Here is a 68,842-nt window from a genome sequence, read left to right on the forward strand (position 1 = left end):
TCCACTGGTGCCTCAAGGAAATTCCTCTCGGCTGCCTGCAGGCTGCCAGCTCTGTCCTGGTGGCAAAGCCGGGCACTCTGGCAGTGGAACACGGGAGGACGCTGCCTTATACTGCCCCAGAGCATTGTGATGCTGCGTTGGCGGGTGGGGCCCTATGACACGGGGGGGGGGGGGGGGGGGGAGGGTGACGGGGCCCCCCCCCCCAGCCCTGCCCACTGCAGCTCTGCTGCTGCCCCTTCAGCCAGCATGGCTTGGAGAAAGGCCTTTGGGCTGCTGTCCCTGAGGCCGGGCCTAGGCCCAGGGGGCTCTCCCTGCCCATGGCGGCCACAGACTGGGCACCGCTGCGGGCTGTCCCTGTAAATTAATCGCTGTCTTCAGACTGTATCATTGAAGGATTTTATACCGTGTACGGTCATTTGCCTGTGGTGATCCCAGAGGTGAAAGAAAGGGCTTTTGGTTCCCTCTGCGTGAACTCTGCAGAAGCACAGAGAACATACAGGAGGTCCTCACCATTCCTTATGTGAAATATACAGGGATGATTCCTGTCAGGAATTTAGGCGTCCTTGTCGCCTTTGCACTTTGTGTGAAACCAGCCCTCCTTTGTGACCGTGATTATCATAAGTGCTCCTGTCAATAAGGAGAAACAAAGGGGATAATCTCCCCTAATCAATTGCTCTGTGTTTCAAAGGGGGCTTCCGTTTAACGGTTTGACTGGCCTAAGGGGGTTAAATAATCAAGAGATACATTTCGTTACAGGATACTGCAAACTTGGGCACTAGGCAAATAACCATATAAGATATAGAACAAAATGTTAAGCTTGTAAGCATTTTTCTGTCAATACATTACTAAGTAAATTCAGCAACGTCTTCACCGGAAAAAGACCCCAGCAAACAAGAAAAGAACAAAGGAAAGGGGCCACGTCGACATTCGGGTAAAGAAGACAACAAAATTGGCTAAAACCCAAATCTGAGAAGTATAAGAGACTGTACTCCAAAGATCCCGGTTGTGCGTTGCTGGTGGAGCGGAGACTCCCCTGCGCACCCAGCGCTGTTTTACTTATTGTCTCTTTTAAATTTCTAATCAATTGTAAATAAAATCGATTGGGACAAAACCCGGTTTGCAGTAAATCTTTGTAACACTTATCAACACAGCAAGTGGCATTTGCTACTGTGCTGCTTATGGTGAGGTATTTTCTTGGAAAGAAGGATTTAAGAAATCTCTTCTGCGTTTCTTACACAGGGTGTTCAGATACTTGCTTGTGTTTAGTTATCATTCATGTGTCTAGTTTGGGGGGTTACCTCTTGCATTACAACTTGAATGCAACCCTTCACTGACTGCTGTCTACTTCCATGTTCTTGGTAGCTCAATGAAGCGCTTTGATCCCAATTCGGTTTAAAGCGCACGGACTGAGCAGCTTTTCCCCGCAACACTCAGGAAAAACAAGTAACTGACTCAGTTGTGTGGAAGAGTTTTAAAACCCTCAGCTAAGTATCACATAAAGGTACTGTATGAAGGGCCGAGATTTTGAGAGTGGCAACAAATCCCCCCAGCACATCTGGGCAAATCCTTGAAATGCAGAATGACCGCTGGTCGCTCTCCCATAGGCTTGTTTCCTGAGTGGTCTCCTGGGGGGGACTGGCCTCCCTTGGGACTGCAGACAGCCCCTCAGACCTATGTCAGAGCTTGTCATGCAGAACTATATGCATAACATAGCGGAGCTCTTCTGTTCCATTCCATTCCATTCCATTCCATTCCATTCCATTCCATTCCATTCCATTCCATTCCCTGCACTCCCAAGGAGTTGTATAATGATGAGACCGTTATTTACCTGAAATGGCAGGGGGGTTTCAGCACCAAAAACGCTTTCAAAGACACAAGTCAGAAAGGATACAGGTGGAAAGGGTATTTTAACTATTTAGGTATAAAATTAAGGAAAATAATATAAATAAAATAAAGAGTAAAATCAATGCATTTCTAAATACAACTAAAATAACATAAAAACCCCAATAAAATAATGAATAAATAAAAGGAAACGAAAGTTATTTATTTAAACAAAGTTCTTTATTTCAGGTTAGGCTAGCTTAGCTTAGTTAATTTTAATCTAGCTTAGTTTAGGTTCTATTTTCTTTTGATAAATCTGTCAGAGCAGTGCTGTGGTGGTGTGAGAGCAGTGCAAGAAGCCAGCCAGAATGGGCCGGAGAAGACCTGACAGGGGGTGGTGCTCAGTGCTACAGAGGACAGCAGCAAGTCCCGGGGCCACAGTGGGGCCACCCTGGGAGTGCAGAAGGCTGCCTCCCCCCGGATGCGGGGCACGAGGGCCAGCTGCGTGGAGCACGAGCCGCTGCCTTTGGGCTACAGGAGCCCAAAGGAGCCCCATGAAGGGGCTGTGCTCGGCTGCGGAGGAAGGCAAAAAACCCCGGGGACACTTGCTAGTCCACCCTGGGGAGAAAAAAGCCCTTCCCCCCCCAGCTGCAGGACACGAGGGCCACCTTCGTGGAGCATGAGCACCAGGCCATAACCCAGAGCACCAGGACCAGAGGAGCCCTGCCAAGGGGTCATGCTCAGTGCTCAGAGGAAGGCAAAAAACCCCCGGGGACCAGTGCCAATCTGCCCCGGGGGAAAATTCCTTCCTGACCCCAGCGCTGGCGATCGGCTACTCCCTGAGCATGTGAGCAAGACCGGCTCCTGGTCCACGGGCTGCTTATGCCTCTAAGGGGACAAGGGGACACTGGCACTGCCTTTTCTGCCTCCACCTGGAGCCATCTCAGGGGCTTCCAAGAAGAGCAAAATGCTGCTGGCCTGATCAACCCTAAGGACAAGAACCCTTCCCGTGCCTGGCAGCGGGAGCTGCAAAGCACCGGGCGAGGCCACTGGCCCATCTGTGCATCCTGTTTCCTATGGCTACTGCCGCTATCTCCCCAGAATCTGATGAGGACGGCAAGCTCCCCGAGGACTGAAGCAGGACTTCCATCCATCCATCCATCCATCCATCCATCCATCCATCCATCCATCCCATAAGCTGTGAGTGTGGCCCCTCCAGGAGCTGCAATTGCAGCAGAAGAGCCCCAGCAGTTTCAGGCAGTCTTCCCTTCTCTGCCCCTCCAAGTAATTCCACTGGTGCCTCAAGGAAATTCCTCTCGGCTGCCTGCAGGCTGCCAGCTCTGTCCTGGTGGCAAAGCCGGGCACTCTGGCAGTGGAACACGGGAGGACGCTGCCTTATACTGCCCCAGAGCATTGTGATGCTGCGTTGGCGGGTGGGGCCCTATGACACGGGGGGGGGGGAGGGTGACGGGGCCCCGCCCCCCAGCCCTGCCCACTGCAGCTCTGCTGCTGCCCCTTCAGCCAGCATGGCTTGGAGAAAGGCCTTTGGGCTGCTGTCCCTGAGGCCGGGCCTAGGCCCAGGGGGCTCTCCCTGCCCATGGCGGCCACAGACTGGGCACCGCTGCGGGCTGTCCCTGTAAATTAATCGCTGTCTTCAGACTGTATCATTGAAGGATTTTATACCGTGTACGGTCATTTGCCTGTGGTGATCCCAGAGGTGAAAGAAAGGGCTTTTGGTTCCCTCTGCGTGAACTCTGCAGAAGCACAGAGAACATACAGGAGGTCCTCACCATTCCTTATGTGAAATATACAGGGATGATTCCTGTCAGGAATTTAGGCGTCCTTGTCGCCTTTGCACTTTGTGTGAAACCAGCCCTCCTTTGTGACCGTGATTATCATAAGTGCTCCTGTCAATAAGGAGAAACAAAGGGGATAATCTCCCCTAATCAATTGCTCTGTGTTTCAAAGGGGGCTTCCGTTTAACGGTTTGACTGGCCTAAGGGGGTTAAATAATCAAGAGATACATTTCGTTACAGGATACTGCAAACTTGGGCACTAGGCAAATAACCATATAAGATATAGAACAAAATGTTAAGCTTGTAAGCATTTTTCTGTCAATACATTACTAAGTAAATTCAGCAACGTCTTCACCGGAAAAAGACCCCAGCAAACAAGAAAAGAACAAAGGAAAGGGGCCACGTCGACATTCGGGTAAAGAAGACAACAAAATTGGCTAAAACCCAAATCTGAGAAGTATAAGAGACTGTACTCCAAAGATCCCGGTTGTGCGTTGCTGGTGGAGCGGAGACTCCCCTGCGCACCCAGCGCTGTTTTACTTATTGTCTCTTTTAAATTTCTAATCAATTGTAAATAAAATCGATTGGGACAAAACCCGGTTTGCAGTAAATCTTTGTAACACTTATCAACACAGCAAGTGGCATTTGCTACTGTGCTGCTTATGGTGAGGTATTTTCTTGGAAAGAAGGATTTAAGAAATCTCTTCTGCGTTTCTTACACAGGGTGTTCAGATACTTGCTTGTGTTTAGTTATCATTCATGTGTCTAGTTTGGGGGGTTACCTCTTGCATTACAACTTGAATGCAACCCTTCACTGACTGCTGTCTACTTCCATGTTCTTGGTAGCTCAATGAAGCGCTTTGATCCCAATTCGGTTTAAAGCGCACGGACTGAGCAGCTTTTCCCCGCAACACTCAGGAAAAACAAGTAACTGACTCAGTTGTGTGGAAGAGTTTTAAAACCCTCAGCTAAGTATCACATAAAGGTACTGTATGAAGGGCCGAGATTTTGAGAGTGGCAACAAATCCCCCCAGCACATCTGGGCAAATCCTTGAAATGCAGAATGACCGCTGGTCGCTCTCCCATAGGCTTGTTTCCTGAGTGGTCTCCTGGGGGGGACTGGCCTCCCTTGGGACTGCAGACAGCCCCTCAGACCTACGTCAGAGCTTGTCATGCAGAACTATATGCATAACATAGCGGAGCTCTTCTGTTCCATTCCATTCCATTCCATTCCATTCCTTTCCATTCCATTCCATTCCATTCCATTCCCTGCACTCCCAAGGAGTTGTATAATGATGAGACCGTTATTTACCTGAAATGGCAGGGGGGTTTCAGCACCAAAAACGCTTTCAAAGACACAAGTCAGAAAGGATACAGGTGGAAAGAGTATTTTAACTATTTAGGTATAAAATTAAGGAAAATAATATAAATAAAATAAAGAGTAAAATCAATGCATTTCTAAATACAACTAAAATAACATAAAACCCCCAATAAAATAATGAATAAATAAAAGAAAACGAAAGTTATTTATTTAAACAAAGTTCTTTATTTCAGGTTAGGCTAGCTTAGCTTAGTTAATTTTAATCTAGCTTAGTTTAGGTTCTATTTTCTTTTGATAAATCTGTCAGAGCAGTGCTGTGGTGGTGTGAGAGCAGTGCAAGAAGCCAGCCAGAATGGGCCGGAGAAGACCTGACAGGGGGTGGTGCTCAGTGCTACAGAGGACAGCAGCAAGTCCCGGGGCCACAGTGGGGCCACCCTGGGAGTGCAGAAGGCTGCCTCCCCCCGGATGCGGGGCACGAGGGCCAGCTGCGTGGAGCACGAGCCGCTGCCTTTGGGCTACAGGAGCCCAAAGGAGCCCCATGAAGGGGCTGTGCTCGGCTGCGGAGGAAGGCAAAAAACCCCGGGGACACTTGCTAGTCCACCCTGGGGAGAAAAAAGCCCTTCCCCCCCCAGCTGCAGGACACGAGGGCCACCTTCGTGGAGCATGAGCACCAGGCCATAACCCAGAGCACCAGGACCAGAGGAGCCCTGCCAAGGGGTCATGCTCAGTGCTCAGAGGAAGGCAAAAAACCCCCGGGGACCAGTGCCAATCTGCCCCGGGGGAAAATTCCTTCCTGACCCCAGCGCTGGCGATCGGCTACTCCCTGAGCATGTGAGCAAGACCGGCTCCTGGTCCACGGGCTGCTTATGCCTCTAAGGGGACAAGGGGACACTGGCACTGCCTTTTCTGCCTCCACCTGGAGCCATCTCAGGGGCTTCCAAGAAGAGCAAAATGCTGCTGGCCTGATCAACCCTAAGGACAAGAACCCTTCCCGTGCCTGGCAGCGGGAGCTGCAAAGCACCGGGTGAGGCCACTGGCCCATCTGTGCATCCTGTTTCCTATGGCTACTGCCGCTATCTCCCCAGAATCTGATGAGGACGGCAAGCTCCCCGAGGACTGAAGCAGGACTTCCATCCATCCATCCATCCATCCATCCATCCCATAAGCTGTGAGTGTGGCCCCTCCAGGAGCTGCAATTGCAGCAGAAGAGCCCCAGCAGCTTCAGGCAGTCTTCCCTTCTCTGCCTCTCCAAGTAATTCCACTGGTGCCTCAAGGAAATTCCTCTCGGCTGCCTGCAGGCTGCCAGCTCTGTCCTGGTGGCAAAGCCGGGCACTCTGGCAGTGGGAGACGGGAGGACGCTGCCTTATACTGCCCCAGAGCATTGTGATGCTGCGTTGGCGGGTGGGGCCCTATGACACGGGAGGGGGGGGGTGACGGGGCCCCGCCCCCCAGCCCTGCCCACTGCAGCTCTGCTGCTGCCCCTTCAGCCAGCATGCCTTGGAGAAAGGCCTTTGGGCTGCTGGCCCTGAGGCCGGGCCTAGGCCCAGGGGGCTCTCCCTGCCCATGGCGGCCACAGACTGGGCACCGCTGCGGGCTGTCCCTGTAAATTAATCGCTGTCTTCAGACTGTATCATTGAAGGATTTTATACCGTGTACGGTCATTTGCCTGTGGTGATCCCAGAGGTGAAAGAAAGGGCTTTTGGTTCCCTCTGCGTGAACTCTGCAGAAGCACAGAGAACATACAGGAGTTCCTCACCATTCCTTATCAATACACCAAGTGGCATTTGCTACTGTGCTGCTTATGGTGAGGTATTTTCTTGGAAAGAAGGATTTAAGAAATCTCTTCTGCGTTTCTTACACAGGGTGTTCAGATACTTGTTTGTGTTTAGTTATCATTCATGTGTCTAGTTTGGGGGGTTACCTCTTGCATTACAACTTGAATGCAACCCTTCACTGACTGCTGTCTACTTCCATGTTCTTGGTAGCTCAATGAAGCGCTTTGATCCCAATTCGGTTTAAAGCGCACGGACTGAGCAGCTTTTCCCCGCAACACTCAGGAAAAACAAGTAACTGACTCAGTTGTGTGGAAGAGTTTTAAAACCCTCAGCTAAGTATCACATAAAGGTACTGTAGGAAGGGCCGAGATTTTGAGAGTGGCAACAAATCCCCCCAGCACATCTGGGCAAATCCTTGAAATGCAGAATGACCGCTGGTCGCTCTCCCATAGGCTTGTTTCCTGAGTGGTCTCCTGGGGGGGACTGGCCTCCCTTGGGACTGCAGACAGCCCCTCAGACCTACGTCAGAGCTTGTCATGCAGAACTATATGCATAACATAGCGGAGCTCTTCTGTTCCATTCCATTCCATTCCATTCCATTCCATTCCATTCCATTCCATTCCATTCCATTCCATTCCTTTCCATTCCATTCCATTCCATTCCCTGCACTCCCAACGAGTTGTATAATGATGAGACCGTTATTTACCTGAAATGGCAGGGGGGTTTCAGCACCAAAAACGCTTTCAAAGACACAAGTCAGAAAGGATACAGGTGGAAAGAGTATTTTAACTATTTAGGTATAAAATTAAGGAAAATAATATAAATAAAATAAAGAGTAAAATCAATGCATTTCTAAATACAACTAAAATAACATAAAAACCCCAATAAAATAATGAATAAATAAAAGAAAACGAAAGTTATTTATTTAAACAAAGTTCTTTATTTCAGGTTAGGCTAGCTTAGCTTAGTTAATTTTAATCTAGCTTAGTTTAGGTTCTATTTTCTTTTGATAAATCTGTCAGAGCAGTGCTGTGGTGGTGTGAGAGCAGTGCAAGAAGCCAGCCAGAATGGGCCGGAGAAGACCTGACAGGGGGTGGTGCTCAGTGCTACAGAGGACAGCAGCAAGTCCCGGGGCCACAGTGGGGCCACCCTGGGAGTGCAGAAGGCTGCCTCCCCCCGGATGCGGGGCACGAGGGCCAGCTGCGTGGAGCACGAGCCGCTGCCTTTGGGCTACAGGAGCCCAAAGGAGCCCCATGAAGGGGCTGTGCTCGGCTGCGGAGGAAGGCAAAAAACCCCGGGGACACTTGCTAGTCCACCCTGGGGAGAAAAAAGCCCTTCCCCCCCCAGCTGCAGGACACGAGGGCCACCTTCGTGGAGCATGAGCACCAGGCCATAACCCAGAGCACCAGGACCAGAGGAGCCCTGCCAAGGGGTCATGCCCAGTGCTCAGAGGAAGGCAAAAAACCCCCGGGGACCAGTGCCAATCTGCCCCGGGGGAAAATTCCTTCCTGACCCCAGCGCTGGCGATCGGCTACTCCCTGAGCATGTGAGCAAGACCGGCTCCTGGTCCACGGGCTGGCTATGCCTCTAAGGGGACAAGGGGACACTGGCACTGCCTTTTCTGCCTCCACCTGGAGCCATCTCAGGGGCTTCCAAGAAGAGCAAAATGCTGCTGGCCTGATCAACCCTAGGGACAAGAACCCTTCCCGTGCCTGGCAGCGGGAGCTGCAAAGCACCGGGCGAGGCCACTGGCCCATCTGTGCATCCTGTTTCCTATGGCTACTGCCGCTATCTCCAACAGTCCACAGTTCTTGTCACTTGGTGAGTTCCAGCCTCTTCTTTTCTTGCTTGCTTAAGCTTCCTTAGGCCTCTGATATCCTTGCTGTATCTTTCAGTGTTATTCAGAGTTAATTTACCAAATATTAATTCCCCTGTGAGCACACTGTCTCCACATCTCCCCCTTTTTAGTTTTTCTTAAAGTTTTTTACAACTTAGTTTGTCTGCTCTGTCACTGCTTGACTTGTGTAACATAACAACCCACTAGTCTAGGCATCATTATTTCAGTAAGACTAGTCTGATTTGAAGTCACTTGAACCTTTATAACATGTGGCATACCAGTGAATCCTACACACCATGTAACAGGATGGAATAATGGGGATTTAACAAATGTGCCCAGTATACTTGTTTGTTACCCATGGTCACACATAATAGAATAGGTAGTACAAAGATTTCTGTCACTGCTGTTTCTTTATATTGTTGAGTTATGGGGCTTTATATGTTTCTCTGGCAGCCAGTATGGTCCTGTCGATAGCTGTACACAGCCATATCCTTGACCCCATGTCAGCAATGGCACTGGTCCTTTCCACTCGTTATTATTGTAGGTCTTTATATAGAACCAGTGGTTTGGGCAAGGAATTGTCTGTCAGATGGCACAGTCGCTGTATTGCGGAAAGATTCCCTTTTTTTTTTTTTTGATCTACTAACAATACCTGCTTTAGATGACCCTACTTGAGCAGGGGATTTGGACTAGATCATATCTCCTACGTATGCCAACCACAGGCTGCTGGGCCTGCCCTTTTTCTCCTGGATGGCTCTCTGATAACAGGGGAGGCCATCCCTCACATCAAGGTCTGGCATGGCATGTGTCCCCACCACTCCAAACCTGCTGGGTTGCAGCCAACAGCAGAGATAAAAGTTCTTCTTGGTGGCAAACACAGAGGCCAACCCAGTCTTGCCCTTGACTGTGGTAGCAGACATTTGATGAACTTCAGTCCTTTCACCTTGTTGTCAATGCAGAGTTTCCCCTGCTTCATCCAGTAACAAGTCACTACTATGGCAAAGCACACACAGATTTTTTTAGCAGAGTAACTATCACAGAGTGCAGCAGCATGTTGAAGATGCTGATGGCAGTGAGGGACTAACCAAAGAAATTTCTTACAGTGGAGTTCTCCCACCCTCTTAATTTGTTCCATTACCTGCTTTATAACACTACCATCATCTTAGAATCTTTCTAGCTTTTGCCTTAGCATTTTCTAGCAGCTGCTGCAAATTTACATGCTCTAACATCACTTTTACAAGTGACAAATCCATACAGTGCAAGGTATAGTTTCTTATTAGCAACTGGCTAGTAAATACAGGTGGTTTTATACACAAAATCTCAGCCTCTAATAATTTACAAGCACACATATTCAAGTTGTTACTTTTCAGTTGCCCCCAAATGATGTTTTGCAATCATTCGTTTTTCTCTTCCTCTATCTCATTTTGCTTGGGGTTTTCATGGTCAGCTCCTGTAGCTGAGGCATTGGGTTCCTCCAAGTCTTGGATTTACCCCCAGGTTACAAACTGCTCCAATACACTTTTTTTTTTTTTTCCACTCCTCGGCTCTGGTGTCCATCCTGGCTGGTCTCCATGATCTCATTTTTTGACTTTAACATCTCTAAAACAGTTCTCCAAATGACTAACAAACTTTTCACAGTGTCATTGCCTTCTGTGGCTGCATCCCACAGTTTAACTCCTGCCCCATTCCACAAAGAGATCTCAAATACAGTAGACCCATCAATCTCTGGGTAACGTGTCTTCGACCATTTCAACATTAACTTTAAGTCTGTTTCTTTAAAGGTTGATCCCTTCACCTTAAGAAGGACTGAAAACACCCATAAAAAGGAGGCTTCTTCCTTAGTAATTTTTTCCCAAGTCTCGAGATTTAAGGCTTTGCCGACCCCCACAATTAACTCCTTCTCCTTATTCCAGAGCAACAATCTTTTTAGCATAGCTTCATCATAGTCTGTCCCTCTCACAGAGAGGATACGTTGGAAGAGCTTAAGTATTACTTCTTCTTCTTTACTTAACTGGTTTCCCATCCTTAAGCTCCCTTCCAACCGTCCGGCTGCTCACCTTATTTGCACTGTGCAGTGTCTTCCGGGCTCACAAGGCTCCGATCCGAGGATTTCACCTCCGAGGCTTCTGCCTCCCGATCTTGGTCCAGCCAGATAGATTCCAGCTGATTTCTTCTTTATCTTTCCTGCCTGCGGCACCGCGACTCACCCTCTTCCGTTTCAATGTAAATATATAGAGGGTCCCTGTTAGGGCGCCATTTACCGCGGAATGGACTCAATCAGAGATCAATATGATCAGACCAAAAGCCATTTATTGCAAAGCATTAACTCCTTATATACTATTGCTTACACACACCTACAGCAATTGGGCATACCATGATCGGATACTTGTCTTGAAGACCCTTAGTGACTAACATATAATAGGTTAAGCACAGGTGTGAGAAGTTGACCTCGAAAGCTTGCCAACGGTCCACAGTTCTCGTCACTTGATGAATTCCAGCCTCTTCTTTTCTTGCTTGCTTAAGCTTCCTCAGGCCTCTCATAGCCTTGCTGTATCTTTCAGAGTTATTCAGAGTTTATGTACCAAATATTCATTCTCCTGTGAGAACACTGTCTTCACAGTTGCGGGCTGTCTCTGTAAATTAATCTGTCTTCAGAGTGTATCATTAAAGGATTTTATACCATGTACGGTCAGTTGACTGTGGTGTTCCCAGAGGTGAAAGAAAGGGCTTTTGGTTCCCTCTGCATGAACTCTGCAGAGAACATACAGGAGTTCCTCACCATTCCTTATCAATGCACCAAGTGGCTGCAGTCATTGCTCCATGCTGGAGGACCTATCACAGCAGGGGCTGAGCTGTGGGACGCTGTCTATAGGCTGAAGGATATCAGGGAAGCTTAGAGGGCACTGGGCTGCTTGCTCTTCTTCTAGACTGTTTAGGGCCCTCTAGTATCCACCTTAGCACATACAGAAAAGGATTACATCAATACAGGAAGCTGGGAGCTAGTGGCAAACAACCACAACAAAAAAAATAGGAAGCTGGCATTAAAACTTAGGGATTTCCACTAAAATATAGTGTTCCCCACTCAGAACCGCTTCACAGTTTTTCAGGGGCCTAACAGGGAAACACACACTGTACCAAATCAACATCGCCCTGATGCATCTTTAAAGAGCATCACTACTGGTGCCACCAGGAGGATCTTGTGGGTCATTATAGTAGGGGACTCTACCTTGAAATGCACAGAGGCACTCATCTGTCGGCCTGACCCAGTCTTGAGGAGGTGTGGTGCCTGCCAGGGGCACAGATCAGGGATGTTGCTGAGAGGTGCTCTGGTCTAGTAAGTCCCGCTGACTATTACCCACTTCTTGTGGTCCATGTGGGTGTTAGGGCCATAGACAGCAGTAGCCTGGACAGCATAAATGGCAGAGGTTTAGATTGGATATAAGGAAGAAATTCTTTACTGTTAGGGTGGTGAGGTGCTGGAATGGGTTGCCCAGGGAGGTTGTGAATGCTCCACCCCTGGCAGTGTTCAAGGCCAGGTTGGATGAAGCCTTGGGTGATATGGTTTAGTGTGAGGTGTCCCTGCCCATGGCAGGGGGGTTGGAACTAGAGGATCTTAAGATCCTTTCCAACCCTAACTATTCTATAAGTCTATGATTCTATGACCCTGAAGAGGCCAGGTGGATTTGGAAGGTTAATAAATGGTGAGAACAGTGCTGCCATAGTCGGGGGTTTGGCTGTTTAGAACATCGGACTCAGTTCGGGAGGCTAGGTCTACTGGAGGCTGGTGGAGCTGGTCTGACAAAGGAGGGGAAGAGCTGCTTTGGTAGGAGGCTTGCCAGACTGGGCAAGGATGCTTTAAACTAGATGTGTTGGGGGAGGGGGCATCATTCCATCCCAGCACTCCCAGTCAGTTACCAGCACCTATAATAAATGCTAGGAGCAATGTGGGGATATTTCAGCTGTTCCAGCCAATGAGCCAGCTTCATTTGGAGCTCTGGTCAGATGCCTCTATACAAATGCCCATAGTATGGGGAATAAACAAGAGGAATTAGAGATCTGTGCATGGCTACAAGGATATTATATCATTGACATTACAGAAACCTGGTGGGGTGGCTCCTGTGACTGGAGTGATGGAATGGAAGGTTACAGGCAGGAAAGACAGGCCAGGCAGACAGGGAGGGGGAGTTGCTATTTATGTCAGTGATTGGCTGGAGAGTATGGAACTCTCTCTGGGGACAGGTGATCAGTTAACAGAGAGCTTGTGGGCCAGGGTCAAGTGGAGAATAGTGATGTGGGACATTACTGTGGGGATCTCTTACAGACCACCTGATCAGGAGGACTCTGTGGATGAAGTGCTCTATAGAAAATGGCCCAGTGTCCAGCTGGAGACCAGTAACAAGTGGTGTCCCTCAGGGATTGGTGTTGGGACCAGTGTTGTTCAACATCTTTGTCGGTGACATGGACAATGGAATTGAGTGTGCCCTCAGCAAGTTTGCCGATGACACCAAGCTGTGTGGTTCAGTTGATACGCTGGAGGGAAGGAATGCCATCCAGATGGACCTTGACATTCTTGTGAGGTGGGCTGATGCCAACCTCATGAAGTTTAACCATGACAAGTGCAAGGTCCTACACCTGGGTGGGAGCAATCCCAGGCACAGCTACAGGTTGAGCAAAGAAGAGATTCAGAGCAGCCCTGTGGAGAAGGACTTGGGGGTGTTGGTCAATGAGAAAATGAACATGAGCCAGCTTCAGTGTGCACTTACAGCCCAGAAAGCCAACCATATCCTGGGCTGCATCAAAAGGAGCGTGACCAGCAGGTCAAAGGAGGTGATCCTGCCCCTCTACTCTGCTCTTGTGAGACCTCACTTGGAGTATTGTGCGCAGTTCTGGTGTCCTCAACATAAAAAGGACATGGAACTGTTAGAACAAGTCCAGAGGAGGCAATGAGGATGATCAGGGGACTGGAGCACCTCCCATATGAAGATAGGCTGAGAAAGTTGGGTCTGTTCAGCCTGGAGAAGAGAAGGCTGCATGGAGACTTAAGAGCAGCCTTCCAGTATCTGAAGGGGGCCTATAGGGATGCTGGTGAGGGACTATTCATTAGGGACTGTAGTGATAGGACAAGGGGTAACAGGTTGAAACTTAAACAGCAGAGGTTTAGATTGGATATAAGGAAGAAATTCTTTACTGTTAGGGTGGTGAGGTACTGGAATGGGTTGCCCAGGGAGGTTGTGAATGCTCCATCCCTGGCAGTGTTCAAGGCCAGGTTGGATGAAGCCTTGGGTGACATGGTTTATTGTGAGGTGTTGGAACTAGATGATCTTAAGGTCCTTTCCAACCCTAACTATTCTATGATTCTATGAAATGAAGTTAAAAACTTGGAAACTGTCAGGCACTCACACTTCAGTACTGCCAGATGAAGCAGTTCATCTTCTTTTCATTTCAGGTTCAGTCATATTGGACCACAACCCCCATAGAAAGCTTAGCAGTCATAAGTCTTTTAAATCAAATAATGCGTTTTTTGAAAACGATGGGTAGTTTTAATTACTTTTATCTTGACTAATTAGCTTAATTGATAGTATATATTCCCCAAGGTAGGTATGTACCTACTTAAAGACCTTTCTCATACAAACCAATGCAATTTTTTCTTACATGAGAAAATTTATTTCCACTTTATAAAAGGGGAACTAAGAAGTTCTATACCATTGAATAGTTTGTAGTGCACGACCGGTATTTATCATGAAGGTAAGTAATTTAATTTATGAAAACAATTCAATAAATGTAAATGTAACTTAGCATAAATGTCAAACCAAGGTTTTCATGGAATATTTTGGGTGGTTGTAGGGATCTTTTATTAGAAATCTGGGGACAAGCACAGGCTATTTTAAAGATTAGGCATCTCGTGTTAGCGAAAAACCTGTTTCCAAAAGTGCCAAAGAGCAGCTTGCAATGGTCTTTCAACAGCAGTTTTTGAGTGCATCTGCTTGAGTTGGTTAGCACCAAAACTTAATGAATTCAGTGAAAATCGGTTTCCAAATTCAGCTGTCGGCTTACCCCAAACACATCCCCCAGGTTGTGAGGACAGCTGGGTTTACACCGCTCTCTTGCAGCGCCCGCTCTGCGCCCCGCCCCGGACGTACGCAGTCACCGTGCGTCCGGCGGGAGTGTAGATTCGCGCCGCTCCTCTCCCCATAGCCGTGACTACAGCCATGTTCCCCTCGGCTCCCGCCTCTCCGCGGACCCCTGGCGGGTCGGCCCGCAGGAACCTCGGCAGTGCCGCCCCCAGCCCTCTCTCCCGTCCGGGCGGCAGGAAGAACCTGCCCGCCGTGGCCGTAGCCAGTTCCCCGGTGCTGTTTTCCCCGGTGGCGCGGAGGAGCGGCTCTCTCTCTGCCCGGTGAGTCCTGTCTGTCGAAATCGGGGTGTGTTCTCATCAGGGAAAAAGGGGAAAGCTCTGAGGCCAGGGCTTGCCCACTCTGCAGCCGCCTCCCGGCCCACTGAGGGGAGAGGGCTGTTTCTTGGGCCCTTCCGCGGCCACCCTTTCCACAGGCACCAGCCGCGGCCTCACCATATCCCTCCTTCTCCGGTGCGGAGTGGGGTGACTGCAGTTCGCGTCAGGTTCATCGCTGTTAAGGGGTGGTTGGCCCCTTCGTTGTGTGGGGAAGGAGACTGACGTGCACGGCTGTGTTGCTGTTACTGAGGATCTGAACAGGCTAGCTCTTTGCTAAAGTACTGATAATGGTTGGGAGACCTAATAGAAAACGAGACTAGTGATTAGAAAAGTGTCATCATTAGAAAAACAAAAACTCACCAAGTGTTCTAGTGCTTGCCATCAGAATCTTGTCCTTGAGTCTTATGAACACAGCCAGAAGCCAGATGCAGACACAAAGACTTTAAGTTAGATAAAACAGTTCAACCTTACGGAGTGAAAGGAAGGGAAAAAATGTTATTTAGTCACGTGTAGTAATTAGATTCTATTGGTCTTGTGTCTCAGTGTATTAAGGCATGTTCCTGAATGAGCCTGATGAGTGGGGTCTGCCTGAAAGCTCTTCCTTTCAACAACCTGTACAAGGTTGTTGTGGCTTAAGCCTAGCCAGTAACTCAGAACCGTGCAGGCAGTCGCTCAGTCCCTTCCCCCCACCCCGCACCCGGAGGGGTGGGGAGGAAAACCGAAAGAATGTAACTCCCGACCTGAGTAGCAATCTGGGCCCTAACTTCCCCCAGTTTCTATACTGGGCATGATGTGCTATGGTATGGAATACCCCTTTGGCTAGTTTGGGTCAGGTGTCCTGTCTCTGCTCCCTCTTGGTTCCCCATGCCCTTCCTGGTTTCCCATGCCCCTCCTCACTGTCCGAGCATGGGACTGAAAAGTCCTTGATCAGAGTAAACATTACTTAGCAACAACCGAAAACATCGGGGTTATCATCACTGTTCTCAGACTAAAGTCAGAAACACAGCACTGCACCAGCTGCAAAGAAGTTGAACAGTGATTGTGTTGCTGGTGGAGGAATGCATATTCAAAAATCAGTTCCTTAAAAAATAAGGGAATTTGATGACAGCTCACAACTTGTAAGGAGGTCACCAAATTACTGCTCTAGATGGTGCTCCCAGAAGAAGCATGTTTATTTTACATAAACCCATTTCATCAGGTCTGTTTCTAAACAGATACTAATGACATAAATGTCTATTGAAACTGATGAAGAAACAATAAAGAAGTAACTGTAACTTTTTGTTTTAAGAGCAACTCCTACCAGAGTTATCCAGCTTCCTTCAGCAAGTGAGACTATTAACTATGATGTTAAGGGGTTTGGATCCTCTCTGCCTGTTAAGGTTATGGAAGCCCTGAAGAAAGCTGATGGTAAGAACTGATTTTATCTGTTATTTTTCTCATAAAAATTGACAGGTGAGAGAAGTGTTAATGTGTTGTTGACGCTATTTAAATGCAGACTTTTCAGTGGAAACTGAAATGTTTGTGCCTAGGTTTGAATGCAGTTTAGTTAACTTGGTAGCTATAATTGTAATAACACCCACGTGGGTATGGATGCATGTAAATATCCGTCAGGGCTTAACCAATGTACCGTAAAATTCAGTGTTACAAAGAAAGACAGTAGTAGTTTTTTAGTAACTTTTGCTAACTGGTTGATTGCTATTTTTTTTTTTCACTTTTTTCATTTGTTTTGATTCCAGTGTGCCCTAGAGTGGATGCTCTGGTTTTTTTAATTAATTTTTAGTCCCCATTTGTTACCACTTCTAAAAGCCCCAGTGATACAGACATTTCCCAAAGTTCAAGAAGTTGGTCTCCTAAGCAGTTTTTCCCTGTGGCTGAGTTTTCTTTTCATAGTATGTATAAGAGGAACCAAAAATGTGTATATTAGAAATAGTCTTTAAAATTGCTGACCAATTCACAAAGCTATTATAATCTGCTGGAAATTGATGGGAATAGCTTCTAGAATTGCCTTGTTTTTCACTTTCAAAAACTGCATTTGTCAAATGGGTTTTTTAACTCTGTAGTAATTTGTTATCTTGTTCAAAAACATGAAAATTCTAACATGGAATTTAATCTAGTAGAAAATATATTTATTTTCATATGAGAATGAAAGTTTGTTGCTTTTCAGATTACTCTGCTATGTTTTTAAAACATGAATGCTTTACAAAAATTACTTTTCATGTAGCTGATGACCAGCTGAGTGTTCAAGTGGATGAAAGTGGATGGGCCTGGCTAGTCCATAAAGAGAGGCTGATTGTTTGGAAGATTGGTCAGTCTCCAGTAGCTAAGGTAACTGAAAGATCAGGATGGAAAAACTTCAGTATTTATGCTAGTTGAACAGCTATTCAGTTGTGGTCTTTTTTAAAGCAAGAGTTTCTTTATAAATTGGAGTTTGGTTTCCCTCAAAAGCAGTGAGGTTGGTATGAAGTCATACTAACATATGGAGTAACAAACTCCAGCTTTTGATGAAGCTTAACATTTTTATATTGCTTTCTTAATTTTAGTTGTCACCTTAACACTGGGATTAATTCTTAGCATTTCAATAAGTGTGTCTCTTACTAGATAGACTTGATAAAGCTTATTTTAATAGCTAAAAACTGGTTGATACGTTACAGGTTGGTTTAGATTATTCTGGGAATGATTTTCAACTTGTCAAAAAAAAACCAGTTTCAACTGTGCAGAATTTACATTTCATCTGAGTTTCTTATGGCAGTGTTATTATTTTTCCCCTCTGGCAGTGTTTCAACATCATTTCAGTGAATAGCAAGAACAGTCAGAGGAAAACTGTAGTTACAAAAATTATCTTTCAATTAGTGCAACATACATAAATTACATAGATTCTGCACTCTACAGTGATTTGTCAGGTCTATGCAGTCTCATACTTGTAGAGATTCTTCAAGGGGTTAAAATCTTTATGGTTGTTTAATCTGGGGAGGAAGGGGGGAAGGGAGGAGCATTTACCCTCTCCACTCTGTTAGTACCTACTGACCTTTCTCAGGCACTTCTAGTTTAATTTTGTTTTGCTGCCTTGTTAGCATATTATATTAAGGAATAGTCAAGAAATAATTCAGTTTTGTAGTGTTGTGAGAAACATTCAGAAATAACTAAAGAAAAAGAGTGATTGAAAATGTACAAGTAGGTGGGTTTTAGCTGTTTGGTGGTTGTAACAACCTTGCTGAAAATGCCTTGTGCTATTCTTTTGGTTTCTTTACATGGTGTCTGGGCTAGTTGAAAATTATTTTTTTAAAGGGTCAACAACTCTAAACCATTTGTAGCAGAGGAATAAGTTTTTCCAGTCTCATTTATTATGGCATCCTTTCCATTCTTACAGTTATCTCTGTGCAAGGAACTACAGCTGCCACCCAGTGACTTCCAGTGGAGTTCTAATTTAGCAGCTATATCTTGTCTCAGTTCTTCAGGTGATGTGCCTTCTCTGCAGGTGATCAACTTTTATGTTTTAGTGTTTAAAAATACTTTGAGTACCTTTGAATATATCCAATTTTATCAAGTGCTTATTTGACAACTGCATTTGGTGGTCTGTAATACCTGCTATATAGGCAAAAGCTCTGGAGTGATAGTTTGCAATAAATATAAAATAAAAATAAAAAAGCAATAAAAATCAAATAAACAAAATCCTAGTCTTTTCAAGTTACATTATTTACAAGTGGTAGAATCAGATGAGGTAATCATTTTCCTAAGGATTGCTTGTGCTTTTATAACACACAAAAATACAGTAAACTGAAAAGTATTGTGCTCACAATAAACGCCAGGGCAATCAGCCAAAGCAAGTGCAATTTAAATTCATACTGGCTGGAAAAATTCAGCAGTGGTTTAACTGTGAGTACATGTGGGTAAGAAGCAACCACCAGCACCTTCCCTTGGCTGGCCTTTATAAGGAAGCTGGCACTGGGAGGATAGATGGTTTAATCAGTGTTGACTGTTTGCTTTTCTAAGTGATTTTTTGTAACATAACTGCACTGGAGGGTGAAGTTTGAAGGTCCATTAAGTCTTGTGAAAGTATGTTAATGTGTCTGTTTCTATCATTCATGAAGGAAAGAAGCTCTCATTTTCAGCTTGGGTGTAGTTTTCAGGTAATATGTCTGATGCTGTAATAAAACTCGATAAGCAGTAGTCTTCAGAAGGGAGAAGCAGCACAGAATACGTAATGGGATGTTTTCTTTTGACTTACTATGTTACACTTCCAAATGATGAAAAGCAATGTTAGTATCTTGTGATTAGCTTATAAAACTCTAAATACTCTATGACTTGTTCTTAAACTTCTTTGAGTATGATTAAGTAATACACCTAAACCAAGTTTTTAAATTATTTATTTTTCTTCAGCTTGTGAGCTATGCATGGATGTTACAATTTTATAAAGTGAAGTAAAAATATTACTGTTAGAATGTAGTTAGAAAACTCCAGGGAGCTCAATAATAGCTTCTACAATTATTCTATTCTGTGACTTTTCTTAACAACTAGTAGAACAGATACAGTGATTTCTTTCCAAGTCTCTAGTTTAACGGTCTCTTGCTTCATGCTTTGAATTTGGTATCTGATTTCCTGAGTCAGAATCTCCAGTGTAGGCATACTGTGAGCTTAGGTGTTACGAAGAGAAGAACTAACGTATGATTTAATGTTTCTTTTAATGACACTCAAACAGTTTATTTGTTAAATTACAGTCTGCATTTCAAGTCTGCCATGGTTGCTTATAATTCTTGGCACCTGTAATTCTTCAGAAGCTTTTTGCTGTCTTGCAACTGAGTTTTGTTTGCATTTCAGTAGCAGACCCTGAATTATCAGGAACAAGAACCAGTTGAAAATATAGTTAGAAAAATAAGCAGCACTTCCTGCAAATGTTAAGTTATGCTACAGAATAATATTGTGATTCAGTTCTAGATTTGTCAGTGTGTATCTGTGTGGGTTTATTACTTTTTTGTGTGCTTGTTATCTGCAATCTTGATATGTAAAATTGCATGTTTTACTTAAAGCTGCAGGCTGATTAGTATTATCTTGCATGTTCTGTTAATTACTTTCTCCCTTCAAGTCTCCGGCAGTAATGGTTGCTACCAGTGAAGGTTCTGTGCGCTACTGGCCCAGTCTTGCTCATGAAGGTTCATATACGGAGACTTTTACAGATTTTGGAGGCTCTCTGTGCAGCTTCCTAACAGCAGTAAAGGTACAGTATGGTATAATTTATATTAAAATACTACTTTAATCTGTAGATAACAGGAATGGTTTGATACCTCCGCCTGCGAGGTGTGTCAGTATTACTACTGTGGTTACTTACAGTGGTAGAAACTCTGCTTTCACAAAACCAGAGAACTACTTCATCAGAATTGGACAGATTTAGGAAGCATTAGGGACTGTAGTGATAGGACAAGGGGTAACAAGTTGAAACTTAAACAGGGGAAGTTTAGATTGGATATAAGGAAGAAATTCTTTACTGTAAGGGTGGTGAGGCACTGGAATGGGTTGGCCAGGGAGGTTGTGAATGCTCCATCCCTGGCAGTGTTCAAGGCCAGGCTGGACAGAGCCTTGGCTGACATGGTTTAGTGTGAGGTGTCCCTGCCCAAGGCAGGGGTACTGGAACTAGGTGATATTGATGTCCTTTCCAACCCTAACTATTCTATGATTCTATGACTTCTGTTAGAAAGTAATGAATAAGCATATTATAAATTGTTCTTAGAAATTGTTTTGTGCTGCTGATGTGCCTAAATGGGGGAAAACTCTCAATTCGGTGTGAGTGGAAAAACTCTCAATTCAGTGTTACAGTGTGTTATCTTCAAAACTACTTATTATCAATTCAATTACATTTTATCACATGACTTTTTCAACATCTATTCATATCATATATTATAAAAATTATTTTAAGGCATCAGTGTGTCATAAATATTTGTAAACCTAATCTGAAGACAGTGATCTCTGTGATGAATTTCTTAAGAGTTTCAAGATGTTAAGAAACACTAATATGTGTCTACCCTATTAGAGAATTGTGCCCAAGTTTTGGACATCAAGATGAGGAAAGAAAGGTCGTAACACACCTGTAGATGAAATATTGATATCAATGTGAATTCAGAACTAGAGGAACTTTCTGTTTTCATAGCAGTATCCTGTTATTAATCAGTGTTCTAAACCTGCATTATTACTGGTATGACAACCATACATAGTCATCCTATCACTGTGCAGACTTAACTTTTAACATAATTTTTGTATAGTATGATGATGAAAATTTTACTGTTTTTTTTAAATTTCTTTTTTATTTTGTTCTGTGAACATTTCATGTGCAGGTAAACAATTCAGCAACTTCCAGGCCCTTAACATTCTTTTTCTTGGAAAATTGTTGTACATCTAACAGGCTTTGTTCATTCGCTCTAACATAGAAACTTTGATCAATTTTGCATTGAAGACAACTGGATTTTTGTAATGCCTTAGTGGTAGGGGGACTGAAAGCTATGTCTTTGTTAGCAAGTAGTGATAGGAAGTAATTGAGAATCTGTAAAGTAAAAAAATTGGTGCTGGGGCAATGTCACTGCCTGCACTGGTAATTTTGGATGCAGGGTTGTTACTTTAATCTAGGTGCAGCCTAGCTACGTGAAATGAGCATCTGTCAGTGATCAGAACTCACCTTTTAGTTTATTTTGGTTCAGAGGGTGTAGAGCTGGTACACACAGACTGCTCTGTGTTACGAGTTTCATAAACAGACTCCTGATGCTAATTGAAGTCCTAAGGTGGATGCACCCATTAGGATAGGCAAGAGATACCCTTGCAAAAGTCTGCTTCCAGAACAGAGTATAAAAGCACCTACAGTCCTGTGCTTATTTTGCATAACACACAAGAGTTTTCACATTTTCTTGCTGCAAAGGTAACAGTATTTTTTATCACTAGATTCCAAGGATTACATGAGATACTAGTTCTATTGTTAAACTGAAATGGAACTTCATGGATAAAAATGTCATACAATGCTAAAAAAAAATAGTCTCTGCCAGTGCTGAGTACCTGTCAGATGTTTGACAATTTTTTGACATAACCAGATAGAAGATTTGTTACACAGTTCATTTAGATTAGTGTCCTATAGGATAGGATGAGATATATCATATATATATCTGTGTAAAAAAAGTTACAGTATGCTTAATAGCACTTCAGGTTTCAAATGCATGCGTGCGAGTGTTACTATTTAACATGTAACTTAACATAAGGTTTAATGTAGTAGTACCTCTAGAGACTGATTAAATATCTTTTCATACATTTTCAAAAATATGTTTTAGAATTTAAAAGAATACTTTTGAGTTACATACTGCAGTGATTCAAGCATGGAGAATAATGGGGAAAATTCATTAAAATGGTCTTTTAATGTGAATAATACTTTCTTTTTATTTTCTTTTTTAGCTCTTAAATACTATGGATACATAGTGTCTGATTCTTGTTTAGTGTTTATCCTTACAAGTTGACATAAGGAATTCTTACATTCCTGAAACAATTTTATTGTGGTACTCTTTTTTTTTCTTCTTTTTCCTTTAATATAATTGCCTTTTCTCTTTGTTAGGGAGGAAGCTTTATTTTATCATCTTCCAGCGGCCAGCTAGTTCGATTGATACCAGATAGTTCTGGCAAGATTCATCAGCATGCCCTACCACAGGGTCAGGGCATGTTTTCTGGAATTGGTAGGAAGGTTTCTTCTCTTCTGGGTATATTGTCTCCTGGAAATGATGCCATGGTAAGCTTGAATAACATTCATATAGTAATTTGCTTTAATTTTAATTTTTAGCCTTGGTGTTTAAGAAAGGAAAAAAGATGTAAAGATGTATGATGAAAAGACAAGACTCCACTCATTTGTTACTTATGTTTCTTTGAAATTTGTAAGAAAGAAACCAAATAAATCTGTATACTTAGTAAAGGAGAAAGCTGACTTGCTCTTTGCATGTAAATAAAAGGAGACCTTAAAGAAGTAATACTTACTCGGGAATATGCAAGGATTCAAATTCCTGCTTCTTTCTAGTGATAGCCTCATTAATACTTGCAGAAACTAAAAGTAACCTGTAATTTTACTTTCCTCATTAGGATTGGCAAGGGTTTGGCGATTGGGTTGAGCTTTGCCAGTGAACTCCACGGATGAGAAACATATTTTCTTCCAACTTCTAAAACACCTGTGGTGTGTTTATAGAACACTATAGGTGTTCTTTTATCTGTAAGATAAGACTTGGAAATTTTCTAATACTCGCAGCTTGTAATGTAACTTGTATATGTTGCCCAAGCAAGTGATGATTTTTTTTTTTTTTGTGGACTGAGAGTGGTCTAGGTTGTTGCATTCAAATATTAAGGCTGTGCTTTAACCTTTCTGGCTTTTTCTTTTTTTTAAATGCAGGTTTCTAGCGTTCTTTGGGATAAAGAGAGATTGAGCTTTTATATGCTAACAAGTTCAAATCTAAGCAAATGGGAGATTGATGATTCATCAGAACGTTATATTCTCAGCTGGGATATCAACAGGATCCTGAAAGAACATATTACAGATGCAATTTGGGTAAGAGCCAGCTCACCTGGAAAAGGCTTGTGTGTTTCTTTAATAGCCTATTTTTATATAGTTATAAGTCAGATGTATTGTTTTTTAGGGTTCTGAAAGTAACTATGAAGATATTAAAGGAGGAGTAAATATACAGTACATGGATTTGCAACAGAATCGGTAAGGAAGTACGCTTGCATCTGGTAACTGACATTAATGTGATAAATGTGTTCTGTTTTCTTGCAAAAACTTTGTCAGTAATTGCAATTTAATTTTACTGAAGTGCCACTGTTGAGAAAATAAACATGTCATATTGGTTAATTAGGTTATCCTATATACTTCATGCTGCCATTATGTCTTTTAGCATTACAAATTATTTTTACTTCTTTAATTATTTTTACTTTTTTTAGCATCATTTTATCAGGTTTGGGTATTTGCTTTGTCTTTATAATACAAACAGGGCAAGTAAACAATTCTAACTTGTTCCAGCAAGTGCAGAGAATTCAGTATCTCTTGTATTTAATTATATAAAATCACAACTGCCTTCATTTAGTTTTCTACTGCTGTATATTATTTCAAGCTGTTAACAAAACAGCTTGAAAGAACAAATAGGCTTTCTTTCAAAAAGAAATACAGTATTAAAAAATACTTGTGTTTCTACTTAGATATCTGTAAGTGGTAGAGTTTGAGCAGTAAAATACATAATGATCATCTCTTAATGGTGTGACATCTGTGGTTGAATAGTGATGGACTGGTGATACTTGCTGCAGCATGGCATCCTGGAGATCGTCCATGTCTTGTCTACTACACTCTGATAACAGTAGAAGATAAAGGCTACCAGATGTCTGATGATGTTGTTGTGGAGGTCACACAGTATAATCCGTCTTTTCAGGTATGCAGGTGAAGGCCCAGAAACTGAGTTGAGAGCATAGTGTTTCAGAATAAATCAGATATCAGATTTTTGTCTAAAGGAAAACCAAGTTCTCTGTGTTAAGGTTATTGGAAGTATTTATTCATAGTATTCTGAGGAAAATATGTACTAGCATCTTTTAATGTTTAATAGTGTCTGTAAAGCTTGTGCTTAACATTTTGAAGAATAAGATAAAAAAGCCTCAAAAAATAGAAGTCTAAACATCCGATTATTACTGATTTATTTTAATATTTGTTCTGTCTATGAAAATTTCCAGAGAGTAATTTTGGGGTATACACATGCAATTGATTGAGAGCAGATCTCAGACTCTGTTAAGACTCAGTAGCAGGACAAAGGTCTGTATTTTGTTCCTTGCTAGACTGCTGACTTGCTGGAAGGGGAGGACACATTGATTGTCCTTAGTGTACCTCATTTATGCTTCCAGCAGAACGAGCACAAACTTGGGCATTAACTTTCTTTCCTAAACTTCTTCCAGTCTTCTCCCTTTCCCCAGTGTCTGTAATGGCATTTAGATAAAGTTACATCCATATCTTTTTAAAAATTAAATTCAGGTAACTCATGTCAGTCTTTAAAATGTTAGATGTTTGTTTAGGGTTCTGATCGTATATGTGATACTGTTCATATGTAATGCTTTCAGTCGGAAGAGGAAGTGTTGTGCTGTCTGGTAGTCCCAGATTACTTTAGCCATGCTGCTTACCTTTATAAGGAAAATGAAGTGTTTGCTTGTTCCACTGGAACTGGAAGAATTTCTTTACCACAGGAGAAAATCATATTTGGCATACAAGGTAATGGGGGGAGGAATAGTAACATTTTGCTGATGCTTTCTAATAGAATGTTTTCATTCAGAGCAGCGTCATATTTATGCTGCCTTTTCTCTTTATTAAATTTTTCAAGATGGGAATTTCTCATGAGTGTATGGAGAAAGTTCTGATATGATACCCAGTATTGTTATTGCTTACTCTACAGTGTTTCAAATGAAAATGAAGTAGATATCTGCTCCTGATGTATGAAAGGATGGGGGTTCTGGTTGTGGAGGAGAGGGGGTTGCACCCATTTTCTTCCAACATTCACTATGAATGGTTTTTGAGGTTTGTTTTGAAGTTAACATGGTGTCAGTGCTTAGCCTAAAACGCATACTAGGTGTCTGTGTCAGATGTCTCTGTCATCCTGACCTTCAGAGGTGTTTTCAAGTAGCTTAAGCACGTGAGTCCTTTCGTAGAGTTTGAACCATTTGAATCTTGGGGTTTTTTATTGGTTTTGTTTGGTGGAGTTTGTGTTGCTTTGGTTTGGGTTTTTGGTTTTTTTTATTAGTTTTTATGTGTGTTTTTGTTGGTTTTTGGTTGGTTGGTTTCTTTTGTTTGGTTGTTTTTTTTTTAAACATGCATTACTCCGCATGAGTAGCAAATAGTGCCCACAATTTCTCTAAGTCAGTTGGAGCTGTCAGTTATTGTCTTGGTTCAAGACAAAATTGAGTAATTGTCTATTAAACTGTTACATGTTGTTCTTAAAATAGCCTTTATGTGCTTCCTCCCCTTCCCCAATCTTAGGAGACAGCATTTTAGGAGCAGGTTCCTGTACTGGGCTCCCCATCTTCTTTGCCAAAAAAAGCGGACTTACCACCATCTTGTCCAGGGAAAACATTTCTGTGCTTCCAGAAGACCTTGAAGATTCCCTGTCCTGTTCTGTTGCTGGACCAAGAAGTGAGGTAATGGTTGTTTGCTTGGCTGGTTGAAAACAGTGTAGACACAGAATTGGTTTTTAGGCAGGCTTGAATTTTCCCTGTATAAATCCTGACTTGTTTTGAATTTTAAAGTTACAAAGTTGTTTTTTTTTTTTTTTTAATTAGAGACTTAAATGCTTGTAATGACAGCAGTTTTCAAAATTCACAAAATATTGCAATATCTGGCAGTTTGGGCAACTTTTTTGTTTTCCTTTGTTTTGAAGTTAAGATTTCTATGAAATCATTTCTTGTTTTTCATGTAGGTATATTAGTGTATGTCTCTAGGCCTGATATAATGCTGTGCAGAGACTCGGGCTTCCTTCTCGCTTTTTGATCAGGATGGTTTCTTCAGTCTTATGTGTCTGTTCTTTTGTGTTAGAGACACACTTCTCATGCTGTGAAAATCTTGCAGGCTAAGCTGAGAAGGGTAGTGGCTGAATATTGTTTCTGACCTATTTGAGATGTATATATTTATTCTAATAGAATGTTGTTAAAAATATATGAAAGTATTTTTATTGATATTTTGTGCAATGTGCATTTATTAAGCTCTAATTTATATCAAACATGTTTAGTTTAAAATGTATGTGGAATTTGTTGACAGGATGTCCCTGGAATGGGAGGGAAGAACAAAGAAGTTGTTAGAATATAAATTAGAGAATATTTCTAAGCGATAAGTGAGTTTCAATCTTTATTCCAATTAAACCACCCTTAAAATGAGTTGTTATTAACTGGTATTTTAGTGGAAGACCTTTGTGTGTGGTAGGTTTGGATAAAACTGTTTTTCTTACTGAACTAAATCTCTGGTTAGATTTGTCTGTGCTTAGGTTGCTTTTGAGGGTGATAGTGCTCACAGATACCTTCTAAATTCTGTCAAAAATGTTGAGTTGAAATGGTAAAATAATGATCATAAAAAATTTGACTGGTGAAAGAAGTTGGCATAAGATGTTTTTGTGGGTTTTTTTTGTTTTTTTTTTTTAAGATTGTGTGAAGTTTATTAGAATGTTTGAGGTCACACCACTGTGATTTCCATTGAGATCTGTCTTACGGGCTTACCTTTGGCTTAATAAACACAGCTGCTTCTAGGTGGCATTTTTACTTTAAACCTGTGTTGTTAGTACTTAGAAAAATTGTTTTCGTTTCATAATGAGGATTAGTATTTGTCTTTTGGCTAAAATTTTTACTTTTCATTTTCAGAGTCCTGCATGTGACATAACCAGTAGGCTAGAATTTATAGCACAGGAAGATAAGAGTAAATTGCTGAAAGCTGCTTTTCTACAGTACTGCAGGTACAAATTGCACTTGATTTTTGAGGCTTTGTTTGTTTGCTATTCTTGAAGGTGCTCTAATATTTGAGTAAGAGATTGTCTTGGCAAAGATATTCTTGTAATGTTGTAATCAAAGCTCTTTTAATGACACATGCACATCTTTATTAGGAAAATATTATCTATGTCTTGGGTTAGTGAAAAAGTGGTATGTGCTAGAAAGAAGACTTCTGTAATCTCAGTGACTTTGCTTACTCTGCAAAGTAATTCTATAGTAAATTCTGTGTAAATTCTATAGTTACATTATTGACAGTTTAACAACTTTAAATTTTGTTAGAGTTCCTTATTCTTGTAGCAAGTGGTATTTTGTTGTTAAAAAACTTTATTTCCTTCCTTCTTTTTATTTGCATAGCTTCTTCCAGTAATACTTTTGAATATCTTTAATTACTTTTTATGTGGTCATGAAGGTAACTAGCATTGCAGATTTCGTGGCAAGATCTTTTCTAGGTTGACTGTTACGGGAGAGTGGGAGTGGAAGGAAATACTGTTCATCAAACTATCCCGATTTAAAGCAGCTTGACCGTTGAGAGGCATGCAGTGCTTTGGAAAGGTTTGATGATGAGATGAGTAATATAAACAGAGGAGGAAGAAGAGAGATAAGAAGATAAACAGAGCAATAGATGTAGGCTATTTATATTTAGAGGGGATTGTTTTTAATGTATGTTTATTAACACACACACACACCCCCCAAAAAGCAAATCAATCAAAAGAACAACCAATACCAGCTCACAAAGCCCCGTAGAATTAATCTCCTTAAGGAGTCTTAAGAAAATGGAAAGAACAGATTTAAGATAACAGGAAGTAGGAGTGCTTTTGAAATAGAGCTGCATGAGAGATAGAAGATTACGAAGGGGATTAGGCACATATAATAAAGGATATCAAGACAAAAATCTCTGAACACGCACAGGATTTAGGAAGAAAATTACATATATCCGGAAGTGGACATGTCAGTAAACAGAGCTGCTGCTAAAAATAGTTGTGGTGAAGTCCTGAGGTGACTGAGAAGCCAAAGTGTGAGTGCACAGATAACAAATACGAAAGTTGGTATCACTGCGGATCCTAATAAGGGAGTTGTAAGCAGCGTCAAAAGAAAGCAGGAGATAGTAAGGAAAGCAGTGTGAACCAGTATGAAAATGTAATGTTCTTTTGATTAAAAGATGGGTCATATTTATGTAACTAGAAGAAATCAATAATTTGATGTGGTAGTATAAGAATAATGCATTATATTTTCTGAAGCATTTTCCTGAGAGCTTTTACTCTTGTACCACTTGTGAGAGTGATTGCGTGTACTCTTGAGAAGATTTTAAAGTAAGCAGTTGGAACTTGATGACTTAGCTACCAGAGACATTTAGGCTTAGTTCTATATGATGAATCTTTTCTCATAAATAGTAATAATAGAGGCAATAAAATAACTTTTATTATTTATATTATTTATATATTTATGTTTATATTTATTTGTTTTTATTTATATATATATATACATTTATATTATTTATAACTTCTATTATTTTAAAAAGTTTTATAAAACTTTTTCATTTTATAAATTATACAGCCTGCTTGCTTGGAAAGAGTCAGAGTACCTTTATTCATAGAATCGGAATACCTTTTATCCTCAGTTAGTTCAAGGAGAGCCCAAACAATGCCTTATGTTTATAAACTAAAGCACTTCACAAAAAGGATATCAGAAAATTCTGTTGAGTGATTCTTGTTCCTATAATCCTATCTGCTGTTTTTATTTCAGGAAAGATATAGTCAATGCACAAAGCATGGTAGCTGAGCTCTTTCCAAGTAACACAGATCTGGATTCTGATACTGAACTGGATAGGGCAGTGACTCAGATCAGTGTGGACTTAATAGATGATTACCCTGCCTCTGATCCGAGATGGGCTGAATCTGTACCTGAAGGTAAACATAACATGGTGTTTGTTATGTTTCGAGGTTTTGTTTTGGTCTGGGTCTGTTTGTTTTTTTTGGGGGGAACAAAAGTCTTAATCACTCCAGATGAAATCATGATTAAAGCTTTTCACAGAAGGTATAGGTGTCCCTTGCTGTCCACCACCATTAGGTATATTACCAGAAAGGCCAAAAAAAATGCATCTTATGAGACTGCCAGATAAACTTACTGGCTACTGTGATTAGTTCTTGTCTTCATATAATAAACACAAGCAGCAAATAAAACAGATTTCTGAGAGGAGTACTTTGTGCAAGGAACAGGTGGTGTCAGTTTAGTGTTCCTATGATTCCTTGGATAGTTCTGAATTATTTTCCATAAATAGATACATTAAGAGAAAGATCTTATTTGCTCCTGCTTAGCCCTTTTTCAGCATGGCAGCACACCTTCTGGTAGGCTTAGATTCTGGAAAGAATGACCTCGTGTCCCTCTGGGGCATTGCCAAAAAGAGGATTAGAGACATTTATTTTCAAGTATTTGTTATATGTAAAGGTTTAAATCAGAAATGTTTTCAGCAAGAAACATTTTTGTTCATGCTTCCCTGTCTCTTATGAACAGTGTTAATTTGAAACTGTCTGCAGGATCTCTAGGCAGCAGTTGCCAGTTTACTGAGCAGAGACTTAGTCTGAAAATTCATGTGGTAAATAGTCATAGGTGGATGATGCTTCCTGCTGTTGTTTCTGTGTGGCACAGAAGTGTGTTTAGCTGTGAGGGGGAAAAAAAATCCTTACTCAGAAATGGAGATACCAAGTGCTCTAAGATTTTTCTCTTTTTGTAGAAGCAGTTGGTTTCAGCAACACATCTCTTATTCTTCTTCATCAGCTAGAGGATAAGACAAAAGCACATTCCTTCTTCATTGAGTTTCTTCATCAGGTAAAACTGTACAGTTCTTTTGGTATGAGCAGACACAGTAAAGTATTATTTTGTCTTTAACATGGCTCTTTTAGAACACTGTTTGAAGTGCATGTGGTGTTTTGTATTTTTTCTAAAAGGTTGGTGTATTTGAACGTCTGGGAAGTTTTCCAGTGCGAGCCATGCCTATGGCAACTCGGTTGTTGCTCTGTGAGCATGCAGAGAAACTAGCAGCAGCTATTGTTCTCAAGAATCACCACTCCAGGTTGCCTGATCTAGTGAATGCTGCTATACTGATGGCATTAAACAAAAGGGAGTGTGATATTCCACCAAATCTTACCCCTGCAGATGTGTTCTTTCGAGAGGTAAGAAATGTCTTATTTCTGAACTGTTGTATAGTATCACATGTAGTAAAAGTTGCAGTGCTTTAGTGTATACTTTGGAAATTATCTCTTTAAAAGTCAATTCAGTGTTACACAATTCCCCCTTAAATAGGGTTGGTGCAGTAGTATTTTCTTCACTCATATGCTTTTTTATGTCTGCAGGTGAAACATGAATTCTGATAAATTTTATGTTGCAGGAGTAAAGTTGTTAGGATTTCCAACTAACAGACATGGATTGAGCAATGAAAAAGACAAATGAAATTCTTTGATCTGTCAGAAGGTGTTTGCTAAATTACCATTTTTAAGGTATGAACAGAAGAGTATGAAGCTTTCCAAACAGAAGAGATGCTTTGATCTGTCCTGGATGGAATTATATCAATTTGGTCTCATAATGTTCGTCCTCTCTAACATTAGTGAATCTGAGCTAGTTAATCTAAATTTGGGCCATGTGCCAGTCAAGTGCCCAGTCTTTATTTCTTTTTTTCTTCTTGAAAAGAACTATGCACAAAACATTTATTTTTAGAAAACTTCTTTCCTGTAGAGGACAGTATTTGCTAATGGAGAAAAATAGAAATAATAGTCTGCTATTTTCAAGCAGATCTGTTATCCAGCATACTTTATCTAACAAAGATTCTACTGAAGATGATTGAGTAATGTGCTTAATGAAAGTTGGAGTTGCCTTCAAAAATTAGGTTGGTTTTGTTTTTTTTCCCTGGATTTATGTCCAGAAAGAAGTTAATTCTTGTTTTCCAAGTATTGTATGAAATACAGGCTGATGACTTTGTTATCCACTAGAGTAGTTGATACCTTTTAATATTTTTGACTATTGCTGTGGTTTCTACTAATACTTACTTGTTTTTCTATGCAACTCATTATTTGAATTTTTGGCATCAGGTGATAATGGGTATGTTTGTGTTCATTGTGATTTTTCTTTTTATCTTTAAGGTGTCCCAGATAGATTCCATCTTCGAATGCTTACTAGAAGAAGAGGAACAAATCCTGAAAGATATGCCTATGGAATCAATTGAGTGGGCCCAGATAGTTGTCAATGTGAACAACATCATTAAGGTACAGAACTGCATTAACTAAGGTATTTGTGGGAGAGAAAGGTAAATACTGAAGAGCACTGAAGAAGTAGAGTGCAGCACATTTGGGTTGCTGACACGAGAATAAAATTGAATGTGCACATATCCACATACATTAAGAAGGAAAAGATGGTCTCATGCAGAATTAGGGATGTTTTTAGAGAGAATTTGAGAAGTTGCAGCATTGTTGGAAGTTGTGAAAGCATGTGTATGTAGCAAAGAGTGAAAAGCTTGTGCTTGAGCACCAAGGTTTCTTGCTCAATCAGTATGTACTCTTCTATATAACTGAGAAAGGGGTGTAAAAGGAAGAGGTATATTAAAAGTATGTTTCAGAATTATAAAAGCCAGTATGCAGTAGCTTTTACAGTCTGTGTGTATGCATGTAGACTTTCAAATACTTATGTTCTTGCCTTTAAATAGGACATGCTTCAAGCTGCTAGTCAGTATCGTCAGTCTAGAGCCTCTTTATACAAACCAGAAGAGCTTCCAGAAAGAGAACCTGAGTATATTCCATGGACAGGTGAGAAATTATTATTATCCTAAACAAAATGTCTTTTTCATGAATTTCAATCTGAATGTTAAACCTGCTGTTAAAAGCTGCTACGAGGTTGTCAGTAAGAATAGGAGAAACCATAGGTTTCATTTGGTGAATGAAATGGAATGAATCGATGAACGGTTATTTTGTCCGGTACTGATGATACAAATCTGACTACAAAAAACAATTTTGGGAAATAGCTCACCTGTGGGATATATAATATTAAAACGATTAATGAAATGTGATCTATAACTGTCTTAAAGGAACTGATGATTCTCTACTTCCTTAAGAGTGTCTTGTTTTGATGGTTTAATTAAAAAAAAAAAACAACTGTAAGAACAAATGTTTGCAGAAGCAAGCTCTTTCCAGTTGGTGCTTAAGCTTCCTTGTGGCCTCTGTGTATAAAACACACTTGTTTAGTGCTCCCAAGATAAATCTTTTGAAAAGCATGACCCATGCACGCTATTTTGATGTGTTGTCTTGATGATTACATCCGAGTATTGCAATCAGGTTAACAGAACTTGCCTTTTCCTTGTGTGTATTTTCTACTTTGCTTACAGATCTTGGAAGTGATTCTTCTGAAAACCAGCTGGTATTGACAGTTGACAGTGTACCTTTGTGTAGTTCAGGGGTTTGTGTGGGTTTGGTTTTGTTCTTTTTGTTTACTACATTTTGGCCAAATTTAATAGGTAAAGATGGGAGTATGTACTTGTTTTGGGTTTGTCTTATAGTATTGCTTTCATTTTTTAAGATTAAAATGTTTATTAAAAAAATTACTATTTTACTTATACATAGTAATATTTTTGTTATACTTCAGCATAGGCTCCTTTGGTGATAGGATCATGGTTTCAATGGTCACTGTGTTGTTTCCCTAAGCATCTAGTGGCCTTCGTGCAGCAGTAATCCGTCAGCATGGAATCATTCTGCAGATGGTGTATCCTCAGGTGGACAGTAACCTTCGCAGCATTGTGGCTGAGCAGTTGGTGGCACTACTGGACTGTTTCCTGGATGGCTATGCTTCTCAGCTGAAATCCGTGGACCGCCCTGCTGATCAAGAGCGATACAGCAATCTGGAAATGGAATACAAGCAGAAAAGAACAGAACTCTTGTGTCCCCTCCGTAAGTACTGTCTGTTTTCCTTAACACAAGGATTAAATGTTCTATTTGATAAGAACATTGTGCAAATCTAATACAGTAAATGGCATCTGTGTGTGAATTCTGTTTCTTCTACACACTTGCCTTCAGATTATAAAAGACTGGTTTTATGATTTAAGGAAATACTTACAAAATAAAAACAGATTATAAAATTGCATCCAGGACTGTATCCATGCCCATACCTCTAATAAAACGCATTGCTGCTGGAATTCTTTTCTTGTGCTAACTTGGTGTTTTCTGGCAGGAGTTTATCTTGAACTACTTGGCTGAAAATAGCCTCTAAATGGATTTTTAAATGTTTCTATTGTTGCAAGGTGACATAAACTTACATGCTGTGGTGTTTATCAGGAAAAAGTTACTTTCTGAATCTTGGTTACTGAAGAATCAAACCTGTTGTTTAGTGTGTCAGATGTGATCAGGTCTTTAATGAGTAATTGAAAGCAAAGCCCCGTTTTTAATTGAAATAACTTTGAGTAAATGCAATTTTAGTAACTTAATAAAATTTTATTTTTTTTAGATTCAAAGTGAATGATATAAATAGAACAATCTAATAATCACTGCCTCCTAACATTCTTAAGAAAACTCTCTTAAGCTATCATTCTTGGTTTTACTGACATTTATGATCTCTGTTAGTTTGTAAATACCTTTTGTATTGTTATGTTCAATCTGAAGTTCGTATTTCCTTACAAACAAAATTGAGTACTCTGCTAACTCTTATGTATCTGAACTAAAAAGAATTTAAATAATGTATTTTTAATAAAAACCCCATTGGCTTTACCTATTCAGGTTTTATCAAAAGCCTTTGCTTGCTGATTTTTCACTTTGTGTAATTAAGTGACTATTATTACAGATATTAAGTCATGGGTTGAATCTACCCCTCAGCACAAATAGCAAATGATGGTCACTTTCAGAGAAAATGGAATGTATACCATCCATTTAGTATTCTTTCTTCCCTCTTACATTGGGAGACCAAGGTGATAGGTATGTGAGCTTACATGTGCACAGGATGTGTATGCAATAGGTGAACATTTCTTTCAGAATGTGTAAGTATGTTTTTGGTGTGAACATTTGAAACTTGTTTTCATTTTTCTGGTCTCTGCCCTTTGTCATCCTTTTACAGTCAAATGTAAGCTTGTTTGATAACTTCTTTTTCTTGGTTAGTTTCCCTGGGACAATATCAGATGGCAGCCACTTTAGCAGAGAAGTACCATGACTTTGATATCCTGGTGCAGATGTGTGAGCAGACAGACAACCAGGCCAGATTACAACGGTATATGAATCAGTTTGCAGATCAGGTAACTCTTTTTTATTTCCGTTATATAGCTTTTTATAGTAATTTCACACTTGAAATGTTGCAAAAGTTATGATTTTTTTTTCTTTAATGCATATATATATTTACGTACATATGTATATATGTGGGGGAAACATGAAAAGCTAAAGTCAACATTCAGTGTTCAGAACTCAATGGAGTATATTACCCTGAGACTGCAAAGCATGTCGTGAGAAATATGGGTGCTAGCTGTGTGGGCAGTGGCTTTTCATGGGACCTTTTCTGTGCCTCAAATACATTGTCTCGCTCTTGGTGTCTTTCTAGCATTCTGTGACTTGTTCACTGAGGTGCTGTGGTCAGTGTACATTTGTTCTATTAAATTAATGTAATGTAAATTTAAGGATAACTTCCAGAAGAGAGGATGAGATTTTTAAATGTATTAATAGAGAGCTAATTAAGAATTGAGTAAGAAGGTAGGGATATTGCTGTGGTCTTTTTATTGCCCTGCTAGGTACTTACTGGACAACTTTTCCAATGTTAAAATCAGGTTTTAAAACTTGTAAGTGTACTGAGAGATTGGAAAGCTTAAGGAAAGGGCAACAGAGATTACTTGAAGTGAGTGGGACTGGGACAGAAGTTTCCTAATTTGAGATTTGGTGAGATCACTTTGTTTTCCACAGCCACTGTGGAAGGAGAAATTCTGATGTCTAACAGGTTTCCTAATAGCATGCAGAAAGGTTGTTTTAATTAAAAAAAAAGAAAATACCAGTAATGGACAGAAGTTATTATAAAGGTTTTGAATAATAATGATTAAATATTCATTTACTGCCAAAGAAGGGGATAAATTCTTTTTTTTTAACCTTCACATCCTTCATTTTAAAGGAAAAATGTTAAAATTTCTGAAATGACTGCAAGTGCATAGATTAAGTCTGATGGTTCTTTCTTTTTAAGGTGCCATTTTTAACTGATGGAGAAGTAAGGTTGTAGGTTCACTTGGAGATAAGATGGAATGTTTCAAGACAGTGGCAGCAGAAGTAAACAGAAATACATGAAAGGAAATAGAATGCACAGAATTCTGAGGGCAGCAAAGGAACAAGTGAAAAATACAAGACTGGGACTATGATTGATGTGATGTCTGTTGTATTCCTGTGGGTTAACATGAAAAACTTACATTTGGCACTTTGTTCAGTTGCACAGAATCCTTCAGTGGACCAGCATCTGTTGCAGAGTAGCTCATGAATTCTTTCAACACTATTTCTATCACGATTCTTAAGATTTTTCATCAACGTTATTTGTGTGTGTGTCTTACTTTGTTAAACAGGTTCTTACCGTGTTCTTACCAATGGTATTTTCATGAAGCATTTTGCCTCAAGACAAACAAGTTGTTTAGGTGTGACATTTAAAATGTGTTCATAATGCTGTTATCTCCAGAATTTTTCAGATTTCCTGTTTCGCTGGTATCTGGAAAAAGGAAAGCGAGGGAAGCTGTTATCTCAGCCTGTTGCTCAGCATGGACAGCTGGCCGATTTCTTGCAAGCTCATGAACATCTGAGCTGGTTACATGAAATCAATAGTCAGGATTTTCAAAAGGTAGAGCTTCTTAAAAAAAAAACAAGCTGAAATATTGCATATTAAACAAGTCAGGTACATACTAAAGTAGAAAAATTATGTAGTTATGACTTCATCATCAGAAAACAGCTTATCTAGATGGTTTAGGGGAGAGATGGTACAGATTATTAATGGAGTACCAAAGCCTTCCTCCAGGCACCATCTGGTATATCATATAAGCCACTGCACCATGTAATGGAGATAAGGGCTGCTTTTCATCCCTTGTTGGTAACTCGTATTCTTTTAGCAAGGGAAGTTTTGTTTGGCTGCATGATCACTACTTGAACAGAATTGAGGGTTTACAGTGAGTATCAGTAACATTACCAGGTTATCAGTGAGGGAAAACCTGAAACTTTTATTTCAAGACTATTTAAAGTAACGTGGAGGTATCACAAAAGTAAAAAAAGATATTGATTACTTTAATGTCTTACATGCATTGTTTACAAATTTGAGAGGGGGGGTTAATAACTAACGACATTTGGTATTTGCTATTAAAACAATAGCAAAGGGGGAGGTAAAAAAAACAATACCAAAACAAACCAACTACAGACAAAACCATCCTGAGAATATTGTAATATTCCATTTGTGTTGACTGAGGTTATGCCAAAGCACTGTGAAGATGAACAAGGGTTTTAAAATACACAAGTAATTAGGTTTGGATAGTTTTTCTGAGTGAAATTTCTCTGCCTTTGTCTGGTAACAGAACATACAGGCAAGAATTTGTCTACTGCAGCAGTTACACGTATAATTCTGTTTTGTCAGATTCCTGAATTAACAAGTAAATCAGTCTGCATGTGAAATGGTTCTCTCAAAACATATTTGCCTGGCTTTTCTGGCTAGCCTTGAATAAGATCCCAGAGGTATAATATATGAAGTTGCAATTTATCCTTTGATCATAAGATAGTTTTTCTTGATTAATACTGAAAAGGCTGGCTGTAATTGGAGTAGAGATCTGTGCCTCTTCCTGAAGAGAGTAATGCAGTTTTAATGTGCATGTTGTGCGACTTTTAAAAGTAAGGGTTGTAATATTACAAATTATAAATAGCTGTGGGACTGCAGTTCAGATTAAATGCTTACCAGTTACCATTCTGATGTTAACTTACGAAACTGATTAGCTGATTTCTAACCTCTTTATTAATTTCAGGCTCACAGTACATTGCAGACTTTAGCAAATACGGAGACACGGTATTTTGCAAAGAAAAAAACACTTCTTGGCTTGAGCAAATTAGCTGCACTGGCATCTGACTTCTCAGAAGACATACTGCAAGAGAAAATAGATGGTAAGAAATAAAAACAGAGCAAAGTGAAGAACTGACTAATGGAGTTCCTGAGTTAGAATCACGTTAATTTTGCAGATTATTAATTTATTAGGTCGAGGGCTCTAATAATGGGATTGTAGCTGATCATTTTGCTCATAGCAGGGAAGGATAAAGAACACAATGTGAGGGACTAACCTGAAGTATTCACTTTCACCTCTGAGTTAAGACTGAGAGCATGGGAAGTTTGTATCTTTTCACTTTTTCTAATAATACACAAAATATTGGCATAGATTAGAAGCTGTTCAGTATTTTGAGAAGTCATTAGTTCTGAAGTGGCTTAAACTTGTGAACCCTTCAGACTGTGTTTTCGTGAAGCTGCATTTTGTTTTTCAGATGCAAAGTAAAAATGCTTTAATTTCTTAAAGCCTGTTGATTGAATAGCTCTCAACTCTAAATTCTTCTCAAGTCCTGATACACAAGTTGTACAAGAAAATCAGTAACAATATTGTATTGTGATAATGTACCTGCAAATACATACATTTGTGGTAAGTGCTTTCTCAGCATCTTACTCTCTGTATTTAGAAAGGTTAGGGTGACAGTGTTCCATGATGCTCTAACTGAAAGGATGTTAATGGGAAAAATAGGAATACCTATTCTGCTTCATGACCAAATGTAACTGTTCCACTGGCTTTGCCATTCCTGTCACGTTGGCAAGCACTCTTTTTCTGACACTCTTTGTGCAGTACATGGTGCTGCGAGGTTGGGGGTTAGAAAATTCTATGCTAACAGTTAAGCTGGTTCTGGCCACCAGGGGGAAGCTTTGAAATACTTCTCAAGGTTACTGCTAAAGCGTTGTTTTTCTTCATATTTATCCGTTTATGTTATATACAATTCTTAAAAAAAATCCTGTTGAAAAAGCACAGGGAAAATTATGATAACTAAGTAGGTTTAATAAATTATTTGTAGTTTGTAATAATAACAATATAATATCCGCCTTTTAAATTATAAAATGTTGCATGGAATCTTAAAGCTTAAATTTGCTTTCTCACCACTGTGGGGAAAAAACCCAAACCAGCACACACCTGTGCTGATGTCAATCTAATCCTCAAATAGGAAAACTGTAGAAAAACGAGGAAATAGATGCTTTATTTGAGTAGACCAGTGGACCCTCAAAATTTGGTCTGGTCTGTACTCCACTACATGTTTCTATGTGACACATGACATGGCTTTTAAGCCTTACACTCTATACGTCAGCTTCCTATTGACAATTATTTCTGCCATGTTTTGTTTATCTATGTAAACAAATAAAATGCTCCTTAGAATTATTGTCCCATTTCTACCATGCAGTGGAACGGGGCAGGCAGGGCAGGGTTCACACAGTGTGGCTGAAATTATTAATTTTTATTGCTTCAGCATAATAAGTCTCTAACCCTCAAGCAGATAATGTTGGAAAGTAAAACATTCAAAAATGAACTAACCCATGAGATGGAGCAGGTCCATAGCATGGGTCTTCAGCCAAAAGGTAGCTCATAAAAAGTGCAGCCAACTTACTTCCCTGCATAGTGCAACAGCTTGCCTCCAATTCTATGTATTCACTTTGTGGGTTTGGGATTCACTTTGTGAATTTTGCATTCATTTTTGTGGGTTACTAGTCTGCATTATTGAGAACCTGAGTGGAAAGTAACAACTAATTCACCAGGATGGCCGTATTGAAGTAGAAGTATTTCTGTGTCCAAACAGAATGCTTCATAGCAGACACTCGCAGACCTGAATATTATGACTTGACAGTTATTACTGTGCCATAGAATTTACTACATTTTAATAATATGAAACATTCATTTCTTTAAACAACTACAAGAAATATCAGAACAGGAACGCTTTCTGTTACATCAGGAGACACTTCCTGAACAACTACTGGCAGAGAAGCAGTTGAACCTCAACAGTATGCCAGTGTTGTCTGCATCTCAGCTCATTGATGTAAGTATCTCATCTTCATTACACAGGTGAAGTTGCAGTATGTTTTCTGCCTCTGGGTGACAAAATAAATGAGAAGATCACAGCTGTCTTTATTCCTTATACAACTTGCTAAGTACCTAAATATCTGATGTATGAATAGGTTTATCTTTGCTTAGTTTCTGCCAGCAGCAAACTTCAGAATGCTGGTTTTAGTTCAGATTTCTTCCTGCTGAATGTGTACTTTAGAGTGCTGCTAGGAGAAAAAGCAAATCAAGTCAGTGTCAGAAGCTGATTTACTGGTCTAAGCCAGTTTCTGGGTGTGAGACAATTTTTACCTTCTGTTTCATTCTCAGTAGGGAAGTACTTGGAAGGCAGAAGGAACAAAGGATTCCACCTTAGTGGGCAGGGATGCTACAATCTAGAAAAAGAAAGGGCTAGAAGCAAGAAGAGGCTTTTAGTCACCTGTTGCAAAGAGGCAACCAAAGTATTTCTATTTTCCTTTTCTTTTTGTAAAACAAACAAAAACCCAACCCACACTGAAACAAATACATGAACTGCTTCAGTACTGGTATCAGTAATAGCTCTGACTGCTTTTCCACACCCCTTTCTGGTGGTAGCTAGGAACCAGTAAGCCTTGATGCTTCTGCCTTGTTGAAAGCATATTTTTACCATCCAGGGATGCACACAGAAAACATTCAGTGAGTAACAATGATACATTGTAAAACAAATCAGGTTCTGGCTGGTTGTCAGTTTTGCAGCTCCTCACTTTCCCATAATCCTGTGGAAAATCAAAAGCTGCTAGCATGCTTGTTTACATTCGGTCAGTTTTCTTAGCAGAGCTAATAGCAGATTCTGAAGTCATTACTTGTCTGTTAAGTGAGGCTACCTGTGGGGTTAGGTAAGAGTAGGAAGTGCCACAAGTGACTTGGCAAGTGCTGGCACCAAGACAGTTTTCCTTATGAATTCTCTGTTATTGTCAAACCAGTGTTCATACTTGCTACTTGCAATGTGAGAGTGAAACTCAGAAAGTATAAATAAAAAGAGTGTTAATGTTCATTTTCCTTTGAAGTACTAATTTAGAGGTTTGGGGGGGTGTGGGTGTGTGAAATATCAATACCAAACTTGTCAGTTTTAAAAGGTGAAAGGCAGTCCATGTGCTTAAGTACTGCTTTGAGCTTCATTACCAAAATCATTCTGAGAGCTTATTTATGAAGCTGAGCTCTGGCTACAATAATCCAGGAATGTTACAGCCTTAAATGGCATTTAAATTTGAAACCTAGCAGCCTTAATATCCAGTATCATTTGTCCACAGACCATTGTCATGTAAGCGGAATGCTGCTCTAAAACATTAAGTATATTCTTTACTACAAAAATACTTGTCATTGAATCAAAACATATTTTCATGAGGTCATACGAGTGAAAAATACATGGTGGTGTTCCCATAATGAGTTGCCCATGATATCAGTTACATTAGTTTGTAAGCTAAAAATAATTCTCTCCATTAATCTCTCATCATAGATGTACATATGTGATGAGAACAGAAGGGCCAATGAATATGACTTCAAGAAAGCACTTGATCTGCTGGAATACATTGATGAGGTAGGAAAAGTTTTTGAAGGATTTCTAACCCAGAGACTTATGTTTTTATTTATCATTATTGGTATTTAAGCTAGGATGGTGCATCTGTAGTGAGTTAACAAATTAGCTTAGTGTACAGTAATTGAAAATAACTCCTGATGTGTGTTTTCAGTTTGTTTTTAAGTCGCTGGAGAATTAATACCAAATGTGGTTTAGATCATTTAAGAAAAATGACACTCCTCATCTTCACTTCCCATTTATAGTCTAGAGTTTCTTCTTTAGAGCGTTGCTTCCCTAAGGATTTTCTCCAAATAGGATTAAGATCATCTGTTTGCAGTTTCGTTCTTGTATCTTCCTTACTGGCAGTTCCTCTGATTGTCATGAGATAACGTGGGATAGTCACCAGCTTTTTAACATGTTAATAGCATTGAACCACAGATCTGCTATCTGCTTTCTCACTATCTCCTTGAATGATGTAGTATCTTGTCAGGAGCAATTTTTCACTAAGCATAAATAAATCAGCTTCCGAGGAGCATCAAACCTGAATTAACAACAGTCTTTGCTAAAAAGCTCAAGTTATGTTATTTTGGTGAAAGTGTTCCTTACCAACTGAAAATGAGAGCTCATCTCTGATTTTCCCAGTTCCCGCTAGTCTGGGTAGAGCTCCAAGTTAAAATCCTCTCAGTAGTAGCACTTTCTAAACACCATTGTGCCATTTTGTTGGTCTGCAATAACTTTTGGGTTGATAATTATAAATATCTGTAATTGCCTTAAAATTTTTAAGTTTTGAGCTGTATTTTATTTTTTTTATTCTTTTGAATAACAATTCTTTATTGCTATTAACTACTCGGGATTCTTTTGCTTTATGTATGAGTATGTTTACTTGTCCTGTCTTTGGTACTGTTATATTTCATGTATGAAGGACAGAGTATTACTGCTTAGAGTAGTACGTAATACACTCTGAATTAGTTTTCTTTAGTTTAAAAAGAAAATTCAGCCACTTTTTTTGTAATAAATATTTCCTTCATTTTTACAACATAAATAATCCAAATAATATTTTGCAGTAAAATAAACTTGAGTGAACTCATTTGGTTCTCTTTTAAATTAGTTTTCCTCTGAAATCTTGTCAACACAATTCAAGAACACAGAGATGATTTTGGGGTTTTTATCCAGATAAATGTCACACTAAAAGCATGAGATTTCAAAATGATTTTTTGCTGTTATTTGAATCTCTAACAACTTAGTGTAGAACCAGTCGGCACGAATTAGAGATGGTGGTTTAGGGTCTAAAAGCTGTCTGTTCCCTAGTTCTTCCTGCTTTTCTTTTGCAAAAGTGTAGCATAATGTCAGGACCCATTGTCTTGCTTTCAGTCTTCTAAATTCAAGTGTTTGTGGTTTCTGTTATCTGTTCTGAGGGGAATTTAAAGTAGGTGCGATGCTTTGGGGTATTAAGGGATGGAAAAAAAAACATGGTCTTTTTTCTGACATTATATTTTTAAAGGTGCTTTAACATCAATTATCTGAAAGTTTCTGTGCAGCAAAGGGACTATCCCTTCCAAGACAGCTGTGTATCTTTGAAGAGATTTGCTAATATGTTTGTAAAACACACATGCTAATGTGGACACTAATGCATGCTAGATAGCTTGGCTGTGCTGAAAAAAGAGCCTTGACTTCAGTCACCATTTAGCACATGTTAAAATGAAACTTGCCTAGAATACCACATTTTACAAATTGGTATTTGTTCCTGTGCTTTAAAATAGACCCTTTTCCTAACTGAGGTAGTTGGTCTTTAGCAGTCCTGTGGTGATGAAAGTCTGAGCCATGTTTTCACATGGAAATAAAAAGTCCTTGGTGTTTTAACAATCCAATCAGGTCATCAGTTAAAATAGCCTGTGTTAAAAACAGGCCTCAGCAATTGAAGAATCTAATGCATTGGTATAATCTGTGTGATGGAACAATTATTTCTTTAAGAAAATCATTAAAAAAATTTAACTTACTTGTTTTTTCTCCTTATATGAATTGAAGGGAGAGGAAGTGGATGTAAATGATCTAAAACTTAAAATTCTCTGTAAGGCTCTCCAAAGAGATGGGTAAGTCCAATATGAATATAATTTACTGGGACATAGCTGTTCCAGAATTGCATTTTGGTATACTATTCTCTAGCTCACTGAAAAGATTGAATTTCATAGCATAAGGTTAGTAAAGTATGAAGTATTTGATCAGAATGTGTCTTTTTATTTGTAAAGTGAAACCACAGCAAAAAAAATATCTGTACGACTTTGTTCACTTAGCTCCCTGGCAACGTACTATGCATTCTTAGCACCTGAGACAGAAATGTACCTGTGCAGTTTTCATTCCTGAACCCTTTGCTGAGGTAAAAGAAAATGACTGATGCCAAAACTTGTTTTTCCTTTGAAGCATCTCAAGCAGAAGCTAGTTAAGAGCAACACCAGTGGAGGTCACTCCTGCAAACTTTTATTTCACTTGTTTTTAGCAAATGTACCACATTGATAAGCTCATGACTGTTTTGAGTTAAAGCTGCGTTCTTGACTGTAAGAGCTTGAAGCTGTAAATACTATTTAAAAGAGGCATTCTTAGGGGTGTTCACCACCAAATACAGGCTGAATCCAACTGGTCAGAAGAATTGCCTCATCAAGCAGTGCTGCTGTTTGTTCCCAAGTTAAATAACTCAAATGGCATTTCCTCCCTTTCCTTTCTAACTTTTGGAAGTTATCCAGCTTTTTTAACTCTCATCCATGTTCCAGGAGGACCTAAGGAGGAAAAGATGAGGAGAGAACATGTTCCAACTGTACTGTGCCATTTTTGACTAAAATGGAAATAAGCAGCATTTGGATTCACACTTATACATACGATAGATTCCAAAGTCTGAAGAAAATAAGTCATTGTCCCATATGACACAAATAATATGCAGAAGGAGGTTCATACTATTCCAAGTGTTTTTTTCCCTTTCTGTGATTTTCAAGACAGAAGAATCCAGAACTCCTACATGGCACCAGTCCAGTAATTGCTTTATGACCTGTCCAGCCTGGGCTGAGAACAGAGATCTGAACATAGCATTTAAAGCACTCATCACACAGAGTGCTGACAGGACTTTTCCCACTCTGCTAGCTAACTAGATGCAATCTGAGATCATTTTGCATTTAGATCACTTCAAGATCACTTGAATAGGGTTTAGAAAAATTAATGTCCCAATTGCATTTCTAGTCCAGCAAGGCTTTCAGAGGTTTACAAAGAGGTTGATGGCTATTTCAAAAGAGGTAGTGTTAGCTTTCATCTGTGTGCAAAAGTAAATGTGTGACATTACAGTACGTACTTTTAAGGATGGCATCTGTTTTCTAGCTTAACAGCTACAAATGGTGGTAAGGTTCTTGAGTAGAATGGAGAGTTGCTGAATGTGCTTCTGGTGTTCCAGTAGGGTCCTTGCTGTCCTTTGTGTCTAGGAGGAAGTCGTCAGGGACCCCTCCCTCCCTCCTTCCCTCACATTTTTCCCAGTAGAATTGAAGATGAAATCCTAGATGTTTGTGAGTTTAAGTGACATCCAGGGTCAACCTGTGGTTTCAGAGAAGGCTTTGTCAGTAACAGCTTATAGGTGCCAGGATCTGTTGGAAGAGTGTCCTGTGGGCCCAAGGAGGTTTCATGTTGATTTAGGGAGTGATACAAAAACTGTTTTTATCTGTCAGTTTCACATACAGAAGAGGAAATTTAAGCAACTGAAAGGTCAGAACCACAGTAAAACAAGATAAATTGGTGTTGACTTAAAACTGCTGCATGTGAAGTTCTGCAAGGGTGAAAAATTGTCATTTAAAATAATCTTTCTCTTAGAAAAACCTTTTTTAGCAGAGATAAGACTTGCATTCATGAGTCTCCACTTTCATATTTAATCACAAATGAGAAAAACTGTGGATTGTATCTGTGATGCTGTTACAGGCCTGCAGGTTAGATTTTACAGGCATTTTTTCTTCCTTTCTTTCCTCAGTTTGCTTTTTTATTGGTGTAGGGTAACACATGAAACATGTTAGCAAACTGATGCTCTTGCTTTATTCTACAATCTATACCCTCATCATCTTAATTGTAAAATATGATTACTAAGAATGGGTAATTCTTACCTTTATGGATTATTTTATCAAAGAAATAATATTTTCTTGTACAGTTACAAGACAGGAAGCATTTCTGTTGTCTTCCTAACTAGACTACATTATAGTAGTGCAATTTTATTGCAGTTTTGCTTTTGGAATAAGTAATAATTAACACAAGATGGGAAAAAACCTCGAGCTGTAGCCAAGCACACAACACTTCTGTATGAATGTGGATTAATCACCTTTGATACTTTATCAAGTTCTCCTGCATTTTATTCTTACTTGTTTTCATTTGGTTTCATCTGTGCAATTCTTTCCACAAATTATTCTTTCACTTTCAGATGGTCCAGTTCAGATGGTAAAGATGATCCAATTGAAGCATCTAAAGATAGTATATTTGTGAAAATACTCCAAAAACTGTTGAAAGAAGGTAAAGTGTAGTTAAATATAATTGAACTTCTTGAAATTGTTTACTTCTTTCAAAAGCTGCTTAAGATAAACACTGATATGTAAGAAGTAGCCTTAAGAAGTTCTGAGTAATACAAACTTCTATATGCATTTCACGAAATACATTCCCATGGAGCTAACTGGATCTTTGCGACATGTTGAGGGGATAAGAGATGAGCAGATTTCTTGGTTACAATCTTAGTACCCTCAAATTATTTGCATACTAGGGCAGCCATAGGATTTTTAGCAGTTTCTTACTGCAGTAAAGGGTGTCTTCTGGAGTTATATGCATGTCTTCTGTAAGGTGCAGGATTAGTAACTAATTGACTGCCACTCAAAAGAGCTTGATCTATTTTAGCTTAAATGTGCTTTTGCTTTTGGTTTCTTTCTCCAAAAGCAAAAAAATAATGATCCACTCCCCCCAGTTAAAGCTGACCATGGGAAGTTATGGCCATGGAAGTTACAGCTGGAGAGGAGGGAAGCCATTTAGAGTCAAAGTCTGTTTTAAATAGTACCACATACGAACCTTTTCCAGAAGAGAGAAGGTTCCAGAACAGCTCTGATTTTGTGTCCTCAATCCTGCCAACGTCTTTTCTTTTGTGAGATTTTCACAACCCAGGCTGAAATGTATTTATTATATGACTGATCTTTCATTTTGCTTTATTTTTTTATTTTGGTGAAGTGTTATGTAAAGACTTGGATTCTGTGTTTCAGGATTTTAGGCTTAATCATAAATTCACTGGGAAGCTCTTAACTCACTTTTACAGGTTACTTAAGCTTTATTGTATTTCTTGACATGTATAACAGAATTAGGTCTTCTCAATTCCAAAACAGTAATTTAACTCTGAGGCAAGCACAGGTGTTTGCTTAAAAAATATCTTAACTGCTAATGCAGGGTACATTTATCATTGTTGTAATAAGAGGTTTTGTATTGTAGGAGTTCAGCTAAGTGAATATTTACCAGAGGTGAATGACATACTGCAAGCAAGTGAACTTGGCAACTTGAAATGTAATGCTTACTTCCGATTTGTGTTAAAGGCAAACTATGAACTTTATGTTCAGGGACAAGTGTGAGTCTCACTATTTTTTAAAATACTTTTTCTAAAGAGCTGTTGAATTCCTGTGTACTGTTTTATGTTCTGTTTGTTAAAACTTTGTAATAAAATCTACATGAGTAATACATTTGGTCCTAAATGTATAGACATCAATGCTTTAGTCAGGGGAGGCAGAGTTGTGTTTTCAGACAAACGAAAAAGTTTTCGTTTGCTGTGCCTTTCCTAAACTTGCTGTTTCGTCCTATATCTTCATTAGTATGAATCCTGCCTGAGACTTAAAGGTGTGCAGACACATAAGGTGTAATGTGGGACCCACTGCAGAAGGTGGGGAAACTTCTGATCTCTCTTTGTTGGGGCTGGGGTTTCATAGTGAAAATGTTAATGCTGGGTGACTGTGTAGCTTACCTGAGAAACAAATGATTATTAGATTACCCTGTTCTTATACAGTGCTTTTTGCTGCAGAAGCTAGGTAATTTCACTTCTGCATTAAAGATTACTGGCACAAAAAAGGGTAACTGGGTTGACACTAGTCACTCAGCCTGTTTGGGGGGGGAGGGGATAAAGCACTATTTTCTAAGTCCTCTGGTCCAGTAAATACACCATTCTTTCAGTTTCTATCTGTAACATCAAACTTTTCAAAACTTTTTAATATTTTATCTGTACAACTTTCATTTTAGCTCTCTCCAGATTTCTAGAATATATGTAAAAATAAGGTTGGCAGCTCACCATGCAGTCATTCACCACAACTGTTTTAGCCTTGGCTCGGAAGAAACCTAGAAAGCAGTGATGGAAGTGTGGGAGTCCAGCATGGTCTTTCTTGCTCGGTGCTTTGTTCTCTATAAGTTGATGCTACTAATTTTCTGCCCCAGTTAGTTCTCTCTGATGTGGGAATAAAAATTCATTTGACTTTTCAATTTTAGTTACTCTGACTGAAGTAACTTTTATTCAAAGATTAAAATCTGCTGCCATTCTGATGTGTTGCACTTTGCTGTTGCAAGCAGCTCAACAGCCAGAGTCAGTGCAGAGCAACTTGCATGCCCTTATGTTTTACTTGTCTGGCTTGCTGCCTGCTGCAATAACTTGATCTAACAGCTGAGAAGGTCAGAAGTTAAACTGGTTGAAGAGAATCCAGTTTCTAGTTTTAAAAGCACAGCTCCCGTTCCATGGCTCCTTCTCCTCTCTGTACTAATACAGTAAGCTGGGCTGAGAGTCTGAACATGTTTGGAAGAATAGATTTATCTAGAGAGGTTCTAACTAATATGGGAAAGAAATGCACTAGCAGTCATCTACGATTGTTCTAAGAAGCAAACTCTGCTCTTTTGCAGCCTTGCATGGCTTAGAGAAGGAAGTACGGGTAGAGCTGCCAGCTGTGGCTTCAAAGGAGTGGGTCCTTGAAAGCCTTAAAAGAATTCCATATGCTTGCTTAAAAGTCACTTTAAAGTTGTTTTAACATTTTGAGAGCAAGGGAATAGTAGAACAAATGCTTGCCACCCCCTGCTCAAATAAATTCTACCTGAACTTTTCCTAGACTTAAATTTTGATTGAAGAGGAATCTCTTTAATTGACTGTCCACCATAAACACTTCAGGTGTATCTTATCCCTTCACAGGCTGTCAACCCTCTGTACTCTGTCTGGGGTGGCAGGGTAAGCCCAGGGAAGCTTGCTCCGGAAGCAGGTGTTTCCTTATCTATCCATCTGCTTCAAGGTGCGTGGCTCCTCTGCTGGGATGGTTTTTTCCAGCTGGTGTAGAAGTGTTCTGCAGTTTCTCGGGAAACAATCAGTCATGTAGGCTCCACAACTAATGTTTTACTCCACTGCTGGGCTGGGAGGCTTTGGCATTTGTACAGCAGCTTTCCATCCAACTATTGCCAGAACAGAAGGAGTTTACTTAAATAAAACCTCATTAAAATAACTTCCACGTCGAAACTGAAGTCTAATGTTCTTGTAGGAGGAATGTTGAGCTGGTCACTATACTGTTGGGAAGCTGGAAGAGGCTTGGATGTGGGGCTGTTCCTTCTCTCCTTCCCCTGGATCATTATGTAATAAGCCATTCTGATGCTCAAATCCGGTCTCAGATTACTGTATGGGGAGGATGCCTTCATTTACCACTGCATATTAAAGGTCATGCCAGAGCTTTAGGTTGTTTCCAGGCATAACAAAAACAAATAAATGGGACAGAAGGACTGAGGCTCAGTTAAAATGGCTTTTTGAATAACTGTGTGTTGTTTCTTAAGCAGTTGTTTTCTCAGTAATGGAAAGCACATATGGTATGAGATGTCCACACTCCTATCCTCTGTTGTCACCAGAGTGGCAGGAAAGCTTCAGTTATCACTCATGATCAATTTCAGAAGTTGTGCTTTGCAGACAGTGATCTTTGTGCCCAGCTCTGTTCTGGAAACTCACATCAAAACTGAAAATTCCTGGTTTCTACAGCAAAATGTCTCATACAAAGGCAGAGTTACCTGACAGAATACTCATTTGTTCCCTAAGTTAGCTACATAGGTTGCTTTGAGCAACCTGATCTAGTGGAGGGTGTCCCTGCCCATGGCAGGGAGGTTGGAACTGGATGACCTTTAAGGTCACTTCCAACCCAAACCTTTCTAGGATTCAGATGTTTTCTGACTTGGGACCAAAACCAAATTCATTCAGTGAATGTAAAACATTTAGTAAAACATCAGATCTACCTGCTGAAAATGATCTTTTGTGCAGGACTCTAGAAACTTAACATTGCCATTGGGCATTTTGCTGTGAACTAGACTGGGGTAGAGAGAAAGCTAAAAGAAACAGAAGGGACAGAGCGGGTTTATGCTTGTGTCAGGTTTCATTGAAGGATTAAGAATGTTTATCCTTCAGAGACATTAGGCTTTCTGTTACTTGCTTTCTGATTCAATACAACTGCCTGTATTTTGGAAGCCACAGTGGAGATTACAGCTCTGTAAATAGATTTGATGGCTGTGATGCCTTTAAGTGCTTTCAGGCTTCAGAGTTTTGTACAGCCAGTTGTTGATGACAGAACTTTTCTTCAACAAGAAGCTGAAGAACAGTATGAGAGAAGAGCGTGTTTTGTCCCCTGCATACTTCAATACAGTAACTTGACAGGAATTAATTATCTGTAGCAGAATGAAACAGAGATTTGCTGGAGGTAAAGAAAGACACTGCCAAACTGGAAGATGCAGAAATTAGAGAAGAAAAGTCCTCTGCTTCTCTGTTGACCTGTCTGCTCTGCCTTGCAATGGAGGAAATCAGCTGCAGAAATGCCTTCATTTGCAGGAGACTCCTTGCAGCATGATCAATTCTGGCTTACCATTTCTTCTTGCTCTTCTCCTGACTCCCTAAATTTAAAATGGCTTTACTCTTGGCCAATTGTGCCTTCAAAGAAGGTCTTGGAAGGTTGATTTGCCTCAACTCATTAGCAGGGCTGAAAATCTGCTTGCATCTGCCTCTTCATTGGTAACTGGAATGTCTCTATAAATGTCTCTATAAAGTCTCTCAAGTGTCCCACATGGAATCTCTGCTTAAGCATCTGTAGCTGTATAAGATGTACTGTTCCTCTTCACTTGCATAGTACCTTCGTCTCGTCAGAGATGACTTGCCTGTGAGACTGTACTCCTTTTGGAAAATGTGAGCCACAGCGAGAGCTGGAGCATCCCCTCATTGCCCGGCCAAGCTCAGTGGCCATCAATGGACACTCAGTAATGTCACCAGCATTCATGGCTATGTCAGGGATCAGGTGGTTGCTGGGATTAATGCTTCACTGGGCATCTCTTCAGGTGTCTGTCTAACAGATGTCATCCCATGCATTTATTTTCCATTTTTAAACCACAGAAAACAACACACAGTGTTTTCTTACCTTGGTGTGTAAAGCTGTGGCCATTGCCACATGCAGTGGTGTTACATGCAAACCACGGATCTACCTTACCATGTTACCTGCTCTCACAGCCCCTTCTTCCCCCTGGTGCCCGCCTATACTCACAGACGTGAGGGCCGTGCTTCCCTTGGCAGCCCCAAATTTCAGGGCCGCGGCAAGTCATGGCCATGCAGCCAAAAGCTCCCTTGCCTCTCCTGGCCCGCTCCGCCCTCACACTCCGCCGGGCCCGGGCCCGGGCCCGCACCCGCTGCGGCCGCTGCCTCAGCAAGGCCAAGTCCTGGCGCTGTCCCCCGCGGGGCTGCGGCGGCCCCCACCTGCCTGTCCCTCAGCGGGGCCTGCAATGCTGGGGGATTATTTCAGCCGCGGCCGCGGGTGGCTGGGGGGGCTCGGCAGACGCGCCTTATACGGCCGGGCCCGGCTCACCTGGGCCGCGGCCAGAAGCGCCTTCTTTGGGCAACGCCGGGCCGGGGCCGCGCCGGGCCCGACACCCAAATATGGCGACGGCCGGGGCCGCATTCCTGGGGGCCGACCGCCGCCGTGATAAAAGGGCCGGTGTCCGACGGCAGCACACGAGCTACCCTGCGAGCAGCGGGACGCCTCTCTGCCAGCCGTCCGACGCGCCGAGCCGCAGTCAACACAGGTAAGCCCTGCCGAGCCCCGGCCCTGCTGCCCCGAGCCCCGGCTGCCGGCCGGCCGTGAGGCTGAGCCTGCGCCCCCCGTGCTCCCGCAGACAACCGACACCATGTGCGACGAGGACGAGACCACCGCGCTCGTGTGCGACAACGGCTCCGGCCTGGTGAAGGCTGGCTTCGCCGGGGATGATGCCCCGAGGGCCGTGTTCCCCTCCATCGTGGGCCGTCCCCGCCACCAGGTACGCGCCGTCCCCTTCTGAGCCTGCCCTGAGGCTCTGCCGCAGCCACGGCTCTGGGTCCCCACTGCCTCCCAGCCTGCTGCATGGAGGGAGGATGCCCGGCCTGCTGGGGAGCCCCGTGCTGCTGCCCATGGAGAGGTTGCTGAGCCCCCACTTTCTTCCCTGCAGGGTGTCATGGTGGGTATGGGTCAGAAAGACTCCTACGTAGGAGATGAAGCCCAGAGCAAGAGAGGTATCCTGACCCTGAAGTACCCCATTGAGCATGGCATCATCACAAACTGGGATGATATGGAGAAGATCTGGCACCACACCTTCTACAATGAGCTGCGTGTAGCCCCTGAGGAACACCCCACCCTGCTCACTGAGGCACCCCTGAACCCCAAAGCCAACCGTGAAAAGATGACCCAGATCATGTTTGAGACCTTCAACGTCCCTGCCATGTACGTGGCCATTCAGGCTGTGCTGTCCCTGTATGCCTCTGGCCGTACCACTGGTGAGTGCAGATGTCCCGCTGGCCCCAAACAAGGATGCCCAGGACTAGTCCCTGACAGCTGAGAAGTGCTCTGTCCCCAGGGCAGGACCCTTCCTGGGCTGTGTCTCAGGTGGCTGCTTCTTGTTTCCTTAGGTATCGTGCTGGACTCCGGTGATGGTGTGACACACAACGTCCCCATCTATGAAGGGTATGCCCTGCCCCATGCCATCATGCGCTTGGATCTGGCTGGCCGGGACCTCACTGACTACCTGATGAAGATCCTGACTGAGCGTGGCTATTCCTTCGTCACCACAGGTAAGGACTATTAAGCACTATTCCCTGCCCTGAAATGTCCCCTCTCACTTCTGACCCTTGCATGTCTTGGGGTGCTGCAGCCTCTCACCCCATTGCAAGCCCCATGAGTGCTTCCTGTTGGGAGTTTGTGTGGTGCTGGGGGTTTGGAGTCCCGGTGGAGCCATGGAGAAGGTGCCAGCATTCCCTGTTTCTCCTGTGCAATCACTGACGCCTTTTCTCCCCCCCCCCAACAGCTGAACGCGAGATTGTCCGTGACATCAAGGAGAAGCTGTGCTATGTGGCGCTGGACTTTGAGAATGAGATGGCCACTGCTGCCTCTTCCTCCTCCCTTGAGAAGAGCTATGAACTGCCTGATGGGCAGGTCATCACCATTGGCAACGAACGTTTCCGTTGCCCCGAGACTCTCTTCCAGCCTTCCTTCATTGGTGTGTATGCCCCACTCCCTCTCCTCTCCCCTGCCAGCTCCCCATCTCCAAGTCCTCCATAGAGCTCTCGCTCTGTTGCTTAACTTGTGCCTGCATTTCCCCTCTTCTCTGCCCCCAGGTATGGAGTCTGCCGGTATCCATGAGACCACCTACAACAGCATCATGAAGTGTGACATTGACATCAGAAAGGACCTGTATGCCAACAATGTCATGTCTGGGGGTACCACCATGTACCCAGGTATTGCTGACCGCATGCAAAAGGAGATCACAGCCCTGGCCCCCAGCACAATGAAGATCAAGGTAAGGCTGGAACATGAAGGATCCAGGTGCAGGAGCAGCCACCTTCTGCCCCCCCATAAACCAGTGGTTGCAGGTTTACTGATCTCTGCTCTCTTGGCTCTTCCTAGATCATTGCCCCACCTGAGCGTAAGTACTCCGTCTGGATCGGTGGCTCTATCCTGGCTTCCCTGTCCACCTTCCAGCAGATGTGGATCACAAAGCAGGAATACGATGAAGCCGGCCCATCCATTGTCCACCGTAAATGCTTCTAAACATGTTTACATGATCACTTTGCCAACCATGCTCAGGATGACAACCTTCTAGGTTGCAGGCTGCCCAGAGCCTGCAACAGCCATGTAACTCTGTTTTGTAATGATTTCTGGTTACTGTTGCTGCAAAGCTCCATGTGACACAGTGTATGTAAAGTGTACATAAATTAATTTATTTTACCTCGTTTTGTTTGTTTTTAAAACCAATGCCCTGTGGAAGGAGACAAAAAAAACTTCAAGAAGCATTAAATCACCAGTCATTCTGTCACACCCCTAATGTGATGGTCTGTCGTCATTTGCTTGGGCTCACCCATCTCTTGCTGACATAGGGTGCTGTCTAACAGGAAGGGCAGCAGGTGGTGGGGCTGGGGATGGGACAGAGCCCTAGCCTGAGGGAGCAACTCTGGGTGACTTGTTTGGGTTGCAGCTGGCTGGGCAGTGCTGGGAGCAGCCTAGGGCAGGATGCTGTGCATTGCATCATGCAGGATGGGTGACCACGGCTCTGATGTATTATCCTCTCAGGCGTGGGGAGGAAAGGGTTACCCAGAACGTTGGCTTGCAAAAGGTTTTATTTGGCTTAGCCTGCCAAAAAAGTAGCCGTGGCACACTCCAAGGGATGACGAGCAAGGCGAGGCTGGGGCTGAGGGCAGGTGGGGGTGCAGGTTAAATAAAGAGCTTTCCACTCCACTTATGGGAAACCTGCCTGCTGCTGTGATGTCCCTGGTGGGCTGGGGGCAGCCAGGGCCACTTCCTCACCCTGCCTGACACACTTGCCCTTGCCAATGGTCAGGCATAAGGGGCTGCCTGCAAAGGGACAGCTCCTTCCTCTGCCAGATCCTTTGGCCAGGGACTCCCTGGGAGCCCAAAGGAAAACCCCAAGGGCTTCCCTCTGCTGGAGGCAATTGCCTGCCTGTTTTGCCTGTGAGGAGGCAGAGCAGGGTGGGAGGTGGGAAGTTGCTCCTACCTGTCTCACTTCTCTCTTACTGAGGTGGGGGGCTCCGGACCACTGCACCCCCACCCCAGGTGCTGAGCTCCCTCAAGGAGCTGCCCTAAAGCACCTCCATGCTTGGCACATCTCCCTTGGTCAGGGCACACATGCAAGAGCTGGCAGCCTTTGAAGGAGGACTCCTGGAGCACAAGAAAGCAATGCTTGAGTTTTGGGGTGTCCCCTTGCTGTGGGATACAGCAGTGCTGTGAGAAAAAGGTGATTTTCAGCTAAATTTCCAGCCCAGGAAGATGTTTTGCTCTGCTGCAATTATGCTAAGGATTAACTTGTTTGCATTTTGGCTGGTTTTATCATACATTAGTATGCTATTTTCATAGCCCTGTTCCCTGTAGTGTGTGCAGGGAAGCCCCTGGGCAGCCCTAGGAGCTCCTGAGCAGACACTGAGTGTCTAGGCTTGGACTGGAAAGCAGGAACACAATTGCTTCTTAAAACACAAATAGGAGCTTTTACTTGCCACTGGTGCAAGTTGTTGCACAGTGGCACTATATTTCTTTTGACAGCTCTGTGCTGGGTTTTGGGGAGATGCTTAAGTAAGTCTTCAGTACTTGACCCCTGATTTCAGGTTCAGTTGTGGCTTAAGTGGAATTATGAGATGGATTTTAGGACCTGCATCTGTTATTTGATTAAAAGGCTGTTTCAGAAGCACAGGTGTGTTTCTTCTGTCTGGGGAAGGGAACTGGCACCCTGACACACTTCTCCTCTCGAGCTCCCAAAATGTAGAAATAAAAAGCATTTTGACCTACAGGATTTACTGGGTTTGGCTTTGCTGAGAGAATCTGAACACTCCCTGGGCACCAACTCTAGTACAGCTCTGGTATGGGCTCAGTGAATTTCCCATGGACATTTGGCCAATGATATTTGTTAGTGAGATTTGATAAAAGGATAAAATACAAGCCACTTGAAAAATGCAATTATTTTATCACAGGAAACTCCTAAGCCACAAATCTTTATTTCTGAAAATGAAGCATTGAAACAAAGTCCTTCAAATAACAGTTATTTAAAACCCCAAACACTTGTATTTTGTAGGATTTCTTTTGTGGCTATTTCATTAATCTACATAGAAAAATCAAATTGAACACTGCCTGTTAGGGTTTCTTTCTTCCTTTCTTTCTTTTTGAACCAAACAGGCATTTTTACTTTAAAAATAATTAAAAGGGCTGTTTAGATGTGTAGATTGCCATGGTGCGTCTTCTGGGGCTAGAAAAAGGAGCACATTAAGGGTGACTGTAACCTATTGATCAGCTGATGGATAATTGCAGGCAGTGCTGGTATGGAGGTGACCGATGTCAGGGTGGGCAGCTTTAGTAATGGGGCCACTGGGAGCATCCCCTGGCCTCAGGCTCTTTCCTGGGAAGTGCTGGCAGCTTTGCAGATCCTCATCAGTCCCTTGGGGGCAGGAAAGCCTCTGAGGGGACCAAAAGGATGCAGCTTGAAGCCTGGGGAATTAGCTGTAATTTTAGCTGGCAAAGGCTCTGGTTTATATTTGTTCAGGACTTGAAAAATAAAGCAGCTTCTGATTGCTATGCAGTGAGGAAAGCCGGGATTATTGCTGGCTCCCACTGGGGAAGTGCGCTGTGTGGGATGGAGATGAGCAGATGATGGAGAAACCTTTTATTGCCCAGGGTGTCTTCTTCCCAGTGCCAGGGCATCCTGTCACCCTTGAAACTACACTGCCTGGTGCAGAACTGTGGCCAGGGTGGTGCAAACTGCAGCGACCTTGGGCAACTTCTCCCTTGTGTTTGCAGGGACCACAGCCAAACCCTGTCTTATCTGAGTTGCTCAAGGCTGTGCTCTGCAAATAAAATGTGCAGTTTGGAGGCAGCTCTGGCCACCATTGTTCAGGGAGTGCCGCAGGCAGCCCCGGAATAAGCCTCTCTTTAACCCCACCTCAGGGAGCTGCTCATATGTAGAGAGATCCCCCATAGCACTTTCTTACTTGTCACATCCCTGCCACCCGTAATACCCTCCAAATATGCTCTCCCTGCCCCTCTGTGCCCTCACTGCTTGGCTTCCAGCAGCTTCTCTTCCTTCCAGGGAAAACAAGTCTTGAAAGCTGAGAAATCTCACTACAGGAGGGAAGAGGGGGAGGGAAAAGGGCTCTTACACATGCTCAGATATGAGCAGCCTAACACTTGTGGCAATAGGCATCAGTCCCTGACCCTGGCTCAGGGAGCTGTGAGGACCCGAGCTGTATTTGCAAAGGAGGTCACATCTTGTGGCTCTACTGCTGAGGTTGTCCTCTTTCACCAGAGCAGGAGTGCTTCAAGTAGGGCCATGAGTATAAGGGCACCTTTGTACAAATGCAGCTTTGTCCTTTTCCCAGGGGAAGAGCTGCACTGGTGCCAGCACATGCAGGCAGGAACAAAGATGTTCTCAGAGGCAGTGCAGCTGTGGATAGTGACCGTTCATCTCACACCTACTGGTCCCTCAGACACAGACATCAGCTAATCGAGTTGAGTGCAAAATAAAGTGAGTTTACACTGTCATTAATGGTGGCTGGTGTTGAACTTAGGTTGCTGGCGTTGCATTGGCTAGGTCAGCGCTGGGAAGGGGACACCCAGAGAACAGGGGAAGGGCTGGTCACCAGCATGGTGCAGGACCCACAGCACTACCAGCCATGATGGGGAGCAGACAATGACAAGACAGTCCTGCTGTTCCCAAAACCCCTGTGGCTGCAGGGAAATGGTTGGCTGTGAATGGAGGGATGGGAGCACAGCAAGTGGAAGGAGGTCTAAAGCAGACCAACCCAAAAGAACACAACCAGGTTTCTGCTTCTGTAAGGTTTCTTAATTCCCTTTAGCAACTGTAATCCCAAAGAATGGTTAAAATAACAGAGGCATGAAGGCCTAAACTGGTTTGAGTTTGCTGGCAATGAACAGTGCTGTTATGGGCTATCTGCCCATGGAGTACAGCCAAAGAACACTGCAGGGAGCTCTGCGTGCTCAGTGCTACATCCCATGATGCAAGTGAAGTGGTGCTGCACCTACCTAGTCCCAGCAGCACTGCTGCAGGTGATGTGCCATGTTTCTGTGACTGCAGGAGCCAAGCAGTTTACACTGGGAAGTTGGTTTCCTCTGTGACCATGAGTGAGTCAACACTCATTGCTCTGTCGCCAGCAAAGTGGCTTTTCTATATCAAAGGAAGATAATGAGGAATAGCTGATGCTCATGAAGGGTTTTGAGATGTTGTCATAGAAGGTGCTTGGGGAATGTGAAATACTTGTGATCCTAAATTTAGCTCCAAAAGTCACGCAGCCTGGTTTCCTGGCACAAATGCCAGAAAAAGTCTGGAAATCTGAATGTTTTCCAGGCATGGCCACAAGTGGAGACTGCAGTAGCTGCTGGAGGTGCCAGAGATCTCTGTCTGTGACTCCAGAGAGTCCACTACCTTGCCCAGCACTCTTCCTCCCGAGCTGTTCACACCAGCCACTCAGAACACGAGCAGTTCCTGCCCTTGCTCTGGGTGTGATGACTCCATACTTGGTCTGCAAGGGGATAGGATTATTCTTCACTAATTAAAGCGGCAAGTTCAGGAAGATTATAGTGTTAAGGTCCTTTCCAACCCTAACTATTCTATGATTCTGTGATTCCATGATTCAATCCAGTCAACTCAGGGAGAATACAAGAAATCTCTCTTGGGATAAATGTCTAGGAAAACCATGGCAATTGATTTTAGATCTACTACTCTGAGATTTACTTCCTCATTTTATTTTCTTTACCTCACCAAAGCCAGTCCATCCTGGCTGAGACTGCATGGTCAAGGGGTTATGATCCCTCTGTTACCGTGCTGATGGGTTAAATGCCAGACAGGTTAATAAAGAAGATTGATCTGCTTAGACAGCAATATATGGCATTAAGTGGAAATGCTAAAATCCAAAGTCCAAAAGGGTATAATTTCATCCATGAGGTGTTTAACCTCTGCTGACACCTTGCTTTATTTTTACCTAGTATCTGCTGCACATGTTTGTGTGTGGAGAAGCAACTTGACATAACCCCTGTCATACCTTGACCAGTATCCAGAAGCCAGGGGTAGCTCTGCCTAGACTGGAGGTTCTTGGTTTGTTTCCTCATTGGCTGCAGCTTCCCATGGGAAAGGCTGTGTCGGGATCACGGACAGCCCAGGAGCACACCTGCTGAGCCTGCATCACTGCTTAAAAATAAAAGGGGAGAGCAAAGAATAACATGGAAAATATTGCAAGGTCAGCAGACAGCACAGGGAGGGCCTGTGCCTGGGCAGGGGGTCCGGGCAAGGACAGGGCAAATACCAGGCACTGCGGACCCGGAGACACAGCCACATAAGGAGGAGGTGTCTGGGATGATCTGAAGTACAGGAATGGTGAGAAGGCTCCTGTATTGACATAACACTCAGTATAAATATTTATGATTTGTGCAGGTTAGATTTGGCGTACTTCAGCCAAGTTCCAGCCCATTTATCCAGTCTCATCTGCCCTTGATTTAACGATTTGCAAGCCTGATTCATGCAAGTGGTCCCCACTGAAGCCACTGAGAAGACAACAGATCTGGTTAATGTTTATGTGCTTGTATGATCAGGTCCCACATGAAGAAACAAGGCGTTAGCAATAAAAGCAATCACATGAGAAAGCAGAAGGGAGGAAGAAGGAATAATTCATTTATTGCTGTAAGTCCAGAACCTGAAGCACTTGAGTCCATGAAGGAAAAGATTCAAGAATTGTTCTTTTCCTGAAGCATGTAAGACATACATTAAACTGTTGCCTGTTCTGTAGTGATTTCATTATTGTTTTCATAATTCACATCCATTTTTCTCCATGTTCTGCAGAAGAATCAGTCTGAATTATGGACCATTTGAGCAAATGAGGGTATAGAAGAAAATGGAATGCAGTAAAACCCAAGTCTGGACCGCAGGTATTCTGTGGAAGTAGTAGCTTTGCAAATAAGATAGACCAGTGGGGAAAAAAAAAGTGCTTATGGAGATAAAGCTTTATGATGTAACCGTTGTCCCACTGGTTTTGTGCTAGGAAAGAGTGCTGAGTTGCAGAGCTGTAAGCGAGGGCAGGCTCAAGCCCTGAGGAGTTACTTTCCTTCCCAACCCCAGTTTATCTCTGACCTGCAAGATGGTAAGTGGCTTCTGAGTAGTTTTGGAGAAATTACCATAAACACACTTGCCACATATGGGAACGGTGTTTTTATATGGTAAGTGTAACCGTGAGCAGGGTTTGGTATTGCTAAATGAATATTTAAAGCAAATGTGTGGTAAGTTCTTCACTGGCAGTTTCACTTGTGAGTCACGTTGCACAGTCCCCAACCATGCCCCTCTCTATTTATAAAGTCATGCCTTGCTATATCTGACTTGCTAAATAAGCCTTCCAAATTGCGGAGGGGATTCTGGTGGCATATTATGGGATGCAGGGAGTAATTTAGAAGAGTAAGGGAAGTTAGAAAGGGCACGGCGAGTCTCCTCACGCCCACTGCCTTCTGAGGAGTAGAGCTTATGTGCTGCTTGGCTTTTTCACTGTGAAGAAGCGCAGGAGTCAGGGGCTGTTGACCGATCTGCTGGGCACAAGGTGGGGGAAGAAGAGCAGAGCAAGGGTTCATCTGAGCCAAGTGGCTGGCTGTGTTTTAGGAGGTGTGAGCAGCAGGATGAAGTCACCCCAGGGAAGCATGCCCAGAAACCCAACTGCAATCCTGCCAGTGGTTCACTCCCTGCGCATGGTGCCTGGAGGGACAGTGTGGAGCTGCTGGAGCTGGTCCTTACTCTAGGAGCTAAGCCCTGGCCAGGCAGTGTGGAGGAGCAGAGTCTCAGTGGGGGTCCCCGCCGGCATCTGCCCAGGGCCCTAATGCACGTGAGAGCTCTTTCCGGGTCGCTGCCTGCTGACTGGCGGCCAGCCATGGGGTGCCTTGGTGCTGACAGGGCTTAGACGTGCGTACATCTCTACAGCTGCCCCGGCGCTCGAGATGGGGCTGGGGAAAACAGTGTGCTCCCGAGTTCTGGGCTGCAAAAGCCCTCCCAGACACCACATCAGCATCCACCTCTGGCACAGGGTATCTGGCACCGCCTGTGCACAGTGGTGGGGCTGCAGAGCTGCCTGTTCCTGAGATTTTAGTGACTGGAGATACTGGTTTTATTCCTGCTTGCCTCTTGTGCTTCCAGGAGCTAACTGCTTTTTGGTGGGCCCTGTTTGACTCTGAAAGACTTCATAGGAAGGCAATTTCTGCCCTGCACAGCTTAGCAAGGTTGGGCTGCCATAGTGTTCATTCAGCTGTGCTGAGCACCTTCCTCTACAGCAGTCAGTCTGAGCACCACAGGGGCAAGCACACTGAAGCAGTCATGTAGGGCTGTTCACCCAATGGTATAACTCCAAATGAGTCAGTATTTCACAGTCAGAGGAAGATGCTGCTGTGCCCTTGCTTGGGTGGGGGATCAGGAGCATGAGGATAGCAGGGATGATCATACAGATGTGGGAGTGCCAGCAGCACATCCCAGAGTCACAGACTCCCAGTCTCCTCTTCCAGGAGTAAAGCTGCTGTTAGCAAAATGAACAGCTCAGGTTTGCTCATGGATAACACCAGAATTTCTTCTAAGTGAGCGTATCACTGGTACTGAGCATCTTCGGTGAGTTTGGCTCAGTGCAGCCTCTTTAGTTCTGTATCCCCCCAGTTCCCTCACCTTGTCCATCACCCCTGCTCTAGAGGAGCGGCTGGTGCTGGCAAAGGAGCTGGAAAGCTGCACAGCCAATTCCTTCACTGCTCCAAAACCAGCCCACCTGCAGCACCCTTGGTCCCACTGGAGGGGAGACCAGCACATAACTCTCCACATGCACTTGAAACTGACACTCACAGTGTGCTTCTGGACACCAGTGGTTTGTTTTGCATGGGGGCACTGGGAACAAGGGGCCCCAGCTACCTTCCCCTCTTGGTGCCACCATGGTGGGGCATGCAGGGAGAGATCTGATTCATGGGCAGCTCAGGCTGGATTCGCACCAACAAGCAGGAGAGATGAAAGTCAGTCTAACTACTGCCGCTCTCCAGAGCCAACAGGTTTCCCGTGCCGAGTAGGTAATCCATTACACACAATATACACAGATGTCAGCACTTTCCAGGGCCACTGCTCACAAGTGGTGCACAGGTTTTTTCAAGGGCATCCATTTGTCAAAACTGCTCCCAAGATATTTCTGGTGTCTGTGGGGGAAGCGGTGCTTCAAACCAGGGCTTTTCCTGCTGGGCACAGGTTGTGCTTACTCCCTGTCCTCTATGAACCAAAATCTGTGGCTGCAGATTTGAGTTATCCATTTCGTAAGGATGCTGCAGGGTCCATAGCTGCTGTTGGAGGGCAGCTGGCCTTATTGGTGACCTTGCTTTGCTGAAGTATTTTAGGATAGAGAGCACTAGAGGGGTCAGACAGGTGCCTGGGGACAAATGTATTCAACATTTAATCTGGAGAGACCTGAGGAAATGGCTGTGGTGTTTGCTTTTCTGTGGTTTAAATCAGTGTGGTGCTCTGCTGAACAGCTCGGTATTCTTCCAGGAAGTGATAAGGAATCCCTTAAGACGCAATGGGAGGTTCTACAAATCCCTGGGCAGCACAAAGGGCTGCAGACAAACCCTGTGCTGAGGTAAGCTGGTGGTTTAATCAAGCAACGGAGGAGGCTAGGTTGCATGTCACCCCATGCAGAAGGGGTGGTGGGGAACAGAGCACTGTCAGACCACGGGCCAGCATGGCTGGTATCCAGCCCTGCCAGCTTCTCTGCCTTGCTGACAGATGGGCTGAGCCTCTGCCACAGCGCTGTGCTGTTGACGGCCGTGACCCACTGGCTTGTGTCTCACCCTCCCCAGGCTTCCATGTCGTGCTTTGCTTTGCCTTGCCTTGTGGCAGCACCGCCACCATCTCTCTCACCAGCAGAGCCAGGTGGGATGCCGAGGTGAGGAACCTGGACCCAGCATGGTCCTTCCTGAAAACAGAACTGTGAAGCTGGTGGCCGGTCAGTAGCATGTAGTATTTATATGAGTGCTCAGGCTCTAGGTGGGGTTGCTACTGAGCCAAAGGCAGGGGCATGGCGAGACTTTAATCACCCTTCTCAGTGGAGGCTAAGTGAACCCTGACTACACCGGCGTTTCCCAGTGCAATAGCCAAACCTCTGATTCAAATGCCTCTCACTAGCTGCAAACTGCTCACTAGCTCACTAGCTGCAAACACCCGCACACACGGGGTTTGCACATCTGCACACTCCAAGGGGTTAAAAATAGATCCCACCCCGCCAATGGCACATGTTATGTCCATTTAAAGGTGCGCCATGCTTTCCATGCATGTCCATCCTGGCGCTCCTCTGTGAGACCTGAGAAAATGCCTTCATGGGGGTGACATTTTGTTCAAGACCCTTTTTGTTTTTTTTACAGCATGGCTTTCCCCTTTTAAGCACTGTTTGGGGGGGGGGCAGCATTTACTCCCCACTGCCCTGTTCTGAAAGGGAACTGCAGCATGACCACCAGCACGTTTGTGGTGCTACCCACTCCTGCTGCCATGGTGGCCAGCAGCTGGTGAGTTTGTTTCTCTGAGCAAGGCAGGGACTCACTCTCTAAACGGGTAACATGTTTTTTCCTTTCCTTTCCTTGCCTTCCCCTTCCCTTTTCTTCCCTCCCCTTCCCCTTCCCCTTTCTCTCCTCTCCCCTCCCTTTCCCTTCCCCTTCCCCTTTCTCTCCTCTCCCCTCCCTTTCCCTTTCTCCTTCCCCTTTCTCTTCCCTCCCCTCCCCTTCCCTTCCCCTTCCGCTTTCCCTTCCCTTTTTCTTTTCTTTCTTCTTTTTCATTTTTTTCTTTTTTTTTTCTCTTCTCCTTTCCTTTCCTTTTCTCTTTTGTTCTCTTTTTTCTTTCCCTTTCATTTTTTTCAGTTTATTCTAATGGGGACAGGGAAGACTCATTACAAAAGCACTGTCCTTTCTGCCACTTGTTTGTGTCAGCCATGTGGGTTGGTGATGCTACTTTTGGGGTGGACATCCCAGCAGGTACCTGGCAGATGCGTTCCTCTTATGTGTCTGCTATGTGTGTGCTGTAGAAAACAGCTACTGACTGTAGCTGGTTGCATCAATCACCCCAGCTCACACATGACCCACTCCTGGCCCTATCGGTGCTGCCACCTCCCCACCACAAATACGGCAGTAGAGAGATGGTGTGTGCTGAACACACTGCTACCACAGCATGGGTAGGATCCATTTCCAGCCAGCACTGCAGGGCAGGGGGTTCCCATGCACAGCTCCTGCAGCCAAGAAGGCTGCTCGGGATGTGGATGGGATGAGATGATCCATGTAGCACACGAACGAGCACCTGGGCAGATTGAGAAAGCAAAACAAAGCTGAGCTGCTGCAGGTCCTGCCATGGAGGGGAGCAACAAGGTGAGAACTGGAGCAGTAGCATTGGTCTGCACCCTTGGAAGCAATGTGCTGCCGCTGCAGTGGCCAGGAGCAGGGAGCAAGGCAGGATGCCCAGAGCACAGCACAGGGGTGCCATCAGTTTTCCTCCATAGAGCAATGCTGGCAGGAGCCACGTGCTGCTTGAAAAGGGACTTTCTCTGCTGGCACCCATCAGGTCACGCAGCCCAGACCACAGCCTCGCGCCATGTGAAACCCAAGAAAGCCTGGATAACCTCCAAAAGGCAGGCGAAATTCCCATATCAAGCAAGCCTCGCTCCAGCTCTGCTAAAGCCCAGCAAGGTTTGCCTTCATGGGAGGACCTGGGTGCTTTTATAAGGGGCTTTATTCCTCCCCCGGGAGTCCCCAGCCAGTCAGCACAGGCAAGGCCATATTAGGGATACTGTTCCCTGAGTCCAGACTGCACACTCCATCACAGTCCCCACAGGAAGGCTCCTCATGAGGTCCTCTCTATCCTGCCTTAAAGAGGCAGTGAAAGCGGTGGCTTCCAGAAAAGATGCAAGAGAGGACGAGGCCCAGCTGCTTGTCCTCTAAGCCAGCATTCTTCCCAGTCAGCAGTGAGGAAAAGCCAAGATGACAGCAAAGAGGGAAGGGGGAGCCATGAGCCTGCCCTCAGCCTACACTTGTGGCTCCCAAGACTGCCTTTGCCTTCCCCACCATTTTAAAGTTTTCCTCTGCTGCTCCTGGGCAATTTTGGAAGCAATTTAGAAGCTCAGCTCAGCAACTGAGCCTTGACCCTGGTATCTGGGACTGAAGCTTGAGAGGGCACAGCACTGCTTCATCAAGAGACTGGGACACCTGCACACTGCTGGGCACTGCAGGGGGCAGGGAACCCCTCCTCGGGGAGCTCCCTGCATAGCCCCCTCCCTGCTCCCTGCCCAGCTGTGATGCCCTCCTCATGCCCTATCTTCAGCTGGAGCCAAGAGGTCCTTTGGAGCTGCTTCTCTAGGTGGACTGGGGAAGAGCTTTTAACACTCAGACTGGTGCTGAAGATGCTTCACAAGGAATGTAGATGGCTGTGGCATCTTCAGTGGATGATCTCGGAGCATACAATTGTGTCAGCAGAGGTCCATAAGCAGATTTTACATTGGGATGAGGTTTATTTTGTGTTGAAGACCTATGGTTTCTAGGAGGAAGAAGAATGAGATTAGGATATGCTGATTTCACAGGCTGACAGTGAAATCAGCCAAGAGACAGCAGTGAGCTGCCACTAACTTCTGATGTTTAAAATCACATTCAGGACCATGCACTTGAGTATGGCCTGTTCCTTCGTCCCCTCACTGCAAATTCTGTGACTTTTTTCAAGTTGTAAATTATTTTCCACAATTTATTTATTATTACCCATCAGTTTACTCACTGGGAAACCAAAGCCCATTGCTGCACAGGCTGGTGCTAGATTCAGGACTGGCACTGGGCCCTGTGACAGGTAGGTGCCAAGTTTACACATAGGGAACGGTGAGGCATGCGGGTTCCTATGCTGGAAACAACAGCCTGAAGACACAGGAAGAGCTTCTGTCCCCATGACCTACCTAAAGGCCACGGGGATGGTCAGAAGCACTGGTCATTCCAGCAGCACCCCCTCACTGCTGGGAGATGGGGAGCAGGTTTCAGCACAAGTACCCCTGTTTTCCCCCGGAAGCATTTGCATTCTCCCCATGACAGGTTGGTTCTCAGAGGCAGCTCATCCATGATGGAGATTTGTATTCCCTTGCTTGTAGCAAATGCTGTACCAGGCTCTTGGGTGCCGTGCTGTGATGCAGGAGTGAAAACAGGAGAGAAAACCATGCATGGGATTGAAAAAGGAATATGAATGGGAACACTAGTAAAAGTAATCCCTATCAGTGGCTGGATTGCTGTTCGAGAGCTCTAGAGGGGAGGGGGTATGAGCAGAGAATAGCTTTGTGCAGCATTATGAACCTGAGGTAAGGTTGGGGGAAATCATGTAGGCTCAGTCACTTCTCCACCACCTCCCTCTCCCTGAATGGGTATACACAGGCTGCCTCCTGCTTGGCTCATCCGGGGACTGCTCAAGCAGGAGATAAAAAGAGCAGGTGAGGAATCTGTAGTGATTCACTTACCTCTTCCTTGGCTGGCATGTAAACCCGGTTTTTCATCAGGCTGAGTAGGCACCTCCAAATGTGTCACTGGGGACAGTGCCTTGACAAGCACCCCTAGAAAGGTAGATGGAAAGTGTGGACCTTCACCAAGGCTCAGAGGAGCAGCTGAGACTGCTGCTGTGGGGTGTCTGTGGGCACAGACACTTGGAGCTATAGTAGTAAAAAGCTTCAAGGGCTCTGAGAAAAAGGTGACATTTGCACAAGTAACAGGATCAGTGCTCAGAGCTGCTGGAAGAGGGGTTGCAGGGCTTCCCCTGCAGCCCATGCTGGCTAAAAGCAGAGTTCCCAGAGCTCTGCATAACAGCATCAGGCAGTTCTGGGGGACCTTTCCACTACCGCTGGCTAACCTGGTCCCCAGAGCATTTGAACTGGCTCTTCTGATCCTTCTTCTATGACAGTGTTACCCTGTGGGCAGCTGGTGCAGACCTAAAAGGGATAATAGCCTGTGAAACCAAAGAACCCACATCTGAAGGATTAACCAGGCTTCTATTAACAGCGCAATGGCTTGTTTTGTGAAGCGACTGGGACAGCTACCCCTAGGATTTGGCAGAGTTTCCCTGATCTAGGTGAAAGTGGAGTTTCACAGGTCTAGGGAGCCTGTGTTTTTTCCCTGCCTGGCACATACTCTCGCTGGTTTGGGTTTTATACTGTCAAATAGTTTAAAACCATGGATGTGTATGAGAAACAGCTTATTTCTTTTCCCTGTTTTCTCTCTCCTCCAGACTTTACCCAGGCAATAGCTCAGCAGCCCAATCTCAGATCATGACAGCTCCTGCTTCGGCTGGTAGCCAGTCCGCCAATCTGAAAGATGTGTTGACATGTAATTTTACACTCCTGCTACACATAAGCTGTCCACTATTCCCCCTCACTGCCCGGAGCCAGCAACAGGGGCAATGGTAAAAGACTGCAAGTCAGAACCTTGTGTAAAACTACGTGTTTCTGTGACTACAATATGCAGAGTGGCATCCATAGTCATTTTTCATTACCTGCCACCTCTTGTGTACAAATCAGGCAATCTCTTTGCCATGACTTTGCTCTTATTTCTGTCAGAAATCAGAACGTTTCCCTGGCCAGGCTGCTGTCCTCCCTAGAGAGAAGCTCTGGTGCTCCCATTCGCAAGGAGGTAGTAGAGGAGATTGGGACTCCTGGGGTTTGGCATTGATCAGTCATCTGTCATGGATCTGGTTTGAAACTCTCAACCTACATGGCCACCTGGCTTGCTACCTGTAGGAGAGCAATAATAAGGATTAAGAGGCATAACTGACATCCTCAGGGGAAAAGTGCTTAAAAAGGTAAAAGCTTGTTTAGCATTTCAGTGTTATGGTTTGCATGGTGTCTTTATTTCATTTTTTAATGAAGGGGAAACCCCAGGAATACATGCAAGGGGGGAAGTTCAAGTGTTAATATCAACCACGTAAATATTGTAGTTCCCCATTCAGGAATCATTTAATAACTGCTACTCTCAGCCTTTGGAAGTCTCTGCCATGAGACAGTGAAGCCAAAACTCATTAGGATTAAAAAAACCCAATGTTTATACAGCTACGCTGAGAATATCCAGAGGCCAGGGAATGATTTTTGTCTGGCACATACGGAGCTACTTGGCTGTAGCTGGAGGGGTGAAGGAGGAGTTGTCCTTCCAGGACAGTCTCAGCATCCTCCCCTAGAGCTGCTGGGTGTCTCTGGAGCTGGATTGGGATGGTGGCTGGGCTAGAGGGACATTGGGTCCTGTTTCTTTGTAGCTGTTGCACTGTAAGACTGATTGTGGCAGGCTGTGTGGACCTGCCAAACAGGCACCACTGCTGCGTGCATCCGCCTTAGGTAGCACATGATTTTCATTCTCATTGCTGCTGGGTGTCTCTGCATGCTTCTGTTACAGGTCTTTTTATACATATGGCCCCTGACTATTTTCCAAACCTAGTGCTGCTGCCAATCCACTGGGAACTGAGGGATGTATGGGCAAACTATAGGATGGGTTGCTCTGCAAAGGAGAAACCGGAGCTGGATTGTGAAGGTGCAGCTTACCTTGTAGCACATGGGTGATTTGGCACTCATTTTCATGCCAGCAAGGAATGAAGGCCATAAATCCAGTGCTGTACAGTGGAGAGGAGGTGTGGAGACAGCTACTAACACCACTATGTTATTCACGTAGCGCTGATACCTTGCAGGCTGGTATGAAGAGCAGATGCCTTCTCTGGAGAGTGTAGAGTTTAGGGAAAAATGCAGAAAATGGGAACTGACCGACTGCGTACCAGGATCTGGTGTTTGTCATTCTGGCATTTCATATGTGATGGCTGAGAAGCAGGTTAGTGATGACCAGTAGGTTTACGGGCACCACAGGGGAAGTTTGGCCCTGCAGAAGGTGAACCCTTTCTTCTCTATCAGGAAGTGAAGCAATCAGAGAGTACTGGTGTACCTGTGATACAGCTGCATTTTCCTAAACCGGGGACAGAAGTTCTGTGGGAAGGAAAAGCCATAAAGGATTGTTGCTCAAAAATAATACCTGGGAAAAGCAGCAGCCTTTTCATAAACACAACTGCCAATCTAAACCCATGCTGGTCAGCTCAAATTCACATTTTGTACAAAATAACATTTTCTAGAAGAAAAGCAAATGCTTCAGACCCCAGAGCTTGCCCATCCACTAATGTCAGCTGCTCATATAGACTGAGCAGAATATCAGAGTAAGAAATCAGAATCCCAGTGAACCGGGGAATAGCCTGCTCTCCTCTCTAGCCAGCACTACTGCTACAGACCTCTCTAGTGCTGCCTTCAGTTATGGGTGGTTTTACACCAATTGTCCCCTGCCATTTTCCAAAACCACCTTCAGTTACAGAAGGGCATGGTGAGACTGCAGTGGGACCATAGGGTACCACTAAGGCCAATGGGAGAATGCAGTAGGGACAACCCATCTGCCAGTGGATTCCTCAGTGGGGATAATGCATGAGCACAACAGCTCCCAGATGTATTCCCCAGAATAGCACTGAGGTGGGGAAAACCACTGCATCTGCCTGGTTTTCTTCTAGTTGAAGCACATCAGCAAGGCTCCTGTATGTCTCCCTGGGATAGGGCACCATGCGTAGCACAGCATGG

At 43.1% G+C, this 68,842-nt stretch overlaps 2 protein-coding genes across 2 annotated transcripts; both read left to right on the top strand.

The window, feature by feature from the left end:
- The first annotated feature begins 14,722 nt into the window (after window positions 1-14,722).
- On the top strand, window positions 14,723-46,874 carry NUP133 (nucleoporin 133). The gene is made up of 26 exons (XM_005145978.2): window positions 14,723-14,944; window positions 16,287-16,405; window positions 17,220-17,323; window positions 18,366-18,473; window positions 20,079-20,210; window positions 22,578-22,748; window positions 23,397-23,552; window positions 23,641-23,711; window positions 24,276-24,423; window positions 25,100-25,247; window positions 26,010-26,167; window positions 27,377-27,468; window positions 29,246-29,409; window positions 30,234-30,328; window positions 30,448-30,672; window positions 31,636-31,758; window positions 32,196-32,295; window positions 33,187-33,429; window positions 34,627-34,760; window positions 36,167-36,325; window positions 37,488-37,623; window positions 39,461-39,579; window positions 41,077-41,157; window positions 43,162-43,226; window positions 45,575-45,663; window positions 46,618-46,874. The coding sequence occupies exons 1-26, from the start codon at window positions 14,760-14,762 to the stop codon at window positions 46,752-46,754; spliced, it is 3,462 nt and encodes a 1,153-aa protein (XP_005146035.1). The 5' UTR covers window positions 14,723-14,759; the 3' UTR covers window positions 46,755-46,874.
- Window positions 46,875-50,830: 3,956 nt separating this feature from the next.
- ACTA1 (actin alpha 1, skeletal muscle) lies at window positions 50,831-53,511 on the top strand. The gene is made up of 7 exons (XM_005145979.2): window positions 50,831-51,243; window positions 51,334-51,474; window positions 51,643-51,967; window positions 52,100-52,261; window positions 52,495-52,686; window positions 52,805-52,986; window positions 53,094-53,511. The coding sequence occupies exons 2-7, from the start codon at window positions 51,346-51,348 to the stop codon at window positions 53,235-53,237; spliced, it is 1,134 nt and encodes a 377-aa protein (XP_005146036.1). The 5' UTR covers window positions 50,831-51,243; window positions 51,334-51,345; the 3' UTR covers window positions 53,238-53,511.
- The last annotated feature ends 15,331 nt before the right edge of the window (window positions 53,512-68,842 follow it).

Source organism: Melopsittacus undulatus, chromosome 3, assembly GCF_012275295.1.
Source record: "Melopsittacus undulatus isolate bMelUnd1 chromosome 3, bMelUnd1.mat.Z, whole genome shotgun sequence".
NCBI classification, from domain to species: Eukaryota; Metazoa; Chordata; class Aves; order Psittaciformes; family Psittaculidae; genus Melopsittacus; species Melopsittacus undulatus.

What these genes read in the sequence shown, in the direction of transcription:
- ACTA1 (XM_005145979.2), top strand. Translation starts at nt 51,346, where the DNA reads ATGTGCGACGAGGACGAGACCACCGCGCTCGTGTGCGACAACGGCTCC. An exon ending in TGCCTCTGGCCGTACCACTG is followed by an intron (nt 51,968 to 52,099) that starts GTGAGTGCAGAT and finishes TTGTTTCCTTAG; the next exon opens with GTATCGTGCTGGACTCCGGT. An exon ending in CCAGCACAATGAAGATCAAG is followed by an intron (nt 52,987 to 53,093) that starts GTAAGGCTGGAA and finishes GGCTCTTCCTAG; the next exon opens with ATCATTGCCCCACCTGAGCG.
- NUP133 (XM_005145978.2), top strand. Translation starts at nt 14,760, where the DNA reads ATGTTCCCCTCGGCTCCCGCCTCTCCGCGGACCCCTGGCGGGTCGGCC. An exon ending in ACTGCAAGAGAAAATAGATG is followed by an intron (nt 37,624 to 39,460) that starts GTAAGAAATAAA and finishes AACAACTACAAG; the next exon opens with AAATATCAGAACAGGAACGC. An exon ending in CCAAAAACTGTTGAAAGAAG is followed by an intron (nt 45,664 to 46,617) that starts GTAAAGTGTAGT and finishes TTTGTATTGTAG; the next exon opens with GAGTTCAGCTAAGTGAATAT.